This window comes from Mustelus asterias, unplaced genomic scaffold (genome assembly GCF_964213995.1).
Source record: "Mustelus asterias unplaced genomic scaffold, sMusAst1.hap1.1 HAP1_SCAFFOLD_304, whole genome shotgun sequence".
Taxonomy (NCBI): Eukaryota; Metazoa; Chordata; class Chondrichthyes; order Carcharhiniformes; family Triakidae; genus Mustelus; species Mustelus asterias.
The window spans coordinates 478,684-550,772 of record NW_027590268.1 but is presented as its reverse complement, the minus strand read 5'-3'; the positions used below and the strand labels follow the sequence as shown (position 1 = coordinate 550,772).

Sequence of the window (72,089 nt, the reverse complement as noted above, 5' to 3'; positions counted from 1 at the left end):
CTTCTCTGCACTCCCTCCAATGCCAATATATCCTTCCTCATATAAGGGGACCAATACTGCACACAGTATTCCAGCTGCGGCCTCACCAATGCCCTGTACAGGTGCATCAAGACATCCCTGCTTTTGTATTCTATCCCCCTCGCGATATAGGCCAACATCCCATTTGCCTTCTTGATCACCTGCTGTACCTGCAGACTGGGCTTTTGCGTCTCATGCACAAGGACCCCCAGGTCCCTTTGCACGGTAGCATGTTTTAATTTGTTTCCATTGAGATAGTAATCCCATTTGTTATTATTTCCTCCAAAGTGTATAACCTCGCATTTATCAACGTTATACTCCATTTGCCATATCCTCGCCCACTCAGTCAGCCTGTCCAAATCTCTCTGCAGATCTTCTCCGTCCTCCACACGATTCACTTTTCCACTTATCTTTGTGTCGTATGCAAACTTCGTTACCCTACACTCCGTCCCCTCCTCCAGATCATCTATATAAATGGTAAATAGTTGCCGCCCGAGTACTGATCCCTGCGGCACGCCACTCGTTACCTTCCTCCAACCGGAAAAACACCCATTTATTCCGACTCTTTGCTTCCTGTCGGATAGCCAGTCCCCAATCCACTTTAACACACTACCCCCAACTCCGTGTGCCCTAATCTTCTTCAGCAGCCTTTTATGGGGCACCTTATCAAACGCCTTTTGGAAATCCAAAAACACCGCATCCACCGGTTCTCCTCCATCAACCGCCCTAGTCACATCTTCATAAAAATCCAACATGTTCGTCAAGCACGACTTTCCCCTCATGAATCCATGCTGCGTCTGATTGATCGAACCATTTCTACCCAGATGCCCTGCTATCTCCTCTTTAATAATGGATTCCAGCATTTTCCCTACTACAGACGTTAAGCTGACCGGCCTATAGTTACCCGCCTTTTGTCTCCTTCCTTCTTTAAACAGCGGCGTAACATTAGCCGTTTTCAAATCAACCGGCACTACCCCAGAATGCAACGAGTTTTGATAAATAATCACTAACGCATCCACTATTACCTCTGACATTTCTTTCAATACCCTGGGATGCATTCCATCGGGACCCGGGGACTTGTCCACCTTCAGTCCCATCAGTCTACCCAGCACTGCCTCTCTGGTAACATTAATTGTATTAAGTATTTCTCCTGCTGCCAACCCTCTATCGTTAATATTTGGCAAACAAGTTGTGTCCTCCACCGTGAAGACCGGTCTTATAGGTCTCTATAAGATCCCCCCTCAGCCTTCTAAATACCAACGAATACAAACCCAATCGGCTCAGTCTCTCCTCATAATCAACACCCCTCATCTCTGGTATCAACCTGGTGAACTTTCTCTGCACTCCCTCCAAGGCCAATATATCCTTATGCAAATAAGTGGAACAATTCTGCACACAGGATTCCAGCTGCGGCCTCACCAATGCCCTGTACAGATGCAGCAAGACATCTCTGCTTTTATATTCTATCCCATTTGCCTTCTTGATCACCTGTTGCACCTGCAGACTGGGTTTTTGCGTCTCATGCACAAGGACCCCCTGGTCCCTTTGCACAGTAGCATGTTGTATTTTTTTTTCCATTTAGATAATAATCCAATTTGCTATTATTTCCTCCAAAGTGAATAATCTCGCATTTGTCAACGTAATACTCCATCTGCCAGATCCTAGCCCACTCACTCAGCCTTTCCAAATCTCTCTGCAGACCTTCGACGCCCTCCACACGATTCACTTTTCCACTTATCTTTGTGTCGTCTGCAAACTTTGTTACCCTACACTCAGTCCCCTCCTCCAGATCGGCTATATAAATGGTAAATTGTTGAGGCCCCAGTACCGATCCCTGCGGCACGCCACTAGTTACCATCTGCAAACCAGAAAAGCACACATTTATTCCGACTCTCTGCTTCCTGTCGGATAGCCAATCCCCAATCCACGCTATCACTCTATCCCCAACTCCGTGTGACCCAATCTTCTTCAGCAAGCTTTTGTGAGGCACCTTATCAAACGCCTTTTGGAAATCCAAAAACACCGCATCCACCGGTTCTCCTCCATCAACCGCCCTAGTCACATCTTCATAAAAATCCAACAAGTTCGTCAAGCACGACTTTCCCCTCATGAATCCATGCTGCTCTATGTCACCCAGGTAACAAAATCTTGCAACTCTAATAGGAGCGTTGAAGCAGCATTGGACATCGAGTTACGTAATGTGATTGGTTAAAGACCACAAGACCATAAGAAATAGGAAGCGAAGTCAGCCGTTCCACACCTCGAGCCTGCTTTGCCATTCAATATGATCATGGCTGATCCAATGTTGTTCACGTCCACTTTCCTGTCATTTCCCCGTGATCCTGGATTCCTTTACTGTTCATAAATCTATCTACCTCGGCCTTACATATATACGCAAAGACACTGCCCCCACAGCTCCCTGTGGAAAGGAGTTCCAAAGACCCACCGACCTCCGAGACAAGAAAATCCTCCTCATCACAGTCTTAAATTGACACCACTTTATTCAGGGACTTTATTCTCTGGTCATGGACTCTCCCGTTAGGGGAATCTTGCGCTCAGCATTTATGCTGTCAAGTCATTTAATAATCATACATTTCAATTAGTCCACCTCCCATTCTTGTAAATTCCAATGTGCCGAATCCCAAACTGTTTAGCCTTCCCTCATAGGTCAACCTCTCCATTCCGGGAACCATCCCAGTGCAATTTGTCTGAACTACCTTCAATAAAAGCATATATTTCCTTAAATGAGTGGACCAAAATTGCTCGCAGTACTCCAGATATGTCCTCACCAATACCATGTACAGTTGCAGCAAGACTTGCCGACTCATACTCCAACCCCCTTTAAATAAGGACCAACATACACTTGGCTTTCCTGAATGCCTGCACCATATGTGTGCTGGATCTATGTGTTTTGGGCACAAGTATCCCCAAGTCCCTTTGTGTATCAGTTTCTGTAGTCTTTCTCAATTTCAATAATGCTATGTTCGTTTGTTCTCCCTGAAGAGGCAAACATTAAACATTAAACATTAAAGAACGGTAGAAAGATCATGGAGTCCTTGTGAACGGTAGGGGTAACAACCGACCGTGCAGTGAATATTAATGTATTCCAAACCCAAACTATTTCTACACTTTCTCGTAAATAAATCACATATCTTGAAGTGCAGGCCTTTGTTCAGATCAATTTGCAACGACTAAATCGATACTTTTAATTGTTATGAATATACAAACATGCAAAGTAGGAGAAATAGTAGGGCACTCGCCCTCTGTCAGACAGTTCCTTCATTTAATAGCATCACGGGTAATCAATGCCTTTACCACAAGTACGGAAACCTGCTTACCCGCTGCTTATCAAGAATATATCTCGCTCTGCCTTAAAATATTCAAAGATTTTGCCTCAATCAACATTTGAAGAAGATATCCCAAAACCTTACGGTCATCTGACAGGGAAACATATCCACATTTCTTTTTAAATGAGCAATCCACAATTTTTAACCAGTGCCACCGCCCCCACCGCCCCACCACCCTGAGTCTAGATTCTCCCCCAAGAGGAAGCACCCTGTCCGCAGGGACCCTGCCAAGTCTCAAAGGATCTTACATGTTTCAACAACATTGCCTTTTGCTCTTCTAAAGTGCAGCTGGATACAAACCTATGCGGCCCTCAGAAGGGAAGCCACCCATTCCGAGTATCACTCTGGTTAACCTTCTCTGAACTGCTTCTTACAAATTTGCATATTTCCTTAAAGTTGCAGACCAATAGTGTAGACAGTGCGCCTGGGGTGACCTCACCAGTGCCGTGTATAACGGAAACATAACCTGCTTTTTTAACATTAAATTCCCCTTGCATTAAATACTTAATTTTTTTTCGCTTTGCTATTTACTTTTTGCACCCTCACACTAATCATTTGCGGTAAAGCCTGTCGGAGAGCCAGGTGCCTCTGCACTTCGGAGTCCTGTAATCTTTCACCATTTATATCATAGGCTTCTTTTATTATTTGTCCTTCCAAAATAGACAATCTGACATTATCTCATGATCTTACCAGATATTTGCCTATTCCACAAGTTCTTACATCCTCCTTGTATCCACTTCACAACTTCCATGCCCAGCATTTCTGTGTCATCAGCAAATTTTGGCATCATGTCATTGGTCCTTTCATACATAACATTGATATAAATAGGAAAGAGTTGCATCTTCGGAACTCATCCAGTGGCACACAATAGCCCACTTCAGAAAATCACCCATTAATGCCTACTCCATGATTCCTGTTAGCTACACAATCTTCTATCCATCCCTTACATCATGTGCTCTTATTTTCCGCAATAATGTTTGATGTGTCAATTTATGAAACGCCTTCTGAAAATCTAAGTACGCTGCATTATTATTTGTGGTGCATGTAATCACAGCAAGGTCGATGGTTTGGGATGAATATTAAAATAACACGAATATGCAGGTGGATGGTAATTGTGTGGGTGTTGGCAATACAGCTCACCGAGTGGAGAAGATACACCTCTGACAGTTCGCAACGTGAAGATCTCATCCGCACCATTGTCCAGCATAAAGGGACTGCTCTGAGAGCCATTGGCTTCAGTGTCAACGTCGTCATAATCGCCAAGCACGAATCCTAAATTTAAAATGATTTTCAATAAACAAAATTCTCACATTTTATTACAGGATGTGAGCGTCGCTGACAATCTCAGTCGTGGCGAAATTGCATCATTCCCCTTGGTCTGAATGGACTGCTATGTCGTTTGAGAGGGCAGCAAGAAGTTAAACACAGCGACGCTGGGCTGGAGACAAATGTAGGCCAGACCTGGTAAGGAAATTTGTTTCCATCAACATCCTGGTTGTTGTCATTGACCAGAAAGCAAACTGCGCTAGCTATATAAATACTGTGGTTACCAGAGCAGGCCAGGTACTGGGAATCATGTGGTGAGCAACTCGCCTCATGGGTCCCCAAACCCTGCCCACCATCAACACACAGTTTAGGAGTGTGATGGAATACTCGTCACTTGTCTGGATGAGTGCAACTCCAACAACACTCAATAAGCCATCCAGGACAAAGCAGGCCGCATGAATATCCTGCGTTCCACAAACATTTTACCCCTCCACCACCGACCAGCAATGACAGCCACGTGTACCATCTACAAGGTACACTGCAGTACCTCACCAAGTCTCCTTAGGGAGCACCTTCCAAATTACTACCATCTAGAAGGAAAATGTCAACAGATACCTGGGAACAACACCGACGGGAGGTTCTCCTCCAGATTAATCGCCATGCTGATTCAGAAACATATCAGCCGTTTCCTCATTGTCGCTCGATCAACATCCTGGAACTCGCTCCTGACCAGTAATATAGATGTTTCTACAGCACATGGACTGCAGCAGTTAGAAAAGGCAACCCACCACCACCTTCTCAAGGAACAATTGTATTGGGCAATAAATGCTGTTGTAACCAGCATTCAAAACCCGTAAATTAATGCAGGATAGAAGATAGTTTTGTTTTTACAACTATCAGTTATGATTCTTGAGATTAACTTTATCCTTCAAATTAATTTACTGAATTTCAATTCCATGATTACAGTGGTGGTTGTCTGCAGAGGATTAGCTTGGGCCTCTAGATTTGAAATCCAATGTTATGGCTCCATCTTTTGCGCATAACTGATATTCGAATACGGCAACCTATCTGGGTTAGTAGAGCATCAGAATGAATAAAGTGCGGATGTCTCGTGCTATGAGTTAAGAGGGGAGAAAGGTGATGTGTCGCGATAGTTCCTCAGAATTTTTAAATCACAAGGATATCTCTGAATGATCCATCTAAATTGTACACAGAGGGCGGCACCGTAGCACAGTGGTTAGCACTGCTGGTTCACAGCTCCAGGGTCCCGGGTTTGATTCCCGGCTCGGGTCACTGTCTGTGTGGAGTTTGCACATTCTCCTCGTGTCTGCGTGGGTTTCCTCCGGGTGCTCCGGTTTCCTCCCACAGTCCAAAGATGTGCGGGTTAGGTTGATTGGCCAGGTTAAAAATTGTCCCTTAGAGTCCTGGGATGCATAGGTTAGAGGGACGAGCGGGTAAATATGTGGGGATAGGGCCTGGGTGGGATTGTGGTCGATGCAGACTCGATGGGCCGAATGGCCTCCTTCTGCACTGTAGGAATTCTGTGATTCTTTTGTCTTTGACCGCCGAAGTGGGTAAAACACAAAAAGCTAAGTGTTTGATCCTTTGTACGGCCGATGCCATGGATATTATGATGTTTCGAATCCAATTTGTTTCTAAACTTTTTTTTTTAAACTACTGTGCAAAATCTGTGATACCTGCTTGTGCCATTAGATGAGATATCTGTTTTGTCTATGTTGTTGCTCGTTTCAGAGAGCAGAGCACGCATAAATTCCAAAAAAAGGGGGTGGCAGTAACTGACAATGTGCACAGACTGAATACTGGAGGACTTTGCTGATTTACACTATGCGTGAGAACATTCTCTACACAGAATCGAAACAAAGCTAATATGAGTAGTAGTTGGCCATTTGGCTCTTCGAGCCTGCACTGCCAACAATACGATCATGGCTGCCTGTATCTGAACACAATACTCCCACGCTCTCACAGACCCCTTGATACATTGAGCGGCTAAAAATAGATCCGTTTCCTTTAATATATTCAGTGACTTGACCTCCACAGCGTTGTGTGGCAGAGAATTGCACAGGTTCAGCACCCTCTGAGTGAAGAGTTTTCTCCTCCTCTCTGTCCTAAATGGCCTCCCACGTATCCTGAGATGATGTCCCCCTGTTCTAGACCCTCAAGCCAGAGGAAACAACAATGCTGCATCAAGTCTGTGCAGCCATATCAGAATTTTGAGCATTTCAAGGAGACCCACTCTCATTATTCGAAAATCCAGTGAATACAAGCCCAGTGACATAATCCTTTCTCCAAAGACAAGCCTGACCTCCCAGGAATCAGACTGGTGAATCTTAGCTGCACTCCCCGTATGGCAAGCATATCTTTTCTTAGATGAAGAGACGAAAATGGCACAAAATCCTTGAGGGTGTGGTCTCACCAAATCAATTGTTGTAAGACATTGTTGCAGTCGTTTAATGGAAGGGACCATCTTCAATTAATCAGGTTAACCGGAGATGAAGAGTAAACCTTGATACTGCACTTGTCAGAAACAATTTTCAAGATTACCCTGCTGCACCTGCCCGGAGACTAGACATTCCAGCCATGGTCAATCGTCCTTTAAATGATCCGCCAAACTTTCAATGCATCCCCGACCTTTCCCCTGGCGGGTGGGATGAGAATATGTATCCAATAGGCTAATATATCCATGCCGGAAATAATCCTATACAATTCACCATAACCATTCGCTGTGATGAAATCCTCATTCTCATAAGATGCTGGATAAAGATATTCCTGCTTCGTTCCCTGGTTAGCTTAGTAACAACTTTTGTTTTAATGTTTGCCCCACACTTTTGCTTTTACTGTCAAAGGGAAACGATGTTTCTGCATGTCTCCCATGGGAATGACTCACAATTTTCAGGTCAGGTCACACCTCCACTTTCCCTTTTCTAAACACCGATGCAATCTGTCTGATTAGTTAGAAACCTTCAGTTCTGTTGTAATTGATGTGTCTTTACACTAATTCTTGTTCTTTTATATCCTTCGATAACATGCAGACAGGAACGGCGAACAGTTCACCAAATGAAATCTCAACGTGCTTTCAAATTGGCATACAATCAATTCTTTACTTTGCCGTTACAGTCCTCTCGGAATAAACCTGATGCTTTCTTTGCTTTCTCGCCTTATTAACATTGATTCATATGTGTTTTTTGTTCGTGTATTTGTATTTTGGACCCCATGCTCAACAATCGAGCTGAATGAAGCATCACGGAATCCCTACAATGCAGAAAGAGACCATTCAGCACGTCGAGTCTGCACAGACTCTCCGGAAGTGTATCCAGTGCCAGATTTAGGCATAAGCTGAACAAGCTACAGCTTAGGGCCTCACATACCACAGGGACCTCACAGCATTTCAGAAGGTTTACATTTAAGAGCGGATACCAGAAAAGAAAAAAGAAAGCACCAGCTTTAAGAGCAACTCAGAAAATTACCAAAAGTTCAGTTACTTTACTCCAGAAACAAGTAAGGATCCACAAACCCAACGTGTTCAGCAAAGTCCAACAATTAAAAGGCATAATTATGTTTTCAATTTTTTTGTGGCGACCCAAGTTCCTGTTTTGGTACGCACCTTTGTGAGACCTTTTGGTGTGACGGTTTAACAAGGGGCCTCCAAGCTTTATATTGCTTAGGGCCTCACCAAGTCTAAATCCGGCACTGAGTGTACCTCACCTCGGTCAACCCCACTCCCACCAATCCACCTAACCTGCACGTTTTTAGAACTCTAATGGGCTAATTTCGCATGGTCAGTCCACCAGTCTTTGGACCGTGGGTGGAAACTGGCGCACACAAAGGAAACACGCGCAGACAAGGGGAGAGTGTGCAAAACCCCACAAACTTATTCAATGCTGGAATCAAACCCAGTTCTTTGGCGCTTTGTGGCAGCAGTGCACCACCGTGCTGACCAATGTTGAATATGATAGAGCCGAGATAAGATTATCTTTTGGAGTGATGGCGCAAACGCGATGAGCCTTCTTCACAGTGTAGGAATTATACGGTTCTAGACAGTGAGGGAAAAATTGTCCATTCAATTCAATGACCATCAGAATTGTCTGTTCAGAAGAGGTCAGATTTACTTGTGAAGATTTGGTAACAAATGGTCTGTGCAAACCTGATCCGCCCATATGAGTGGAATACGTTCCAGGTAGAGTGTCTTCAATCTCTTCATAAATTCCCTGGTGCACACCAGCGGGTGGACCCCAGTGGCCAGCGACAGCACCTGCTATAGGGCAAATAAGTGACATATAATTCATTTATATTTCATGGGAGTGTAACAGTTAAATGTGAAGAATTATAGTGCTGGTTCTTGGACTATGAATAGAACAGTTGGGTTTCTTTATACTGGAGAAAAGCTTCACAAGCCAGAATGTCCACCCTGAACATTCTGTTCACAGTCTGGGCATAGAGACTGAGGTTGACCACACGGACCAGAAATGGTAAGAGTGACATGAATACGCAGTTATTAAAGCACGATTAGATGACAAAAAAGCAACAGTTGCATAAAATGATCTGTATCTTTACTGCAGTTGCTGAATTCATTTGGTGTCTCATTGACCGCTCGATGAACAAGGTTAGTGCTACATTTTGGCATCACGGCAGCTACTTGAACAGGGAGGCTATAGCATTGTGTTATTGCCCACTGGAGTAGTAATGCAGGGACACTGGGACTCCTCATTATGAGCCAAAGATGACTCATGGCATCAGGTTAAAAATGTGCAAGGAAAACCCCTGATGGACATTCCACGTTTAAAAAAAATGGACTTAGGTATTTGCAGTGTGTTACATAATACATAGTAATGCAATTATGCATTTGCACTGTATTGCACAACGTAGTAGGATATACAGTGGATTGCAGAATGTACTGGGGTATTTACAGTGTGTCGAGAAATGTCAGTATGTTCCAGCATGGTTTGGGTATTTTAACCATATTACAGGATGTAGTAGGATATATTCTGTATGTTGCAGCATGCGCTGGGATATTTTCCGTGTGCTGCAGGATGCACTGTGGTATTAATATTTTGTTTCAGAATGTGGTGGGGAGTATAGTGTCACATGATGTACTCGGGCATGTACAATATGTTACATTATGGGTTATTTACATTGTGTTACAGGATGCAATATGGTATTTACAGTATGTCAAAGAATGTAATGGGATCTTTTCAGTGCGGTACATAATGCACTGGAGTACATGCTGTGTGTGATCCACAATGTATTTGGATAACTATAGTGTGTTTCACAATGTATTGGGTTATGAGCAGTGTTTTCCAAAAAGTCATTTGTTACATTCAGTTTGTTATATAAGGGATTGGGGTATGTGCAATCTGTTAAAAGAAAATACTGGGATATTTACATTGTAGTACCTCAGTACATCTTGTACTTAGAATATGTTAAATTACGTACTGTGGCATTTACAGTGTGTTTCATGGCGTACTGAATATTTATAGTCTGTTACAATGTACTGTGGTATGTATACGAGATGAGGAAATAGTATTTCCACTGAACTTGCAACCCCAAAACCCACGGAAAGATCTCGGGTGCAGGTTCGAATCTCACAATGGCTGATGGTGAAATTTGAATTCAGCTTAACAAAATCATTGCTAATTGATGCAAAAACCCATCTGGTTCACCAATGTCCAACAGCAAAGAAAATCTGACATCCTTACCCAGTGTGGCCTACATGTGACACAAGAGCCACAGCAATGCGTCTGGCCCACACCCCATGAAGGCATAATTAAGAGAAAGAAGGATACAGAATCTGATTTATTTCCAGTGCGGCCGGGTAACTCTCTCGGAAAAGTGCACTCGACTGGAGATGCGCGGAGATACGGATCAAAATCAGAGATCCAATGTTATTTCAGAGGTAAGATTTGAATGCTAACCTTTTCTGTTTGATTTTCCCTGCATTAGCATCATCAGTGCAATCAACTCGCAGGTTAACAGGACTCCAAGTGTTATACAGAGGACAACAGGAACCGATGTGGTTTTATCTTCTTCCCCTTAATGACAAGATTACAGAAATGTTTAACACTGATGTATTTGGCCTTAAATTTTTACATTATCCACAATCTAAAACAACATATTTGATTCAGAAATTAAGGAAGACAGGAAAACTTAATTGCCCAAATGTCACTGGAAAGCCTATCAATCTTAGCATCGATAGGTACAGTAGCATTAATAATAAATACCTGCCAATGTGGACGGGGAGGTAGCCAGAGATAAATCGATCCCTGTGGAATGCATTGACAAATCATTAATTTCAGGTGTTGGCATTTCACTTCAGGAAAATAATTTCAGTTCCTCCTTTACAAACGCCATGGCCACCGACCAATGATCAAGTGCATCGCACTACACTGCACTCACCAGAACAAATCACACTGGCATCTTCCTTGTGGTTACAGTCAGGTTGACTGGGTGCCACCGAAGGGCAGTCAGAGAGAAATGATTCTCTTCCAGTGCACGTCACTTCGTCCAGCCAGATGTTCCCGTTACCATGGGAGAAAAACGACCCTCCTGGGGCCAACAAAGCAGGACCACAGCCCAGCTGTCTGCAGACCACATGGGCATCGGCCATATTCCAGGAATCATCGCACACGGTTCCCCAGCTGCTAGTGTGAAATATCTCCACTCTCCCAGAGCATCTGTCTTTCCCTCCTACCAGACGCAGCCTTTGCCTCCTGTCTATCAACGAAAATCAAATTGTTATTCTTGATGTGGAATGCGCCAAGGGAAAAGGCCAAAGAGTGGGTAGAATAAGGAGAAAAAATCACCTGATTCTCGAAGGCACTTTGAACTGCTTGGGTACTCCTTCATGATCATGGCTCCTTCTGCGAAGAGACATATGCTGATTGCATTGGTCACCAGAGTTTGGAATGATAACCGCATACTGAAAGATTCAATGGATTACCTGAGCATACAATGCCTGCATCATTCCAGTGATCACAGCCGCTGCTTGCATCCTGTGAGTCTGATTGACACTGCCAGAGTGTGGACTCATGGGAATTGCACCTAAATTTCCTGATAGGTCCGGATCCATGTCCAAACAGCCTCGTGTTAAACTGTATAGACTTGACGCTGCCACACTGTAACTCTTTGCAAATCACGCTTGCATCTTTTAAACGAAGTTCGTCTGAGCACACTGTTCCCCAGGTCCCATTGTAGAAAACCTCCACTCTCCCCTCGCAGCGATGTTTACCATTCACCAACCGCATCTCTTTGTGTTCTGTCAATGAACGAAAATGTTTTCAAACTGTTAACTGTGCAGCACATGGATGGCAAATTTTTTGTATTCACGTGCAAGTTGTTATCATTTCAGAAAGAAAATGGACCAAGTCATTCCATAGCGAATTGAAAAGTCACTGCCGTGGATCAAGGTCTGAATCCATTCGCAGTGATAGAAGATGTCCGTCTCGAAAGGGAATTAGTGAACCAGATGGGTTCCAAGATCATCATCAGACTCAAAGATTTAATTGGAATCAACTTTCACCATTGGGTGCGGGATGTGATCCCTGGTCCCTGGCGCATTACCCCTGATCTCTGGGTTGCTAGTGCCTATAAGTGTCCATGTAGCCCTACATCAGCAATAGTACTGGACCTCTCTCTGCACTTCTGCTTTTCATATTCTAAAGTAGATGCGCCCTTGGTTACGTACAACAGGCTTACAAAGACCGAACATCTGAAAATCTGTTTCAATTCATATGCTGCATAATTGCATTTGATAAGAAGGAAGTCTGCCACAAAATAAAGCAAAACATTGATCAACAGGCAGAATGCAATTGACAACTTCATTCTGACATAGTCAGGTCTAAGGTGGTGAAGATCCAGTACGAACAACAGAAAGGCCACATGATGCTTGGATACTACGAGCATGAATGATGTACCGGAGTCAATGGATCTCGGTATAAAGACAGTAATCTTTGCAGAGATATAAGATGGTATCGTAAACAGGCAATAAAAATGTCGATGGGAAAAGTAAAACCAGAAAGTGGGTGGCATGTGGAAACTACACCACCCACACAGTTTAATTGAATATGAGAGGTGCCTTAAAGGTGAATTTAGATAAGAAGCTCAGCGAAAATTATGAAGGGCATGCTGATAGGGTTAGATGAAGCAGTGAAAGGCAATTCTTCTGTACAAAATTAATCCCACATTTCGGCTGAAAGGCCGGATTTTGTGCTGTGGTTTCTATGTAATTCTGTTGTATACCTAGATCTATTGGCTCCATGTAACATCATGCAAATACTCAGGCAATGAGCTCATTCGGAGCATTCCAACCTGAACACATGATCTTCACGTCTTCTTTGTGAGCACAGTCGTGGTTACCCCATGGTGCTGAAGGACATTCCCAGAGGTATGATTCATTGCCAGAACAGTTCAGCTCATCTAACCAAACAGGGCCAGAATGCGGTTGGCATGAAACGGGAACTGTCATCTCCAACACATTTCCGCACCCCAGCTGTTTGCAAACCACGCGAGCGTTGGCCAGATCCCAGGCATCGTCACAGACTGATCCCCAGACCCCATTGTAATAAATCTCTACTCGGCCAGAACATGAGCTTCCACCACCAGTGAGTCTTATCTGCATGTGTTCTGTAAGATAACAAGGCAGGATGATTATTCTTCTGATAGATCATGACCTCAACAATCAGTCCAACCTCTCATATATTCTGCAGGGAAATTAGAATTGCCATATCAATGTGCCTGAAAAGGAGACTTAACTGAAGGACAATTTTCTGCACTTAGAATTTAAGTAAAATGTAGAGCATGTAAACATTTAAAACATTCCTTCACCTGACAAAAACCATTAAGAGCTTTCGCTTTCGTTCCTTTTCTGTCGAATGCAATGCACATTTTTTTACTTCAGTTGTATGTGTTCTCACTGAACCTTAAGCAAACATTTCGTAGTCATGTTTTACAACTGTATCCGTTTCTTGGGTGTGTTACCAATCATTGAATCCTTTGTTTTGCATTTACTGTCACATCCTATTTTGTTTATTTTCAGGTTTCTGTCAATGTCATCACGTCATTTGCTAATCCTCATTACCATTCACGTCCGAACTTCTCATTTCGCCCCGTAATACCAATGGAAATAACCTTCCTAGAGAAGTAGTTAGGCATTGTGAGCTTCTTGCTAGGCCATTTTAGAGGACATCGTATGACTCTACTTCATTGCTGTCTGGACTCATATGACAAGGATGGCAGAAATCCTTCAGTAGTTATCAGATGGGTTTTATTTTACAGCACTGGTTTCATGCTCATCACTGGACTTAATTCCAGATTTTTTTTCCTGAATTCAAATTTCAACATTTGAAGTTATGGAATTTGAACCCAGTTCCACTGCATTTCGTGCATTTAGTCGTCCTTTGACAATGTCTCTATTTCACGTTTCCCTGTAAAATTTGAACTGATGGTTACCTGAGCACAACAGGCCTACGTCGAAGCTGTCACTGAGAGAGGCATTCAACATAAATGATGTACAGTTTCGAAGATGTGATTCGTTTCCTTCACACTGGACATAATTCACCCATACAGGCCCTTTTCCCTCTCCGTACGTTGCAGAGTTATAAACGCCTATCGCGTCACCACAGCCCAGCTGTCTGCAAACTACTTGGGCATCACTCAACTCCCATTGGTTGTCCTGTATTCTGCCCCATGTCCGGTTGTAGTAAATCTTCACTCGCCCATCACAACGGCTTCCTCCACCACTCAGTCTCAGCGACCAATTGTCATCTGTGAAATGAAAACCATTGAGAACATTGGTGAAACTGCAGCCACAGGATTCAAATCGCTGACTCATCCACCCTCAGTTAATATCAAATTGAACGGTTAAACATCTCCTGTGAGTTATTTACCTACAAATCGTATGGGCAGATATTTTCTCGCTCTTTATACTTTAGAGTTATTCCCAGCACCTTCTGCTGGTTTTATCTGGGTAACAGAGGAAAATGATTTGTGGCCAGTGGACAGGTTCTGCTACTCACATAATGTAATGGATACACAGGAGGGCAAGGGGCCAAAACCATTGCTCTTGATTGTTCACAGTTTACCCTTTCTGATATTTGGCGAATCAAGCTGGCTTTATTTGATAGATCATTTCCGCAGACTTTCCGACGCATTTCAAAGTGAATGAAGTGCCATTGATTCGTGTCCACTGCTATTAGATGCTACGCACTGAGTATTCTTACCCATGATGCTCTCATGCGTCACCATGTGAAACTCCGGCATCAGTGTGTGCTTGAAACAGTGAAACGTTCTGAGACCTGATGTTCCTTCATCATTTATTCATTGGACAAAGGTATCAGCAGCAAACTCAGCATTTATTGCCGATCCCTAACTACTCTGGGGAATGAGGTGAAGCAACTGCACTCCGTGTACGGCCCAGTCAGTCCAATTTCCTTTATCATCTAAATGACAGAACATGTCCGATGGAACTGCCGAGGCAATGACCATCGTCAATAACGTTCTGTTTAATCCCAGCCAATACAACTCAATTACACTCACTCATCAATAATTTCTTCACTGATGCTTACTTTGGATTATACAGGGAAATTTAGCCTCAGACCACATAACGTCCTTGATTCAAACATCGGCAAAAGAGCTAAATAACAATACTGGGGTGAAAACTGCGCTGAACATTAATGCAGCATTTCACAGAGAGAAAGTATAAGGGAAGATAATTCTTGAAAGCCAATGATATGCTCTGTTATTCGTTCAGGAGGGGTAGTTGACTGGACCAACATTGTGTCCATTTGTGTGGAGTCACGTGTTGGTCACATCAGGTAAGAACGGCAGATTGCCTTCCCTAAAGGACATTGGTGAATCAGATGTGTTTTTGCGACACGTCGAATTTTAAACGCAGATTCTGAATGATTTCCAATTGCATCTGCTGTGGCAGGATTTGAACCCTTGTTCATTACACTGAATTTCTGGTCGAATGAAAATACCAAAATGTCATCGCCTCACTCGATGAGTATCAAGCCATTGGCTCCTCAGGTTCGGTTGCTGAGCCAAACCATGTTAAATGTTTCGTCAACAGCCTATCCTCGACTCCTCGACTTGCAAAACAGATGTGGGGATGTCCGTTGATTATTTAATTGTTTTCAGTTTAACACTCCAGCCATTGGATAGGGAATCTATATTTTCAAAATAACAGCATTGCTTGGGCTGATGAGTGGCCAACAACGTTCCATCCACTCAACTTTCTAGGCAATAACCATGACGAAGAATGTGCTGCCTAATCCCATCCAGTGGAAATCAATGCCTCTCGCCAGAAACTAAGCTGAAAGTTTGGAGTTATGCACAAAATTGCTCACCCCGAAGACATTCCACAATCTAGCGGCGACAAGAAATAGGACCAGGGGAACCTAAGGAAACTGCTTCATCATTCATGAATTTCACAGCTGATCTGACATGTGGTCATAACTTCAATTATTCGCCTGCATCCCATATCCTTGACAGCCTCGTATGTCAACAAAATGTCTGGATGAGATTTGATACTGAATGATGCTGCATCCACTGCTAATCATCCAATTGCCTGGATGAGCTCAGCTCCAACAACAATCAAGATGCTACACCCCATCGAGGACAAAGCTGGATTATTACTTCTTCCAAAAAAATTCACCCCCTCTACCATTGAAAGGTGTTGGCACCCGTGTGTACCATCTATATGATGCACTCCCCAAAGTTCCTTCGGCAGCAACTTCCAAACGCACAACCACTACCGTCCCAGAAGGAAAAGGACAGTAAATTCTTGGGAACACCACCATGTCGAGGCGGTGTTCCCCTGTCATTCGCTATGCGGTCTTGAAAAGATGGCTCTAGTCCTTCACTGTCGCTGGGTCAACTCTTGGAATTTCTCCTCTCAATGCCTTGCACGTGTACCTACACCATAGGGACTGCAGTGGTTCAAATTCAGGTCTCACCACCTCCTTCTAAACGACAAATTAGGATGGTCAATTAATGCTGACCGAGCCAGCGATACCCACACCCTGTAAATGCTTTTTTAAAAAAATGCTGAAAATAACTTCAAAGACGAAGGACCCTCTGAGACACGGCATTGCTCTCAGTTGCATCTTGAATTGGAGATACATAATTTTTTAAGTAGTTCCAGCTGAAAGATGCAAAAGATATTCTAGGATATCCCATGAATGGGTGGAGGCAGTTCCAATGGCAAAAATTTGAATAATCTGCACATGCAGGATCCACCAGCCATTCGAAGGCAACCGACTGAGCAATCAGTGACTCTATCCATAACTGGCCCTGTGTTGTTGTAGTGCATTCAAGCGACTCAGATGTTCTGAAGCATCTGACTCAGATTTCTTTGACGTCATGCAATGGAGCGAGCGGGCCATTTGCCAGCTTCAATGTCTTGAGTTTTAACGTGACTCTCATTTTTTGGTTTGAATTAACATTTTCTGAAGGTTTTTTGCAAAATCGATAGAAGGTATATAAATAAAAACTAAACCAGTAGTATTGGAAATGAGGGAGAGTGATGAAAACATATAGATGTTTCAGTAAGATCAGGGAAGGTGGTAAAAGAGGGGGAGGTGTGGCATTGTTAGTCAAGGACATTATTGCTGTGGCAGAAAGGACGTTTGATGAGGACTCGTCTACTTAGGTACTCTGGGCTGAGGTTAGAAACAGGAAAGGAGTGGTTAACCTGTTGGGAGTTTTCTATAGGCCTCCGAAAAGTTCCAGAGGTGTAGAGGAAAGGATTGCAAAGATGATTCTGGATAGGAGCGAAAGTAACATGGTACTTGTTATGGAGGACTTTAACTTTACAAATATTGACTGGAAACGCTATAGTTCGAGTACATTAAATGGGTCAGTTTTTATCCCATGTGTGCAGGAGGGCTTCCTGACACAGTGCATAGTGAGGCCAACAAGAGGCGAGGCCACATTGGATTTGGTACTGGGTAATGAACCAGGCCAGGTGTTAGATTTGGAGGTAGGTGAGCACTTTGGTGATAGTGACCACAATTCGGTTACGTTTACTTTAGCGATGGAAAGGGATAGGTATATACCGTAGGACAGGAGTTATAGCTGGGGGGAAAGGACATTATGATGCGATTAGGTGAGATTTAGGGTGCATAGGATGTGGAAGGAAACTGCAGGGGATGGGCACAATTGAGATGTGGACCTTGTTCAAGGAACAGCCACCGCGTGTCCTTGATAAGTATGTACCTGTCAGGCAGGGAGGAAGCAGACGTGTGAGGGAACCGTGGTTTACTAAAGAAGTTGAATCTCTTGTGAAGAGGAAGAAGGAGACTTATGTAAAGATGAGGCGTGAAGGCTCAGTTAGGGCGCTTGAGAGTTACAAGTTAGCCAGGAAGGACCTAAAGAGAGAGCTAAGAAGAGCCAAGAGGGGACATGAGGGGACATGAGGGGACATGAGAAGTCTTTGGCAGGTATGATCAAGGAAAACCCGACAGCTTTCTATACGTATGCCAGGAATAAAAGAATGACTAGGGTAAGATTAGACCAGTCAAGGACAGTAGTGGGAAGTTGTGCATGGAGGCTGAATAGATCGGAGAGGCGCTAAATGAATATTTTTCGTCAGTAGTCACACAGTGGAAAGACAATGTTGTCGAGGAGAATACTGAGATAGAGGCTATTAGACTAGACGGGATTGAAGTTCATAAGGAGGATGTGTTAGCAATTCTGGAAAGTGTGAAAATAAATAAGTCCCCTGGGCCGGATGGGATTTATCCTAGGATTTTCTGGGAAGCTGGGGAGGAGATTGCAGAGCCTTTGCCTTTGATCTTTATGTCGTCATTATCTACAGGAATAGTGCAAAAAGACTGGAGGATAGCAAATGTTGTTCCCTTGTTCAAGAAGGGGAGTAGAGACAACCGGAGTAAATAGACCAGTGAGCCTTACTTCTGTTGTGGGCAAAGTTTTGGAAAGGATTATCAGAGATAGGATTTATAATCATCCAGAAAGGAATAATTTGATGAGGGATCAGCAATATAGTTTTGTGAAGGGTAGGTCGTCCGTCACAAACCTTATTGAGTTCTTTGAGAAGGTGACCAAAGAGGTGGATGAGGGTAAAGCCGTTGATGTATATGGATTTCAGTGAAGCGTTTGATAAGGTTCCCCATGGTAGGCTGTTACAGAAAATGCGGACGCATGGGATTGAGGGTGATTTAGCGGTTTGGATCAGAAATTGGTGAGCTGTAAGAAGACAGAGGGTGGTGGTTGATGGGAAAACGTCATCCTGGAGTTCAGTTACTAGTGGTGTACCGTAAGGATCTGTTTTGGAGCCACTGCTGTTTGTCATTTTTATAAATGACCTGGATGAGGGCAAAGGAGGATGGGTTAGTAAATTTGCGGATGACACTAAAGTCGGTGGAGTAGTGGATTTTGCGGATGGATGTTGCAGTTTAGAGAGGGACATAGATAAGCTGCAGTGCTGGGCTGAGAGGTGGCAAATCGAGTTTAATGCGGAAAAGTGTGAGGTGATTCACTTTGGAAGGAGTAACAGGAATACAGAGTAGTGGGCTAATGTAAAGATACTTGGTCGTGTGGATGAGCAGAGGGATCTCGGTGTCCATGTGCATAGATCCCTGAACGTTGGCACCCAGGTTGATAGGGTTGTTCAGAAGGTGTACGGTGTGTTAGCTTTTATTGGTAGAGGGATTGAGTTTCGGAGCCATTAGGTCATGTTGCAGCTGTACAAAACTCTGGTGCACCCACATTTGGAGTATTGCGTACAGTTCTGGTCGCCTCATTATAGGAAGGATGTCGAAGCATTGGAAAGGGTGCAGAGGAGATTTACCAGGATGTTGCCTGGTATGGTGGGAAAATCGTATGAGGAAAGGCTGAGAGACTGGAGGCTGTTTTCATTAAAGAGAAGAAGGTTAAGAGGTGACTTAATAGAGGGATACAAAATGATCAGAGGATTAGATAGGGTGGAAAGTGAGGGCCTTTTTCCTCGGATGGTGATGGCTAGCACGAGGGGACATAGCTTTAAATTGAGGGGTGATAGATATAGGAGAGAGGTCAGAGGTAGGTTCTTTACTCAGAGAGTAGTAAGGGCGTGGAATGCCCTGCCTGCAACAGTAATGGACTCGCCAACATTAAGGGCATTTAAAGGGTCATTGGATAAACATATGGATGATATTGGAATAGTGTAGATTAGCTGGGCTTTAGATTGGTTTCACAGGTCGGAGCAACATCGAGGGCCGAAGGGCCTGTACTGTGCTGTAATGTTATGTGTTCTATGTTCTAACAGCGTTAATTGAGAAACAATTGAAATATAAGCAATAGATTAATAGATATGTCAGGAAGACTGGAAATGTCACTTGGAATGCAAATGTTTCGAAGTTTATAATTATAGACACGTTTAAACTCGATTATTAATGCAGATTCTTGAAATATTGTGGGAATTACGTCCACCCCAGGCTGTCAGAATAACAATAGAAATCATGATTTGGTAAACTAGACTGGATAGAATGGAATGGCTCCTGTTCATGATCTTTCAACTTTATAGAATCCATTGTGTCACTAAAGTGCAGAAACAGACCAACAGGCACAACGAGTCTGTACCAAATCTCTGAAACATCACGCCATCCAAGCCAGAACGCTCCTTCCTGTCCCATAAGCCTGCACATTACCATGCCTAATCCAATTAATCGAAGCATCCATTGATACAGTGACTCAATTTCCCCTGGAAAAATCTACCTAATCTGCACATATTTGGACTGTGGGAGGATTTTCGCACCCAGGGGAAACAGAATGGGGAGGCCGTGCAAAATCAACAGAGACAATCACCCAAATCTGGAATCGAACCGGGGTACGTGGCGCTGTGAGGCAACAGTGCTGTGCCACCACACTGCCCTGTAAGTGACAGACAGCTTTGTTATCCAACTACTGCTGACACTCGACGTACCTGAAGGTATCAGATATAGTTTGACATTAAGCATTGTCTTTAAAGCTGAGACAATGTGCTTAACAAGCTAAAAGCGAATGGGCTAATTCCTATTTACTCATTGACAAGCTATAGATCAATTGGCTGTTTTCCAACAATTGGCTGAGGTGGACTTTCAACATTTCTAAGTCATAAAAAGATGTCTCAAGAAGCCATTTTTTTCGATACAGGTGAGGAGAGAGGTAGAGAGAGATGTTGAGAGTGCCATGTTCATGGAGACGTCTTGATTGTTGTTTTACATGTTATCGACATTTTTAAGGATGTGTTGGCCTCGGAAAGGATCCAGAGGAGGTTCACAAGAAAGATCCCTGGAACGAAGAGCTTGTCGTATCAGTGACAGTTGAGGACTATGTGTCTGTACTCGCTGGAGTTTAGAAAGTTGAGGGGGTAGGGGTACCTTATTCAACCTCACAGGATTCTGCGACGCCTCGAAAGAGTGGACGTAGAGAGGATATTTCCACTGGTAGGAAAAACAAGAACCAGAAGGCACAACTTCAGATTAAAGGGACGATAGTTTACATCAGAGATGAGGAGGAATTTCTTCAGCCAGAGAGTGGTGAATCTGTGGAATTCCTCGCTGCAGAAGGCTGTGGAGGCCAGGTCATTGACTGTCTTTACGACAGGAATAGATAGGTTCTTCATTAATGACGGGAAAAGGGGTTATGGGGAACAGGCAGGAGAATGCGGATGAGAACAATATCAGCCATGATTGAATGATGGAGCAGACTCGTTGGGCCGTGTGGCCTAATTCTGCTCGTGTGTCTGATGGCCTTATGTTCTTATTGAGAGCTGTCACTTTATATCCTGGACTATTCAATTGCTCAAGTCCTCTTATTGATAATTACTGTGAACTACTTTCGTTACTGTTAACTGAAAATTTGCTTTTGACGTTTCTGACTTGTTACTTTTTCAATGGTTAATAAACTTTATAATTTGAACTGTTATTTTTTTCTCATGTGGCTATGTTTATGGACGCATGTTTGATAGACGACTGGGTGTGAGTTATAGCAACAAATGCACCCCGTAAATCCTGGTCTAAATAAATCAAAATTCTTCCAATGACAGTTGCATGGGACAATAGTCCCTTCCTTAGAACACTGTTCAGAGCAATGATCAGCAATGTTGAGCATTCCATCATCAAGGGAATTTGGAACTGGGTAGCAAAGTCATTCTTGACAGTAACATCCACATAGCCTAACTGAGGGAATACAATAACATATAGATGCAGATTTCCATCGCATAACATGGTCTCAGTTTTGCAGTTTGACCATTCCTTTTGTTGTGCGAGTTCCGCATCTGTTCAACAATAATGCACCTCACGGCTTGTAACTGACCAGGCGACACTCATAATTCAAGTTCAAGACCTTTATTCTCACTATAATAATGAAGCAGGCTGGCAACTAAAGGCTTACAGATTCAAAGAACAAGGAAATAAAATGCTAATACACCATCAGGCTCAGTTACAAGTGACTTACATACAAAAATTGAAAGTCTGAATTTGTTTTAACAAATATCTGTGCCCATTCACAATATTTGGGATAATGTATGATATATGAATATAGCTGTCCAAATAAAGTTTGAAAAGTTTGAACACGTCTACTTAATTAAAACATCGGAGAACCATCGAATCCCTGCAGTATAGAAATAGGCCATTCGGCCCATCGTGTCTGCAGCAGCTCCTCAAAAGAGCATCCTACTCAGGCCATCCCCTTCACCCTCTCCCTGAAACTCTGCGCACTTACCACAGCTCATCTACCTAACTTTCATATCTCTGGACACTAAGGGACAACTTAACAAGGCCAATCCACCTAAAATCTTTCGATTTTGGAATGTTAATATCATCAGACATGTATTTCTTTCTAGTTATCCACTAACTTCCAGACATAAATGTGATAAAATATATGTTTGATTAGTTGTTTGACTGCTATGTATCGACTCCTTCACCCATTGTATCTTGTCTCGTGGGCATACATGAGTTGCAGCTGTACAGTCTTCAAATGAAATCTTGTGTGCACATTATGTGAAGAAAGCCTCCCGGAGAGTGAATGCAGTTTGATCCTTGTTTTTTTCTGTATCTAAGGTAATTTGATTTTCATGAGGAATCTCTCTGATTTGGGAACATTTGCAGCAAGCATGTGATTTGTTGTGATGTTTAAACTGGCATGGTTTTTAACTATTTTACTATCAGGCGCGATTCCCGAATAGAACTCTGGATTTGTCGAATAGAAATTCTAATAATAGAAAATCATTTAATAGACATTGAAAGCATTTTTCTTATTAACAATGTGCCTCAAAACACAACTCAGTCGAGATTCATTACAGAGGCGACATGAACAGTTGGATTATTTAACATGGACAGTTTAGAGGACTCACCCGAGCAAATAACACTGGCGTCATTTCCATGTGAACTCCGAAGCTGATCCCCGGATGAAACCGGGCAATCCCAGAAGCGGGATTCATTCCCCCAGCAACGATAGTTTTCGTTCCACATTGGGCCGGTGCCCTTCCCAAAGTGAGCTCCTCCTGGTGTCTCGGCGGCCACTCCGCACTGAAGATGCTCACAGACCACACTGGCGTCTTCTAACCCAATGTAAACATCACGCAGGGTCCCCCACTTTGCTCCGTACTGTACTTCCAGCCTCCCAGAGCATCGGGTACCCCCAGACACCAGTCTGAGATCCCTGTGATCTATTTCGTGATGATAACAATTATTACTGATGATGATAATTATTATTACACCAAAATGTTCCAACAATATCACAATTCCCATCGTGTAGGAAAAGATAGTATGAAGCGAAAACACATCTCGTATCCTTGCAGATAAACTGGAACAAAAATCAATTGCTATTAGTCCATACAACGTAGGAACAGAAGTAGACCATTCGGCTCGTTGAGCCTGTTCCACCATTCATTGAGATCATGACTAATCTCATCTGATAATCCTCAACTCCACTTTTCTGCCTGATCCCCATAATCCCTGATTCGTTTACTGATTACAGATTGGCCAATCTCAATCTTGACCATTTTAAACGACCCAGCCTCTATAGCGCTCTGCAGTAAAGAATTCCAATAAATCATTACCCCTCGGAAATTAAATCGATCATGATCTCTGTTGTCAATGGGCGAACACTGATTCATAGGTTATGTCGTCTGGTATTAGACTCCCCCACAAGGTAACAACCTCACAGCATCTACGCTGTCAAGTCCCGTGAGAATCTCATAAATCTCAAGAATATCGCCTCTGATTCCTCTAAACTCCAATGAATACAGGCCGAGCCTACTGAACCTCGAGTCATAGCAAAATCCCTCCCTTCCGGGAAAAAATCTAGTGTCCCTTTTCTGGGTTGCCTCAAATGCCAGTATACCTTTTCTTCGATGAGGAAATCACGAGTATTGTTACTTCAAAGAATACTGCAGGCGGGATTATACTACTGCTACTTCAATTAATAATGCCAGCCTTACTATTACACTATTATTGCCGTTATCGTCTTGATACCAATCCCAGTGCCGAATGCCAGTGAGGCGAGGAACAGGGAGTTCCTACAATTGAACATGTGGCTAAAGGACTGGTGCAAGAGGGAGGGTTTCAAATTCATAGATCATTGGGAAGTCTTCAAGAGAGGATGGCACCTGTATGGAAAGGACAGGTTAGACCTTAACTGGAAGGGCACAAATATCCTGGCTGGGAGTCTTGCTAGACTGTTTTGGCAGGGTTTCAACCTGAGTGGGCCTGGAGGTCTGGAGTGCATCTACTTCAATGCAAGGAGCGGAACGGGTAAGACAGACGAACTTAAGGCCTTGATGCTTACGCGGAATTTGGATGTGGTTGCGTTGATGGAGACATGGTTAAAAGAAGGACAGGACTGACAGCTGAATATTCCGGGGTATAAGTGTTTTAGGCGAGACAGAGGAGGGGCTAAAAAAGGTGGGGATTAGCGGTATTAGTTAGGGAGCATATTACAGCAGTGCAAAGGGTGGACAATTTAAAGGGGTCATGTAATGAGTCGCTGTGGCTGGTGCTCAGAAACAGGAAAGGTGCAATCACTATGCTGGGGGTGAACTACAGACCACCCAGCGGCCCACGGGAAGTGGAGGAACGGATATGTCAGGAGATTCTGGATATGTGCAGAAAAAATAGGGTTGTTGGAGGAGGAGACCTCAATTTCCCTGATAGACTGGAAAGTGCTTAGGGCTGGGTGTCTGGACGGGGAGAAATTTGGAAAATGCGGACTGACAGGTTCTTTGCAACAGTATGTCGATAGCCCAACTAGAGAGGGGGCTATACTGGATCTAGTTCTGGCAAATGATCCCCGTCAGATCGTCAAAGTTTCCGTAGGGGAACATGTGACAAATAGTGACCAGAACTCTTTTAATTTTAGGATAGTAATGGCCAAGGACGAGTGTTGCCCTAAGGGTAGGGTGGTAAATTGGGGGAAGGCTAACTATGGCTGGATTAGGCAGGAATTGGTGGCCGTTGATTGGGAGAGGCTGTTCGGGGTAAGTCCACATCTGGCATGTGGCAGTCTTTTAACGAACAGTTGATAAGGCTGCTGGACAGGCATGTGCCTGTAAAAAGGAAGGATAGGAAATGTAGGATTCGAGAGCTGTGGATAACCAGGGAAATTGAGGATATGATCAAAAAGAAAAGAGAGTTGTACGCTAGGTCCAGGCAACTGTAAACAGATGGAGCTCTGGAGGAATAAAGAGAGAGTAGGAAAGAACTCAAACGGGGAGTTAGAAAGGCAAAAAGAGGTCATGAAATGGTCTTGGCAGACAGGATTAAGGAGAATCCTAAGGCATTTTATTCAAAAGTTAGGAACAAAAGAGCTGTCAGGGAAAAAGTCGGAGAACTCAGGGACAAAGGAGGGGAATTATGCTTAGAACCCAAGGGAATAGGGGAGATCCTAAATGAATACTTTGCATCGGTATTCACAAAGGAGAGGGACTTGTTGACTGGGAGGGTCTCAGAGGGAGGTGTTGACCCGTTAGAGAGAATCGTCATTACAAGGGAGGAAGTGTTAGGTTTTTTAGGTAACATTAAAACTGACAAATCCCCAGGGCCTGATGGCATCTATCCTAGACTACTCAGGGAGACCAGAGATGTAATTGCTGGGCCTCTGACGGAAATCTCTGTCTTTTCATTGGACACAGGTGAGGTCCTTGAGGATTGGAGGATAGCGAATGTGGTACCGTTATTTCAGAAGGGTAGCAGGGATAACTCGGGTATTATCGGCCAGTGAGCTTGGCGTCCGTGTTAGGGAAGTTGTTGGAGAGGATTCTTAGACACAGGATGTATGAGCATTTAGAACGGAACAATCTCATTAGTGACAGACAGCATGGTTTTATAAGAGGGAGGTCGTGCCTTACAAATTTGGTGGAGTTTTTTGAGGAAGTGACAAAAGCGGTTGACGAAGGAAGGGCCGTGGATGTTGTCTACATGGATTTCAGCGAGGCATTTGACAAAGTCCCACATGGCAGGTTGGTTAAGAAGGTTAAGGCTCATGGGATACAAGGAGAGGTGGCTAGATGGATAGAAAACTGGCTTGGCCACAGGAGACAGAGGGTAGGAGTCGAAGGGTCTTTTTCTGGCTGGAGGTATGTGACCAGTGGTGTTCCGCAGGGCTCTGTACTGGGGCCTCTGCTATTTGTGATAGAAATAAATGATTTGGAAGAAGGTGTTACTGGTGTTATCAGCAACTTTGCGGATGACACGAAGATGGCTGGACTTGCGGATAGCGATGAACATTGTCGGACAATGCAGCAGGATATAGATAGGCTGGAAAATTGGGCGGAGAAATAGCAGATGGAATTTAATCCAAATAAATGTGAAGTGATGCATTTTGGAAGAACGAATGTAGGGGGGAGATATACAATAAATGGCAGAGCCATCAAGATTATAGAAACACAGAGGGACCTAGGTGTGCAAGTCCACAAATCCTTGAAGGTGGCAGCACAGGTGGAGAAGGTGATGAAGAAGGCATATGGTATACTTACGTTTATAGGACGGGGTATAGAGTATTAAAGCTGGAGTCTGATGTTGCAGCTGTATAGAACGCTGGTTAGGCCACATTTGGAGTACTGCGTCCAGTTCTGGTCACCGCACTACCAGAAGGACGTGGAGGCTTTAGAGAAAGTGCAGAGAAGGTTTCCCAGGATGTTGCCTGGTATGGAGGGTCTTATCTATGAGGAGAGATTGGGTAAACTGGGCTTGTTCTCCCTGGAAAGAATGAGGGGAGACCTAATAAAGGTGCACAGAATTATGAAGTGTATAGATAGGGTGAACAGTGGGAAGCTTTTCTCCAGGTCGGAAATGACGATCACGAAGGGTCACGGGCTCAAGGTGAGAGGGGCGAGGTATAACTCAGATATTAGAGGGATGTTTTTTACACAGAGGGTGGTGGGGGCCTGGAATTCGCTGCAAAGTAGGGTGGTGGAGGCAGACACGCTGGCATCGTTTAAGACTTACCTGGATAGTCACATGAGCAGTCTGGGAGTGGAAGGATACAAACGAATCGTCTAGTTGGACCAATGAACGGCACAGGATTGGAGGGCCGAATGGCCAGTTTCCTGTGCTGTACCGCTCTTTGTCCTTTGTTCTTATTACTATTGCTAATGCAAATAATTCTCTGGAATTTATTACATGCAGTGTTACTGCTGCTTGTGAAACATAGAAACATCGAAAAATTACAGCACGAAACAGGCCCTTCAGCCCCACAAGTTGTGCCGAACATACCCCTACCTTTTAGGCCTACCTATAACCCTCCTTCCTATTAAGTCCCATGTACTCATAAAGGAGTCTCTTAAAAGACCCGATTGAGTTTGCCTCCACCACCACTGACGGCAGCCGATTCCATCACCCACCACCCTCTGTGTGAAAAAACTTCCCCCTAAAATTTCCCCTGTACCAACCCCCCAGCACCTTAAACCTGTGTCCTCTCGTAGCAGACATTTGCACCCTGGGATAAAGCCTTTGAGAGTCCACCCGATCTATGCCTCTCAACATCTTATATACCACTTTCAGCTCTCCTCTCATCCTCCGTCTCTGCAAGGATAAAAGACCGAGCTCCCTCAGCCGATTCTCATAAGGCATGCCACTCAATCCAGGCAACATCCTTGTAAATCTCCTCTGCACCCTTTCAGTCTTTTCCACATCCTTCCTGTAATGACACGACCAGAACTGAGCACAGTGCTCCAAGTGGGGTCTGGCGAGGGTCTTATATAGCTGCATCATTATCCCCGGACTCCGAAACTCAATCCCTCGATTAATAAAGGCCAGCACACCATACGCCTTCTTAACCACCTCCTCCACCTGCGGGGCCGATTTTAGAGTCCTTTGGGCCCGGACCTCAATGTTCCTCTGATCCTCTACAGTACTAAGAGTCTTTCCCTCTACATTGCACTCCTTCATCCCATTTGACCTGCCAAAATGGACCACTACGCATTTATCTGGGTTGAAGTCCGTCTGCCACTTCTCTGCCCAGTCTTGCATCCTATCTATGTCCATCTGTAACTTCTGACATCCCTCCAGACTATCCACAACCCCACCAACCTTCGTGTCATCGGCAAACTTACCAACCCATCCCTCCAATTCCTCATCCAGGACAATTATGAAAATGACAAACAGCAAGGGTCCCAGAACAGATCCCTGTGGCACACCACTGGTGACCGACCTCCATTTCGAAAAAAGACCCATCTATACCCACTCTGTGCCTCCTTTGGGCCAGTTCTGGATCCACAGGGCAGCAACCCCTTGGATCCCATGCCCTCTCACGTTTACTCGAAGTCTTGCATGGGAGACCTTATCGAACGCCTTTCTAAAATCCATATGAACCGCATCTACCGCTTTCCCTTCATCAATGTGTTTAGTCACATTTTCGAAGAACTCTACCAGACTCATAATGCACGGTCTACCTTCGACAAAGCCATGCTGAGTATTCTTGAGCAGACTAAACCTCTCTAAATGCTCATAAATCTTGTCCCTCAGGATCTTCTCCATCAGCTTATCAACCATTGAGGTTAGACTCACCGGTCGGTAATTTCCTGGGCTATCCCTATTCCCCTTCTTGAAAATAGGAACCACATTCGCAATCCTCCGGCACCTCTACCGTCTCCATCGACGATGCAAAGATCATCGCCAGAGGCTCTGCAATCTCTTCTCTCGACTCCCACAGTAACCTGGGGTACATACCATCCGGACCCGGCGACTTATCTATCTTGATGCCATTCAAAGATTCCAGCACTACCTCTTTGTTAAAGTCCACATACTCAATCTTTTCAGTCCACCGCAAGCCCAAAGTACTTTCACCCATATCCTTCTCCTCTGTGAAAACCGAGACAAAATTCTCATTAAGCACCTCTGCCATTTCTACTGGTTGTGTACAGATTTTCCCGCCTTCACCTTTTATAGGCCCTATTCCTTCACGTCTCATTCTATTACTCTTCACATATTAATAGAACGCCTTTGGGTTTGCCTTAATCCTACCTGCCAAGGCCTCGTGACCCCTTCTGGCTCTCCTAATTTTCTTCTTTAGCCCCTTCCCACAAGCCATGTACTCATCCAGATCCCTATCTTCGCCAAGCCCACTGAACCTTTTTTACGCTTTCCTTTTCTTCCCCACTTGGTCCCGGACAGCTTTCGTGCACGACGGTTCCTTTAACCTACCAACTCCTCCCTGTCTGCTCTAAACATTGTCCTGTAGAACTCTGGACAGACATTCCTTGAAAAACTGCCACCTCTCTTCAGTACATTTCCCCGATAATACCTCCTTCCAATTTCCTCCACTAATTTGCTGCCTTATGTCTTCATATTTCGCCTTACTCCATATAAACACTTTCCAAGCTTGCCTGATCCTCTCTTTTTCCAATACAAGAATAAAGTAGGTAGAGTTATGGTCGCTATCCCCAAGATGCTCTCCCACTGAGAGATCTGACACATCTACAGGTTCATTGGTCAGTATCAGATCAAGTACAGACTCTCCTCTCGTAGGCTTGTCCACATGCTGTGTCAGGAAACCCTCCTGAACACACCTAACGAACCCCTCCCCATCCAATCCCCTTATCCTAGGCATATTCCAATCTATGTTTGGGAAATTAAAGTCTCCCATCACAACAACTCTGCTATTGCAACTCTCCAGGATCTGTTTAACTATCTGCTCCTCCACCTCCCTGTTACTATTGGGCGGCCTATAGAAAACCCCCAGCAAAGTGATCGACCCCTTCCCACTCCGAACTTCCACGCATAGAGACTATGGCCGAATTCTCCCTTCCCGCTCGCCACTGGAATTCTAGTGGGCGGGGGACAGTCCATGTGAATGTGCATTGAAGTCGGCGGGAATCTCCGGTTTTAGGCGAGCACGGCCGGAGAATCTTACCCTTAATCTAATTCCTTCTTGATATCACACAACATTTTGGCTCAACGACTTTCTAATAAAAGCATTTCCAAAAATTCACCACTGTCCCAGTGAATAAATTTCTCCTCACCTCAGTTCCAAGGGGTATACCATTTGTCAAACTATGGCCCGTATTTCTAGATTCCTCAACAGCAGGAACATTGTTTCTGAATCATCTCTTTCTAATCCTGTCAGTGTTCTATAAGTATCTATGAAATCCCCCCTCACCCTTCTAAACTGGAAAGTATTTATTCATAACCCAATTCGTCTCTCCTCATATGAAAAACCTGCAATGAAAGAAATCAGCCGAGAAAACCTTTTCTGCACTCCTCTACAGCAAAGATATCCCTCCTCAAATATGCACACCGACACTGCACATTTCATGAAGTGTGACCACACCAGCGCCAGATACAATTGCCACAAAACATCCTTATTCCCCTAGTTAAGTCCTCTGACTTTGAAGGCCAACATATCATTTGCCTTTCTCACTGCGTGCTGTACCTGTGCACTTACTTCCATGGCCAATGCACCAGGACATCAAGTTCTCAATGAATATCCACCACTCTCAGCTTGCATCCATTTAAATAATAATCTTCTTTCCAATTGTTGTTACCAAAGCTGCCAACCTCACATACTGTACCTGTCATGCATATTTCCATTCAGTCAGCCTGGCCAAATGACGTGGAAGCACCTCTGCATCCCCCACAAACTCACCCTCCCACCCGACTTTGTACAATCTGCAAATTTGGTGATAACACGTTTAGTTCCCTCTTCCAAATCATCAATGCATCATGTGAACAATTGGGGTCCATCGGTACCCCACTCGTCACTGACTGCCAATCAGGAAAATCCATGTTTTCCAACGCTTTTCTTCCTGTCTTCCAGGCAGTTATCTATCCATCTCAAGACACTGCCCACAATCCCATGTGCTCTAACTTTACATGCTAAGCTGCTATGTGAGAATTTTCAAAAAGCCTCTGAAAGTCGACATAAACCGTATCCACCACTTCTCCCTTGCCAACTATATTATTTGCATCCTCCTAGTATTCCAGATAATTTCTCAAGCATGAGTTTCGCTTATTAAAACCATGCTGATTGTGTCTGATTGTACGACTGCTTTCCAAATGGACTCTTGCCCTTTTCCCTACAGTCGATGTAAGGCTCACTGGTAAAAGCACTGCTTTCCCTCTACCTCCCATTTTGAATAGCGGGCTTATATTCGCTACTCTCCAATTTATATAACCCATTTCAGTGTCCTAACAACAGCTCTGCCTCTTCTAGCAGCATTGTATACTGACACATAGTTCACCTCACTGTAAAGTTAGAGCACATGGGATTGTGGGCAGTGTCTTGAGATGGATAGATAAAGATGGACTGCTCCTATTGTCTCATTGAGAGAAGGTTTGCTGCTTGTTAGTGCCTTTTCTCCACAAAACTTCGTTAAAATCAAACTGTATTCTTGAAACCTTCAAGCCTGACCCAGTGGTACTTTTCCCACAACAGATACTTGCGAAAACAAATCAGAAGTTACAAGTATCACGATAACCATTAAATTGGGCGTGAAAAATCCATCTGGTCCGCTACTGACCTTTCGGGAATGATATGTTCTATCCTTACATGAGCTGGCCTACATGTGACTATTAATTTAACTCCAGATCCATAATAATGTGATTAATGAGCACTAAAATGGCCCAGCCAGCACAGCCCTCGTCAATGTTTTTTTAGATCAAAATTGGAACCTTTGCAAATACAGCAAACTAGACATGTAACACCAGACTCGAAGGTACGGATTATAGTTGTCTAACCATATCATTTATATATGCTGAACTTTTTTTCACCATTACAGAGGCGTTTGAGATCATTTATGTGGCATATACTCCCAGTTAGCTGTGGCTTTCCTAGCAAGTCACCAGGTATTTATTTCACAGGTGTCAGTTTCATAGTCTGAAAATCCAATTATCAAAACCCTCCCAGAAAGTTCAACGAGAAACCGTCTCAAATGTAATTCTCGGGTTTGAAATCACTTCATCGCACACAGATAAATATTCACTCTCGACAATGTGCACCAATGCATAAAGAAACTACATATTACTTCCGCTGACTTCCCTGCTCTCGTTTGGACGCCGGACTACCTAAAACCTACAAGTGGTGTATGGATATAAAGGCCATCGACGTTATTTGACAATGCCCCCTGAATAACTCCCTGCACTTTAACAAAATAGAAATGCTTCTAATCTGTGGCTATATGTCTCGAGGCGGCCGCAAAGTATTTGAAGAAGAAATTCGGTATTTCTAATGATTCGGAGTTCGCACCTGAACAAATTACTCCAACGTCCTGCCCATGTCTACAGCCAGGTGGACCGATAACAGGCCCAGAACCTTCTCCAAAATGTGCGTTAACATGCGCTGCTTCTCCGGAGCCACATCCTAGTTCCTTGCAAACGGCTTCTGCATCCAGTAACGACCAGGAGGATGTATCACCACAAACTGTAGCCCAGGCCCCATTCGAATAAATCTCTAACCTCCCCGCACAGGGGCTGTTTCCATTGACCAGTCTGGGCTTGGCAATTCCTGGGAATTATATGTGAATATACAGTGAACATTTAAAACATTTTCGTAAAAGACTGAGTTTTTCTGTAATCCCATTACTCACTGGCACTTGGTGAAATTTTAGTTGAATGAAAATATATAATTAAAAGTCTAATGTTGACGATGAAAGCCTTGTTGATGGTTGGAACAACACATCTGGTTCACTAATGTCCTTTACGCAAGGACATCTGGCCTAGCCCACATGTGACGAGAGTAGTTGACTATTAACTGCTCCCTCAGGCAAATTAGGAATGGGCAATGAATTCTGGCCCAGCCAGCGAGGCCCACATCCCATGAAATAATATGTATTGTTAAAAGTATTCATAAGCTTCTAATGAGAGGGAAAGCGCTGATATTATCAAACTAAATCCGCCCCCCCCCCCCCCATATCTCCCAGATGTTTTTGCAAGTATATCCCCATCCATTTCCTGATTTTCATTTGAAAATTCAAACCAGGGGTGGTCACACGTCCATAGTGAGGAGTGGGAATATCAAAGGTTTGAAACGGACAAGTGTTGAGATCAGTCTATTTCTGGTGGGCAGGTTAGATGTTGAGCTCAAATATAGCGACAGATTTCCAGAATATCGAAAGAAAGTGTGGACTGTCTCCTGAGACAGGAAGTTATCCTTTCCTACAAATTGGAATGGGGGCATGGATAAAAATGAAATTCGGATGGATACTCTGCCTTTTTGTAAGCAACGCGTGCTCATGATAATTCCATTCCATAACATCTGTGTTCTCACATGGAGGTAGGATTGTTCTATAATTGTGTTTGTGGAACTAAACCTCCATCAGGCAATCTCCACTCCGACAATTTTCACGGAAATATATAATACATTGGGCTAAAATCTCAAAGAGGAAATGACGTAGAACGCTAATTAAATTGTTTTCATTGTGACCAGGAGATAATTATGGCCAACAGCGCGCAACTAGTCTATACTGTGTGCCCATGGTAGCCACAGATACCGGTTCCCGTTACTCATGATCTCTTCGGACTGATATAGCTCCCATCAGACCATAAGGCTAAGGAGCAGAATGAGACCAAACGGCCCATCGAGCCTGTTCTACAATTCAATCATGGCTGATATTTTTCTCACCCCCATTGTCCTGTCTTATCCCCATAACCGCTTATCCCCTTATTAATTAAGAACCTTTCTGTCTCTGTCTTAAAGACACTCAATGACCTGGCCTGCACAGCCTTCTGCGGCAAAGAGTTCCACAGACTCTCTGGCTGAAGAAATTCCTCCTCATCTCTGTTTTAAAGGATCGTCTCATTAGCCTGAGTTTGTGTCTTCTGGTTCTAGTTTTTCCGACTAGTGGAAACATCCTCTTCACGTACACTCTATCCAGGCCTCGCAGTATCCTGTAAGTTTCAAAACCTGACCTCCTCTTGGGAAATAAGGAAGGGCAGGTGACAGATGCGTTCGTGAGGGATCACTTTGGGACCAGTGACCATAATTCTATTAGGTTTAAGACAGCTATGGAGAATGATATGTCTGTCCCAAAAGTTAAAATTCTAAATTGGGGCAAGGCCAATTTTGATTATATCAGGCAGGAACTTTCAAAAGTTAATTGGGTGAGTCTGTGGGAAGGCAAAGGGACGTCTGGTAAGTGGCATGCTTTCAAAAGTGTGTTAACCAGGCATCAGAGTAAACACATTCCTTTTAGAGTGAAGGGCAAGGCTGGAAGAAGTTGGGAACCCTGGATAACTCGGGATATTGAAGCCCTGTTCAAGAAGAAGAAAGAGGCACATGACATGCATAGGCAGCTGGGATCAAGTGAATCTCTTGAAGAGTATGGGGGTATTGGAGTAGATTTATGAGAGAAATCAGGGGGGCAAAAAGGGGACACGAAATTGTTCTGGCAGACAAGGCAAAGGAGAATCAAAAGAGCTTCTACAAATACATAAAGGGCAAAAGAATAACAAGGGAGAGAGTGGGGCCTCTGAGGGATCAACAAGGTCATCGATGTGCGGATCCACAAGAGATGGTTGAGATTCTAAATGAATATTCCCCATCAGTATATACTGTTGAGAAAGGCATGGATGCTAGGGATCTTGGGGAAATGAATAGTGATGTCTTGAGGAGTGTACATATTACAGAGAAGGAGGTGCTAGGAGTCTTAACGCACATCAAGTTAGATAAATCCCCAGGACCTGATGAAGTATATCCCAGGACGTTGTAGGAGACTCGGGAGGAAATTGCGGGTCCCCTAGCCGAGATATCTGAATCATCAATAGTCACGGGAGAGGTCCCTGAAGATTGGAGTGCAGCAAATGCTGTGCCTTTGTTTAAAAAGGGCTGCAGGAAAAAGCCTGGGAACTACAGGCCAGTGAGCCTCACATCTGTCGTGGGTAAGTTGTTGGAAGGTATTTTGAGAGACAGGGTCTACAGGCATTTAGAGATGCAAGGACTGATTAGGGACAGTCAGCATGGCTTTGTGAGTGGAAAATCATGTCTCACAAATTTGATTGAGTATTTTGAAGGGGGAACCAAGAAGGTAGATGAGTGCAGTGCAGTTGATGTTGTCTACATGGACTTTAGCAAGGCCTTTGACAAGGTACCGCATGGTAGGTTGTTGCATGAAGTTAAATCTCAGGGGATCCAGGGTGAGGTATTTAAATGGATACAAAAGTGGCCTCTTGACAGAAGCCAGAAGGTGGTTGTAGGGAGCTGTTTTTCAAACTGGAGGCCTGTGACCAGCGGTATGCCTCAGGGATCAGTGCTGGGCCCAGTGTTATTTGTCATTTATATCAATGATTTAGATGAGAATATAGGGGGCGTGGTTAGTAAATTTGCAGATGACACCAAGATTGGTGGCATAGTGGACAGTGAAGGAAGTTATCTCCAATTGCAACGGGATCTTGATCATTTGGGCCAGACGGCTGACGAATGGCAGAAGGAGTTTAATTTAGACAAATGCAAGGTGATGCATTTTGATAGATTGAACCAGGGGATTGAACCAGGCCAGGACTTAGGCAGTTAATGTTAGGGAGTTCGGGAGAGATACAAAACAAAGAGATCCAAGGGTGCATGTTCGTAGCTCCTTGAAAGTGGATTCACAGGTGGACATAGTAGTGAAGAAGGCATTCGGCATGCTTGGTTTCATTGATCAGAACATTGGATACAGGAGTTGGGACGTCTTGTTGAAGTTGTACAACACATTGGTAAGACCACACTTGGAATACTGTGTACAATTCTAGTCACCCTATTATAGAAAGGATGTTATTAAACAAGAAAGAGTGCGGAAAAGATTTACTAGGATGTTACTGGGATTTGATGGATTGAGTTATAAGGAGAGGCTGAATCGACGTTTTTTCCCCTGGAGCATAGGAGGCTGAGGGGGTGACCTTATAGAGGTCTATAAAATAATGAGGGGCATAGACACGGGAGGTAGTCAATATATTTCCCCAAAGATGGGGGATTCTAAGAGTAGAGGGCAAAGGTTTAACATGAGAGGGGAGAAATACAAAATTGCCCAGAGGGGCAATTTTTTCACACAGAGGGTTGTGAGTATCTGGAATAAGCTGCCAGAGGTAGTATTCGAGGTGGGTACAATTTTATCTTTTAAAAAGCATTTTGATAGTTACATGGGTACGATGGGTATAGAGGGATATGGGCCAAATGAGGGCAATTGGGATTAGCTCAGCGTTTTAAAAAAAATGCGGCATGTGCAAGTTGGGCCAAAGGGTCTGTTTCCATGCTGTAAACCTCTATAACTCTAAGATCCCCCCTCATCCTTCTAAACTTCAACGAGTACAGACCCAGAGTCTTCAAACATTCTTCTTACGACAAGCTCTTTATTCCAGGGTTCATTTTTGTGAACCTCCTCTGTACCCTTTCCAAGGGCAGCACATTCTTCCTTATATACAGGCTGATAGGCTGGAGGAGGTAAATGTTCTGAGGGAAGATGTATTAGCAATTTTGAAAAACCTGAGGGTCGATAAGTCCCCTGGGCCAAATGGGCTATATCGTAGGATTATTTGGGAGGCAAAGGAGGAGATTGCAGAGCCTTTGGCTTTGACCTTTGTGGACTCACTGTCCACGGGGATAGTGCCAGAGGACTGGAGAGTGGCGAATGTTGTTCCTCTGTTCAAGAAAGGAGATATGAATGACCCTGGGAATTATAGGCCGGTTAGTCTTTCTTCGGTGGTCGGTAAGTTAATGGAAAAGTTCCTGAGAGATCGGATTTATGACCATTTGGAAAGATGCAGCTTAATCCGGGATAGTCAGCACGGATTCCTGAAGGGTAAGTCTTGCCTCACGAATTTGATTGAATTCTTTGAGGAGGTAACTAAGTGCGTAGATGAAGGTAGAGCAGGTGATCTCGTATACATGGATTTTAGTAAAGCTTTTTATAAGGTTCCCCATGGTCGGCTCATGAAGAAAGTATGGTGGTGTGGGATAGAGGGAAATTTGGCCGATTGGATAAATAACTGGCTATCTCACAGAAGACAGAGGGTGGTGGTGGATGGAAAATTTTCAGACTGGAGACCAGTTACCAGCGGTGTGCCACAGGGATCTGTGCTGGGTCCTCTGCTATTCGTGATTTTTATCAATGACTTGGAGAAGGGGGCTGAAGGGTGGGTCAGTAAATTTGCTGATGACACCAAGATTGGTGGTGTAGTGGATGAGGTGGAGGGATGTTGTAGGCTGCAAGGATACATTGATAGGATGCAGAGCTGGGCCGAAAAGTGGAAGATGGAGTTTAACCCTGATAAGTGCGAGGTGATTCAGTTTGGTCGGACAAATTTGAATGCAGATTACAGGGTCAACGGCAGGGTTCTGAGGAATGTGGAGGAGCAGAGAGATCTTGGGGTTCATATCCACAGATCTCTGAAGATTTCCACTCAAGTGGATACAGCCGTGAAGAAGGCCTATGGTGTTTTACCGTTTATTAATAGGGGTTTAGAGTTTAAGAGCCGTGGGGTTATGCTGCAAGTGTACAGGACCTTGGTGAGACCACATTCGGAATATTGTGTGCAGTTGTGGTCACCTCACTATAAGAAGGATGAGAAAGCATTGGAGAGAGTGCAGAGGAGACTTACCAGGATGCTGCCTGGTTTGGAGGGTAGGTTTTGATGAGGAAAGGTTGAGGGATCTGGGGCTTTTCTCTTTGGAGCGGAGGAGAATGAGGGGCGACTTAATATAGGTTTTGAAGATGATAAGGGGGATAGATAGAGTGGAAGTTCAGAGACTATTTCCTCGGGTGGATATAGCTGTTACGAGGGAACATAGCGATAAGGGTCGTGGTGGGAGATATAGGAGGGATGTCCGAGGTAGGCTCTTTATTCAGATATTGTTGGGTTGTGGATAATGGAGTCGGTCACTTTAGGAACTTTCAAGCGGTTATTGGATAGGCACATGGAGCACACCAGGATGATAGGGAGTGGGACAGCTTGATCTTGGTTTTGGACAAAGCTCGGCACAACATCGAGGGCTGAAGGACTTGTACAGTGCTGTACTGTTCCATGTTCTATGCTCTTTATATGGGGCCCAAAACTGCTCACAATGCTCCAAATTTGGTCTGACCAGAGCCTTATACAGCCTCAGACGTACACTCCTGGTCTCGTATCCTACCCCTCTCAACTTGAATGCTAACATTGCATTTGCCTTCCGAACTGCTGATTGAACCTGCACGTTAAGCTAAAGAGAATCTTGAACAAGGACTCCCAACTCCCTTTGTGTTTCTGATTTCCTAAGCATTTCCCCACTTAGAAAATAGTATAAGCCTCCATTCCTCGTTCCAAAGTGCATAACCTCTCATTTTTCCACATTGTATTCCATCTGCCACTTCTTTGCCCATTCTCCTAACCTCTCCAAGTCCTTATGCAAACCACCTGCTTCCTCAATACTACCTGTACCTATTGTTATCTTTGCTTTGTCTGCAAACTTAGCAACGGTGCTTTCAGTTCCTTCTTCCAAATCGTTAATGTACGTTGTGAAATGTGCCCCTCCCACCAGTTCATTTTGAGGGGAAGTGAGAATGTGTCAAATATCAAACCTCCTGGCAAGGTTGCGTCTGCCTTGGAAATGTGACGAGGACCACATATTTTGAGCGTCCATTGGAGAGATGTTTATTTAAAAGAATATTGTAATCGTTATTGAAGAAGCATACAAATGGCGATATTAATTTATTAATAACCACTGGAGAAGTCAGGATTCATTATTCCCTCGATTTCTGATTTATGATGGTTCCGGGCTACGTTTACTTTACCTCCTCAGCCTATCGAGAAACCCCAGAAAATTGGAATTGAAAATTGGGTTTTTACCTGTACAAATGACACCGGCATCATATTTGTGTGACGTAGAATAGTGACCCAATTTATTTGAAGTACAGTTCCTCAGAGCGGTCTCTGTCCCTCTGCATTGGGTTCCACCCATCACAAGGGGTCCTGAGCCTTTCCCAAAGTGAGACCCATGGGTTGCTGAGATAGCTGTCCCACAGCCCAGTTCCCTACACACGACCGTGGCATCTGGAAGGTCCCAGCCATTGTGGCTCACAGTGCCCCATCTCCTCTTGTAGTGAATCTCCACTCTCCCAGCGCAGCGACTTTTCCCACTCACCAGCCGCACCTTCACTTTCGCTGTGAACATATCAGAAATAACAACAAATGGTTCAATGATGGTCAACACACCATCCCCCAGCACATGGCCGCCTCAGTGCAAATTGGAACAGATGAATGACTTGGGAGTTTGCACGATTCCTGAACACCACCAGAACGAGAATTCTTATGAAGTAGAGTCGCAGAGTAATATAACACAGAAAAAGGAATTTCAGCCCTTCGCCTTTGTGCCAGTCAACCTCCCAATTATAGACCGTAGAACATAGAACAGTACAGCACAGAACAGGCCCTTCGGCCCACGATGTTGTGCCGAGCTTTATCTGAAACCAAGATCAAGCTATCCCACTCCCTATCATCCTGGTGCGCTCCATGTGCCTATCCAATAACCGCTTAAATGTTCCTAAAGTGTCTGACTCCACTATCACTGCAGGCAGTCCATTCCACACCCCAACCACTCTCTGCATAATGAACCTACCTCTGATATCCTTCCTATATCTCCCACCACGAACCCTATAGTTATGCCCCTTTGTAATAGCTCCATCCACCCGAGGAAATAGTCTGTGAACGTTCACTCTATCTATCCCCTTCATCATTTTATAAACCTCTATTAAGTCTCCCCTCAGCCTTCTCCGCTCCAGAGAGAACAGCCCTAGCTCCCGCAACCTTTCCTCATAAGACCTACCCTCCAAACTAGGCAGCATCCTGGTAAATCTCCTCTGCACTCTTTCCAGCGCTTCCACATCCTTCTGATAGTGAGGTGACCAGAACTGCACACAATATTCCAAATGTGGTCTCACCAAGGTCCTGTACAGTTGCAGCATAACCCCACGGCTCTTAAACTCCAACCGCCTGTTAATAAAAGCTAACACACTATAGGCCTTCTTCACAGCTCTATCCACTTGAGTGGCAACCTTTAGAGATCTTTGGATATGGACCCCAAGATCTCTCTGTTCCTCCACAGTCTTCAGAACCCTACCTTTGACCCTGTAATCCACATTTAAATTAGTCCGACCAAAACGAATCACCTCACATTTATCAGGGTTAAACTCCATTTGCCATTTTTCAGCCCAGCTTTGCATCCTATCTATGTCTCTTTGCAGCCTACAACAGCCCTCCACCTCATCCACTACTCCACCAATCTTGGTGTCATCAGCAAATTTATTGATCCACCCTTCAGCCCCCTCCTCTAAGTCATTAATACAAATCGCAAAGAGCAGAGGACCAAGCCTCTGGCTTGATATTCGTTTTGCAGCACTTTGTCCATAGCGTTGTCCGCCTTGGCATCGCAGGTGAACATTTAACTACATTTTAAATAATATGAGGGTCTCTGTCCCCACCATCATTTGGGCAGTGAGTTCCAGACTCACATCACCCTGTGGGTGAAGGCACTTTTTCCTCACATCCCGCCAAAACTCCTGCCCCTTTCCTTAAAACTATGCCCATTAATCATTAAAGGAAAATATTCTTCACCTCTAATCTATCTGCTCCCCTCATAATTTTATACATCACAATTATGTACCCCCTCGCTGTCTTATGTTCCAAGGAAAACAACTCAAGTAGATCCAATCTTTTCAAAGCTAAAATTCTCCAGCGCCGTCAGCAACCTGGTAAGTTTCGTTTGCATCCTTTCCTTTGCTACCTGCATATTCCAATAATGTGGATTCCAGAACGCACACTATACTCTAACTGTTGGCTTATCAACGTTTTATAAAACATTAAAGCAGGCGAAGATAACGCGACCTCTTCAAGAAAAAATGGAAGAGAGAAGTCGGCCGGGACTGAGGGAGGTTTTCATCCTCAGCAACCCCAAAGGTTCGAGGTCGCGACAGGCTCCAATATCTTTTCATTTCCAGAGGTTAGAAACATAGAAATATAGAAAAACTACAGCACAAACAGGCCCTTCGGCCCACAAGTTGTACCGGACACATCCCTACCTTCTAGAAATACCTATAATCCTCCATCCTATTAAGCTCCATGTACTCATCCAGGAGACTCTTCAAAGACTCGATTGAGTTCGCCTCCACCACCCCTGACGGCAGCCGATTCCACTCGCCCACCACCCTCTGTGTGAAAAACTTACCTCTAACATCTCCCCTGTACCTACCCCCCAGCACCTTAAACCTGTGTCCTCTCGTAGTAGACATTTCCACTCTGGGAAAAAGCCTCTGAGAGTCCACCCGATCTATGCCTCTCAACATCTTATACACCTCTATTAGGTCTCCTCTCATCCTTTGTCTCTCCAAGGAGATAAGACCGAGCTCCCTCAGCCTATACTCATAAGGCATGCCACTCAATGCAGGCAACATCCTTGTAAATCTCCTCTGCACCCTTTCAATCTTGTCCACATCCTTCCTTTAGTGAGGCGACCAGAACTGAGCACAGTACTCCAAGTGGGGTCTGACGAGGGTCTTCTTTAGCTGCATCATTATCCCCGGACTCCGAAACTCACTCCCTCGATTGATAAAGGCCAGCACACCATACGCCTTCTTAACCACCTCCTCCACCTGCGCGGCCGATTTCAGAGTCCTATGGACCCGGACCCAAGGTCCTTCTCATCCTCTACCGTACTAAGAGTCTTTCCCTTTATAATGTACTCCTTCATCCCATTTGTCCTGCCAAAATGGACCACGACGCATTTATCTGGGTTGAAGTCCATCTGCCACTTCTCCGCCCAGTCTTGCATCCTATCTATGTCCCTCTGTAACTTCGGACATCCCTCCAGACTATCCACAACCCCACCAACCTTTGTGTCGTCAGCAAACGTACCAACCTATCCCTCCGCTTCCTCATCCAGGTCATTTATGAAAATGACAAACAGCAAGTGTCCCAGAAAAGATCCCTGGGGCACACCACTGCTGACCGACCTCCATTTAGAAAAAGACCCATCTATACCCACTCTCTGCCTCCGTTGGGCAAGGCAGTTCTGGATCCACAGGGCAGCAGCCCCTTGGATCCCATGCCCCCTCACTTTTTCTAGAAGCTTTGCAAAGCAGACCTTATCGAACGTCTTGCTAAAATCTATATAAACCACATCTACCGCCTTCCCTTCGTCAATGTGTTTAGTCACATTTTCGAAGAACTCCACCAGGCTCGTAAGGCACGATCTGCCCTTGACAAAGCCATGCTGAGTGTTCTTGAGCATACTAAACCTCTCTAAATGGTCATACATCCTGTCCCTCAGGATCTTCTCCATCCGTTTACCAACCACTGAGGTTAGACTCACCGGTCGGTAATTACCTGGGCTATCCCTATTCCCCTTCTTGAAAATAGGAACCACATTCGCAATCCTCCAAACCTCTGGCACCTCTCCCGTCTCCATCGACGACGCAAATATCATCGCCAGTTGCTCTGCAATCTCCTCCCTCGCCTCCCACAGTAACCTGGGGTACATCCCATCCGGAACCGACGACTTATCTATCTTGATGCCATTCAAAGGTTCCAGCACAACCTCTTTCTTAAAGTCCACATACTCAATCTTTTCAGTCCACCGCACGCCCGCAGTACATCCACCCAGATCCTTCTCCTCTGTGAAAACCGAGGCAAAATACTCATTGAGCACCTCTGCCATTTCTACTGGTTCCGTACAGACTTTCCCACCTTCACCTTTTATAGGCCCTATTCCTTCACGTCTCATCCTTTTACTCTTCACATATTTATAGAACGCCTTAGGGTTCTCCTTAATCCTCCGTGCCAGGGCCTTCTCGTGACCCCTTCTGGCTCTCCTGATTTCCTTCTTTAGTCCCTTCCTACAAGCCGCATACTCTTCTCAATCCCTATCTTTGCCCAAGCTCTCTGAGCCTTTTGTACGCTTTCCTTTTCTTCTCGACTAGGTCCCGCACAGCTTTCGTGCACCACGGTTCCTTTAACCGACCAACACCTCCCCGTTTGCTCGGAACGTTGTCCTGTGGACCTCTAGACAGACATTCCTTGAAAAACTGCCACCTCTCTTCAGCATATTTCCGCGAGAATGCCTCCTTACAATTTACTCCTCTAATTTGCTGTCTAATGTCTTCATATTTCCCCTTACTACATATAAACACTTTGCTAGCTTGCCTGATCCTCCCTTTTTCCAATGCAAACCTAAAGGAGATAGAGTTACGATCGCTATCCCCAAGATGCTCTCCCACTGAGAGATCTGACACCTGTCCAGGTTCATTGGTCAGTTTCAGATCAAGTACAGCCTGTCCTCTTGTAGGCTTGTCCACATGCTATGTCAGGAAACCCTCCTGAACACACATAACGAACTCTTCCCCATCCAATCCCCTTACCCTCCGGATATTCCAATCTATGTTTGGGAAATTAAAGTCTCCCATCACAACAACTCTGCTATTACTGCATCTCTCCAGGATCTGTTTCCCTATCTGTTCCTCCAACTCCCTGTTACTACTGGGCGGCTTATAGAAAACTCCCAGCAAAGTGACCGGCCCCTTCCCACTCCGAACTTCCACCCACAGAGACTCGGTGGACAATCCCTCCACAGCATACACCTTCTCTGCAGCTGTGACACTATCCCTGATCAGCAGTGCCACTCCACCCCCTCTCTTGCCTCCCTCCCTGTCCTTCCTGAAACATCTGAATCCCGGCACCTAGAGTATCCAGTCCTGTCCCTAAGACATCGAAGTCTCCGTAATGGCCACCTCATCATACTTCCAGGCATCGATCCACGCTCTGAGCTCATCCCCTTGGGTTGGGAGATTGTCGGCGAAGAGATGACCATCTCTCCATCAGGCTCAGCACCCGTTTGTCAAAGACGATGTGTTGCAGTCGCAGTCTTTTGGGACAAAATTGCCCTTCAGTCCGCCGCAGCCAATATATAATGTATGCACGATTATTATGTGATCTGGATGTCAGTGTTGATTCTTGAGGAGACAAGGGAGTCCATTTGGGGACAAATTGTTGCGCATTGTTCAAATTCTGCTTTTAAGGGACCCTTGAACATTTTGTACATTTGAACACAGCAGCAGTCACAGTTGCAAATAAAGGTTTCTACGAAAGGTTCTGGTTTACACAGTACACCTCTAACGTTACCAGTTTAAAATTGTTCGACGGTTAGTACCCAGCCTTCAGATTTAATGAGACGGGCAACAGAGATGTTGCAGAGACAATGAAACTGATTACCTGATTTGGGAGCCCTGCTGTTCCCTGGTCTGTCTGAAAAGAGATGTTGAGAATTATTGATCGCTGCGGCATGGAATTAATTACACTGTTAAAAAGCAACAATACAAATACAAGGCATTGAAAATGCTTTCAATGCCGCAGATGCTGGAGAGACCCGTGGTCTCTCCAGCATCTGCGGCATTGAAAGCATTTTGCATTTGCTGTAGTCATAACTATTAACTCAATCTGACATTTCGCACCACGCCCTTCCTCTCCCCATGACAGTTATACTTGCTCTCATGTTTTGCTTTCATACAACACTGACCATTATTCGGTTATTAACACATGCTATGTTGCTTCCAAACAACACTGACCTTCATTCTGCTGTTGAAACCAAATTTGGACCAATGATTTGTCCCTTTAATACTAACATCTCCACCACCGATGCATTTTCTTCCATGGCATCTTTGCAATGCAATTATCTTGGACGGATTGCATATGTTAAACATTTGTTTTTTGTTCCACCTTAACCTCTCCACTTTTGAAACAGCATTAAAGACGTCACATTCCTGCTTTTATTCAGAGTCCCATGTACTTACCATGTCAAGGTGCCTTGAAAATAGGCTTTTTGAAGTTATTTTTCATTAAATGGACTTGGGTTCAAATAGCCCAAAATATGCCATTCGGCCCATTTTGCATCCTTGAAATTTATGTATAATTAGTCCCAATTCATTTCCCATAGTTCCCCAAATTCTACTGACACTGCGCCGAATATGTTTCACCGAGTTTAGTTGTTCTTCGTAGTATCAAAATCAATAATTTTTGTAAGGCGCTTATTCAGTAACCTGAATCAATATGCTATTTCAAACAACAACCATGACTATTTCCGAACTAACGCTGACATAACAAGCCATTTCAAGAGTTAAACAAGTTGCAGCATTATTGGTGACCAGCCAGTTACATGGAGAGCCTTAACTGTGAGACATTACACAATAAGCAGTACTTAATGTCTGTACTCTAAGGGTTGTAACATAACTCGCAATACAAAAGATTTTAATGTTTCATATTCATGAATATTTTCCACTTGATTTTTCGGACAATAGTATTAAGTTAGGAGAATTGCAAATGGGTCAGTTCCCAGGCATTCTGGAAAGATGACATAGAACATAGAACATAGAACATTACAGCGCAGAACAGGCCCTTCGGCCCACGATGTTGCACCGACCAGTTAAAAAAAAAAACTGTGACCCTCCAACCTAAACCAATTTCTTTTCGTCCATGAACCTATCTACGGATCTCTTAAACGCCCCCAAACTAGGCGCATTTACTACTGATGCTGGCAGGGCATTCCAATCCCTCACCACCCTCTGGGTAAAGAACCTACCCCTGACATCGGTTCTATAACTACCCCCCCCTCAATTTAAAGCCATGCCCCCTCGTGCTGGATTTCTCCATCAGAGGAAAAAGGCTATCACTATCCACCCTATCTAAACCTCTAATCATCTTATATGTTTCAATAAGATCCCCTCTTAGCCGCCGCCTTTCCAGCGAAAACAATCCCAAATCCCTCAGCCTCTCCTCATAGGATCTCCCCTCCATACCAGGCAACATCCTGGTAAACCTCCTCTGCACCCTCTCCAAAGCCTCCACATCCTTCCTGTAATGTGGGGACCAGAACTGCACACAGTACTCCAAGTGCGGCCGCACCAGAGTTGTGTACAGTTGCAACATAACGCTACGACTCCTAAATTCAATCCCCCTACCAATAAACGCCAAGACACCATATGCCTTCTTAACAACCTTATCTACTTGATTCCCAACTTTCAGGGATCTATGCACACATACACCTAGATCCCTCTGCTCCTCCACACTATTCAAAGTCCTCCCGTTAGCCCTATACTCAACACATCTGTTATTCCTACCAAAGTGAATTACCTCACACTTCTCCGCATTAAACTCCATCCGCCACCTCTCGGCCCAACTTTGCAACCTGTCTAAGTCTTCCTGCAAACTACGACACCCTTCCTCACTGTCTACCACACCACCGACTTTGGTGTCATCAGCAAATTTGCTAATCCACCCAACTATACCCTCATCCAGATCATTAATAAATATTACAAACAGCAGTGGCCCCAAAACAGATCCCTGAGGTACACCACTTGTAACCGCACTCCATGATGAATATTTACTATCAACCACCACCCTCTGTTTCCTATCCGCTAGCCAATTCCTGATCCAATTTCCTAGATCACCCCCAATCCCATACATCTGCATTTTCTGCAGAAGCCTACCATGGTGAACCTTATCAAACGCCTTACTAAAATCCATATATACCACGTCCACTGCCTTGCCCCCATCCACCTCCTTGGTCACTTTCTCAAAAAACTCAATAAGGTTAGTAAGGCACGACCTACCTGCCACAAAACCATGCTGACTATCACCTATCAATTCATTACTCTCCAAATAACTATAAATCCTATCCCTTATAATTTTTTCCAACATCTTGCCGACAACAGAAGTGAGACTCACCGGTCTATAATTCCCGGGGAAGTCTCTGTTCCCCTTCTTAAACAATGGGACATGAACTTAGAAAACTTAGGAAACCTTGACTAAATAAATGAATAGGGCTTCATTGAGGTTGTCTCAATTGCAAAATGACAGCATTTACTTGAGCCGACTACTGTTTGACATGTACGGTAACTCAAGATAAGCAAAACAGCTGAAGAAAATCCATTGTCTTAAGGTTGCATCATGCATAATAAATTGAAAGCAGTAGACTAGCTCTTATTTCATCATTGGCGAATTGTAGAACAATTACCTTTTTTCGAAAAATTGGCTCAGTTTAACATAAAAAAATCTATAAGTTATAAAATAATGGTATTGATAAGCTTTTTTTGTCAACATGTTACTCACGTTTTAGAGACTACCCGTTACCTCTTGGTCTGCTCAAGCAAGGAGGTTGTTGAGAAGCATGTTAAATTACTGAAGATTGGGTGATTCCTCTCATGGTTAGTTATTGTTAATTATTGTTAATTGATTATTTTCTTCATATATTTCTGACTTGTTACATTTAAGTGGCTAATAAACATTCTGAAATCACGATTTGATGTTCCCATTCTTGTCGGCCGGTTAAGTCTGTAGATTCTGGCGTGATTTATTGGAGAGTTATTCGAAACAACCTGATCCCTTATAAATCATTTTCATTTCAGCGAAAATAGACTGTTGCCAAATCCAAATTTACCACCGTCCCCACCCCCCCCCCCCCCCCCCACCCCGCACCAACGTTAAGGATAATCATATTCTCAGTGAATTAGTGAATGTCTGCGGTCTGTTCCCAAATCAATCTGGGAAGCGAAGTATGTTTGAAATTAAGTTAAGAATTTGACGGATGCATGATGACTGTTCGCCCCTTTTTATTTCGTTGGACTTTCTGAAGCGTGGACTTTTTTCTAGAAAGATATTTGGGATTTTCTTGCACTCATGTAACCTCAACCGTCCTCAAAAACAGCAAATTTGCTTGATAGCTTCTGGCTACTTACTCAGAGCTCACTGTTGCTTAATCGGTTTATTCTCTGCCATGCATCTTGGATGTGGAGCACTGTTGGAGAACAGATAACCACTCCATCTGACGAAGGAGCAGCACTCTCCGAAAGCTTCTGGTATTTGCTCCCAAATAAACCTGTTGGACTTTAACCTGGTGTTGTGAGACTTCTTACTATGCATCTTGGAACCAGTTCTCAGTGTTGTGTCCCGTGAGATTTCGAATCATGACGTTCGATCAATAATGATCTTTTTTTTCATGGAGCCATCGAGTCATAGAGGTTTAAAGTATGGAAACAGGCCCTTCGGCCCAACTTGTCCAATGCCGCTTTTTTTAAAAAAAGAACGGAAGCTAGTCCCAATTGCCCGCGTTTGGCCCATATCCCTCTATACCCATCATACCCATGTAACTGTCTAAATGCTTTTTAAAAGACAAAATTTTATCACCCTCTACTACAAATTCTGGCAGCTTGTTGCAGACATTCACCACCCTCTGTGTGAACAAATGCCGCTCTGGACCCATTTGTATCTTTCCCCTCCCATCTTAAAACTATGCCCTCTAGTTTTAGACTTCCCTACCTTTGGGAAATATATTGACGATCCAGCTGATCTCTGCCACTCATTACTTTATAGACCTCTATAAGATCACCTCTCAACCTCCTACACTTCAGGGAAAAAAGTTCCAGTTGATCCAACCTCTCCCTTTAACTCAAACCATCAGGTCCTTGTAGCAACCTAGTAAATATTTTCTGCACTCTTTCTAGTTTAATAACATCCTTTCTATAATACGGTGACCAGAACTGCGGCCTTACCAATATCTTGTACAACTTCAAGAAGATGTCACAACTCCTGCATTCACTGTTCTGACCGATGAAACCAAGCATGCCGAATGCTTCCCTAACCACTCTGTGACTCCACTTTCAAGGAGCAATGAACATGTACCCCTCGATCTCTTTGTTCTATAACTCTCCCCAATGCCCTACTATTAATTGAGTAAGCCCTGCCTTGGTTCGATCTACCAAAATGCATCACCTCGCATTGATCTAGATTAAACTCCATCTGCCATGCACCAGCCCACTGGCCCAATTGCCCAAGATGCCGTTGCAGTCCTAGATAACCTTCTTCACTGTCCACTACGGCACCAATCTTGGTGTCATCTGCAAACTTACAAACCATGCCTTCTAAAATCTCATCCAAATCATTAATATAAATGACAAATAGCAGTGCACCCAGCACCGATCCCTGAGGCACACCGCAAGTCATAGGCCTCCAGTTTGCAAAAGACAATCCTCTACGACCACTCAGGCTTCTGTCATAAAGCCAAATTTGATGGATAAGCCTTACTGTTTTATTTCTAGTTTGTGGGCGAGCTTCTAAACTGTCTGATAATAATGCATTTTACACATATAATTGCCTCATACCTGTACGCTGGTTAGATACCATCGAAAGCTGGGCCACCGACTCTTCTCCTCTGCTGTTGGTGCTATTCCCAGTTTTCCAGCGACTGGTGTCATTCTGCCCTGGGTTCTCCATTGTGAATAGTGAGTGACTGCCTTGCCTTCAAGAGCCTCAGTACTTCGTGCCAAATCCCTTTGCTAATAGTTAGCACAATTTAAAGATCATGCATTCTTGTAGCACAATGCAAGACCAGAAGGAACAATGTTTCAATATTTTTTCAACAAAATTCACAAATTCCACAGTTCTGTAGGAATTGCAGGGACATCTCCAATCCATTCAATACTTGCATAAAGTGTTATATTACTGATATTATTTCAGCACATCACCTTACAGTCGCTGTTGTATTTCCCGTTTCAGTCGGATAGATTGGAGAAGTTGGGACTGTTCTTCTTGATGAGGAGAAGGCTAAAAGGATATTTGATAGAGATGTTCAAATCATGAAGGAGCAGGACAGAGTAGATGGGGAGACAGTCCTCCTGTTTGTAAAAGGGTCAGGAATGAAATAGTACAGATATATAGTGGTTTGGAAAAGAATCAAACGTGACCTGAGAAAACAAAACTCTTGCACAAACCGAGTGGCTCGGGTCTGGAATGCAAAACCCGAAAGTGTGGTGGTGGCACGTTAAATCAAGAGATTCAAAAGTGCATTTGTTGAATAGTTGAGTAGAAACAATGTGCATGGTCTGGGGGAAAGACAGGGGAATGATACTAATTCATGACACTCGTTTGCAGAGCCAGTTCAGACACGATAGGTCAAATGGCCTTCTGCACTGTATCAATGAGTCTTTATGCATTCTCAGTCGATTCAGTGCTTCATTGAATAACAAAAATCTCCACTTCATGTAGCTAAACAGGGTTGTCCAATATGTTCAGCTGATCATGTTTTAAAATGAAAATCAATAATTTACAACGAATCTCTGACATTCGCCATTTGAGCTACAATTTCTCTTCGTAGCTCAGGTAAATGTTCAGTCATTTTCCTGTTTTACGTGTTAGTGTTTTCCTACAGATATTGTAGCCTACCAAAAGTGTGTTCATAATTTCTAACCCCCTTTTCATTGTTGTTTTGGTAAACTTTGAAATGCACTTATTTGTTTATACTTTAATAAATCACCGTTATTTGTTCGTAGATTAATCCATCGGTTCCTACTCTCCTTTTCTAGTGATAACCAAGGTAAATTTCAGCTGAGTCGAAGTTGTGCTCATGGTATCCTTTCTCGTATCATTCCACTCAGCCAGTTGCTTGCACACTGCTTTCGAAAGCCTTCAATCAATTGTGGCGCAACTGTCGTGATTTTGTGCTTGGTGTCGTATTATCAATTACCAACTTAGTTCAAATGTTATACTTACCATTGCTGCTTCTTACTCCAACATTAATATTATTATAAAGGCAAGTAAAATCACCTCAAATTAGGCAATCGGAAACTCAATTTTTTAAATCCAATTTGAAATCATAAACATCCCAATTTATCAACGACACTATTGATTTAGAAAATTGTTTTCTTTACAATGTAACTTTGATCGCTCCTGTGATAAGCCAATGTTATATGCAATTGGTAGTATTCACATTGAAAAGATATTTCGAATTATTTGATTGTAAAATCCATTAAAGTTTTTCAGCAAACTAAAAATATTCTTTCAGCAGAAAAAAAACTTGTTTTCGGAACAATCTGATCATATGTGATTAAACCCAATCTAGTTTACCAGACGCTAAAGATAGATTAAAATTAAAATGGAAGCACATGCCGCAGCAGTTTGCTTATTTGATCATCTATGGCGATTGTAAAACGAAATTCTAAGAAGAATGTTGAGGTTGAACCTTCTCGAAGTCCTCACTCCGAGGTTATCGCATTTTGGGTTAGAGTTAAAACAGCGTGTTTACAACACATTTCAAAGCTACACTTACCACTGAGTGAATTCAAACAGGCAACTCTAGCACAGATATTTTACAGTAAAGGAGTAGTCTCAAATTGTGGGCTGTACTAAATGCAACTCAAAGAGAATTATATTTATATATGTCACATATTTGTACTTTTCCACAATTGATTAATATTCGGGGCAAGGTAGTTCACTAAATGCACAAACTACCATATAAAAATGGCAGACATTTTCCTCTCATATAACTTTCTTCGAGGTAAAGATTCATACATATTATATTTTGCAAATTGTGTGGAACTGAATCGAGATATCGCTGAAATGTTGAAAGACATGTCGAGCTGTGGAAGGATAACCGGGAAGAAGTTTCCATATCTCGTTCAACACACAATGTAAATGTATCTGGACAATATGGAATGTGACTGGAAAAACTTAAGTTAACTCAAGGCATTTTATTTGTAAATTTGTGAATAATGTATTTTAAGTAATATGAAATGACCAAATGCGGAATATCAAAAGCAACAAGAAATAAGTAATTCTTTTTGAGATTTTGGAAATTTCAATCACAGCATCATCTGAAGCGATAGCTGGATAATAATTGCATGAATATAAAAGACCGTCGAAAAAGTTCCATATCTAGCTCAATACCATTTTATACCGCTTTCTATCTCTAAAACAAACGACATAAAATATGCTAAGTTTCATGAAGTACAGAGAACACTTGAACGGATAATTCTTTGACAGAAAATTATGTGTTTGGGATCAGTCGGCAGTCGATATTGGTTTGATTGTTCTTCGACAATCCTTGATTTAACCTGCATCCAGAATCTGAAAAACTCTCAGCTAACAAGAGACGTCACAGTACTTCTGGTCATTCAGATTTGAAAAGTTAGCCCTATTCTCTTTCCAAAGATACTATCAGCCCTGCTGAGATTTCCCAGCATTTTTTGTTTTAAGAACATAAGAACTAGGAGCAGGAGTAGACCATCTGGCCCCTCAATATGAACATGGCTGATCTTTTCTTGGACTGAGCTTCACTTACCTCCCCGCTCACCATAGCCCTTAATTCCTTCATTGTTCAAAAACGTATCTATCCTTCCCTTAAAAACTTTCAATGAGGTAACCTCAGCTGCTTCACAGGACAGGGAATTCCACAGATTCACAACCTTTTTTGTGAAGAAGTTCCTTCCCAACTCAGTCCTAAATATGCTCACCCTTACTTTGAGACGATGCCCCCTAGTTCTAGTTTCAACTGCCAGTGGAAACAACTTCCCTGTTTCTATGTTATGTATTCCCATCATAATCTTATATGTTTATACGAGATCTCCACTAATTCTTCTGAATTCCAATGAGTATAATCCCAGTTCACTCAGCCTCTTCTCATAAGCAAACCCTTTCAAATCCGGAATCAACATAGTGAATCTCCTGTGCACCCCTCCAGTGCCAGTATATCCTTTCTCAAGTAACGAGACCAAAACTGTGCACAGTACTCCGGGTGTGGCCTCGCCAGCACCTTATACAGCTGCAACATAACCTCGCTGTGTTTAAACTCCATCCCTCCAACAATGAAGGACAACATTCCATTTGCCTTCTTAATTATCTGCTGCAACTGCGAAACAACTTTTTTGTAATTCTTGCACAAGGACACCCAGGTCCCTCTGCACAGCAGCATATTGCAATTCTTTTTACCATTTAAATAGTAGCCCATTTTGCTGTTAATGTTTGAACATTCCCCGGAGTTTTTTCCCGTTGCTCCAGTTGCCTCCCACAGTTCAAGGATGTGCGGGTTAGGTGGATTGGCGATCCTAAATTGTCCCTTAATGTCCACAGATGTGCAGGTTAGGTGCTATGGTTCTATATAACACTTGTGGTTCAGGGACACTGGTGTCATTCTCCTGTTAATACACGTAAGCACAGTAGCTCGGCTGACAGCTCAGTGCAGAGCATGCAGCTCTGCCTGAGCTTATATTTCTCGGATGGGGTGTTCTTCCAACACTCCACTGTCAAGCGAGTGATTCCCAAGAAAGACCGCAATTTGTCGCCATGATCTGCGTGCTTCCTACATTATAGCATGGATTATAATTCAAAAATGTGTCTCTTTCGAAGTTTGGCCTGGACTCAGGTGTTGTGAGCCGCGCTATACATACAGGTATGGGGGTCGGGGTGGAGGAGCTGGGAGGAGGTGAACATGGATACACAATGAATGGACAATTTTTCCCCCATTCCAACAAATTAAATTTAAAAATGAACTAATATTCCGGGTTATGAATCAGTTGAAATTCTGCAAATTAAATTAACCATTAATTTAATGGACCCAAGGAATGACAAACTGAAATAAAGTAAATCATTTTGTGTAAATTGACCAGCGGCACCGCTGCAACTGGTGCACAAGAGCGATGGTGCGCCAAATCTGGATAGTATTAATACTCCCATCAGATTTTCAACTCTGCCCAAGAACCACGGTTGAAACAATTTCTGTTACTTCATTCAATTCCAGACAACGAAACAAATCCTCATTTGCTTTCTACATCACTTCAATAGGTTCTGGAGTAAATACTGGAGTAATCAAAACAATAATGTGCCGATTTCAGTAATAATCATCAAATAAAGAAATATCTCCAGAAACTCACAGTTCAAAATTAGCAATAGGGTCACCGTGAGGAGAGGTCTAAACATCATTCTGGCTGCCAAATAGCGTGGTATGATCTGAACATGAATCAAGTGATGTTCGCCGATATTGGACGGCCTCCTGGACACTTTGCGAACCACCAATATGCTGTAGGAGTTAATGCTTTGCAGCAATTTGTACATGGCCGTGTGTTTCCGACAGCCACATCAGTAGATTATGGGCGGGAACACAGAACTGCGGTTTGTTCCACACACCAATCCCACGTGACATGTCCCTCAATAGATATGCTCGACTCAGCTTCCCCACCAGCACCCCCATCCCACCGACGGGGCCAGTGACATTCAACAGTCTGAAATGGAAATGAGTCACCCATCTGGTATTCAGTTCATATAATCATCCAAGAACAGGGGGGATGTCATTGGGTTGTTTCTTTGCAAGGCCTGTTGAATTATTCTCATATAAGCAGCTTTTCAGTACAGTGCATATCAGATTACTTCAAGTTCATGTCCAATTTCCCTTAAAACATTCTTCCAAAATGTGACTTAATGATCGTTCAACATCTTCACAGATCTCTAAGTGAACCAGAACTCCTCCTTAACCCTCAAGCTCATTTAGCAAACAATGCTAAATCTACGAATGCTGGTTAATCAGCCCGATGTGTGAGGAAGTTATTTTCCCTTCTTGCTCTCTCAGAACCTCCAGCAAATTTGACTGATCTGTTAAGATGCCCCTGCGCATGTCTGATCCAACTTGAAAAAATATGCTCCTCCAATGTGCCTGCATTGTTGATATTTCTCAACTATAACAGTGGACTGTGAGGCATCCACTGTATCTATTCAAGGCCTTGACATTCTTCTGATAGTACAGTGCCCTAACTTGTACACAGTACTCTGGCTGGACCATAAATATTGAATTTTAATGGTTGGGAAAAATGTTTTTTTTTAATTTGTATTCGAAACCCATATGTACAAACCCAAATTTCCTCTGTGTGCTCCGGTTTCCTCCTGCAGTCCAGATATTTGCGGGTTTGATTGATAGGCCACGGTAAAGTGACCGCACGTGTCAGGGGAATTAACAGGCATAAATATATGGGGTTACGAGGATCGGGTCTGGGTGGGATAGTTGTTGGTGCAGACTCGATGGAGCAAATGGCCTCCTTCTGCAATGTAGAGATTCTATGATTCTAAATAATCACGTGATCATACTGCTCCATCATTTTCAATTAATTTTAAATATTTAACCATCACTCCTATCAGACGCCTCAGGTCTCCCTTTCCTTTCATCCTCTCAAAGTAGCGCCATATACATTATATTGCCACTTCATTGATTTTGCGCAGTTTGCATTGCTTTTCGCATCATCACAATTATGCTGAATCTGCCAGGTCTCTGTCTATTTCACCTGTGTTTCCACATCATCCTGAATTCCACTGTTGACACGGTCCCGATTTGCTATGTTGTGAAGTTTAGTATCAACACCAAATATCGCCACTGTGCCTTTTATACCAAAATCTATGTGGTTTGCATATAATAGGAAGATGAATAGTGAGGCCTGATGAGGGCCGGTAGTGGTTCTTCCAGCCATCAATGACGTTACGAGTATTATCCTGTCTTTCCTCTTTCATACAGCGGTGCAAAATGTGTAAACCTCCATTCAGTTCGCTGGCAATTATGTAATATCAAGGATATCATGAAACATTGTGGTCAGAGATGCTTTTTATCCCCCCGCAGTTGCATCGGAACAGAATGCCTCTGCCTTCAAAGCCTCCCAGTGTTCACCAACCCTTTTGCAATCATTGGAAACGTCTCTCGTCCTGTTGATTGTTTTCACCTTTCACTTTCCTTTTTCTCCACTATAGTTGCGATCAACCTAATTATCCCTTGATTTCTAGATACACTTCCTGTAAAATACCCTCCATATGTCTTATCTAATTCCCTGAAACTCGATTATACATTGTTTCATTCATCTTTCGTATCGAAATGGAATTTTTAATAAATTTCGAACTCAGTAAACTGTTGCTTACCAAATGGGATTTTGTATGAAATACTGAGGAAGTGAACATCTCATATTCTGAAAACACCATCAGTTTTGGCATTCAATCTTCTGGCTTTCGGTCCTCGGTAGAATTCCAATAAGCTCCCGGATCAACACTTTCCCATTTCGCTCTTCTCTTTTCTCTATCCGTTTGAAAGTTGCACAGATACACTTTCAGCTCCCATTACTGTCAGTGTGCAGGGTAGATATCTTAAACTTTTCTCCTCTGAGATCCGTGTGAAAACTTTATTTATAACTCTCCTATCATAATTGTAATGTTCTTCATTTCGTACCATGTCATTTAACAGTCGCTTGCTTCTCTTACAGCACCATTCTTTGTGTTGCTTTTGTTTAATCTCTCTGTTGCTGGGTCCTAGTGTCCAAACGCTGTATCTCTCAGAACATTTGTTAAATTCCATTCCAACGTGTTTTCCTGTTCAGGTGTAATCTCTATCTCGGTGGTGTGAATCCAGCTCTCCCTTTTAGATATTAATGATTTTGATTTGAACGTGGTGTCGGTATTTGGGATCTTTTCAGACGACACGAAACTGGCCGTGTAGTAGATTGTGTAGAGGAAAGCTGAAAACATCAAAATAATATGGATGGATCAGTGGAGTCGGCAGGAAAGTGACAGATGGAATTCGGCTTTGATATGTGTGAGGTAATGCATTTTAGGCCGATTAAACAGGAAACACGAATACACAATACACAGGAATATATTGAGATGGATCAATGAAGTGATAGATCTTGGTGTACAAGTGCACAGGTCCATGAAGGTTTCTGTTGTAGATAATGTTGTAAAGAAGGCATATGGAATGTTCCTCTTCATTGGTAGAGGTATAAAATAGAACAGTAGGGATATAATTTTGGATCTGTATAAGACAGTCGTAAAGCCAGAATTGGAGAGTGTGTCCAGTTATGGTCACCACTTTACAGGAACTACGTATTTGCTCTGTAGAGATTAAGAACAATATTGACCAGAATGTTGCCAGGGCTGAATAATTGTTGCTATGAGGAGACATTGGAGAGTTTGGAGATGTTTTTCTTGGAACAGATTGGGCTGAGGTGGGAAACGATTGAGATATATAAAATTGTGAGGGGTAGAGATAGAATAGCTAGGAGAAACCTGAGTCCATTGGCATAGAGTTCAAAAGCCCCTGGTCACAGATTCAAGCGAAGTGGCAATAGGATTAGGGGGGAAATGAGGAAATATATTTTCTTGCGAAGTGTACTGAGTGTCTGGAATTCACTGCCTGAGTTGGTGATGAAGGCAGAGACCATAAACTCGTTTAAAATGTACCTGGATTTTTCACTTCCATTCTGGAAGTTGAAGGGTGGTGGGCTGCGAGTAGCAAAAAAGAAATTAGAAAGGATACCTGGGTGTCTTTGAGTCGGCATGACAAGATGGGGCCGAATCGTTTCTATATTTCTATGATTTTACTCCGGATCATGTCACAGTGTGTCAACAAACTGAAGTCATCGCTCTTTCACCACTTCCCGAGGCGATCACCTTATTTCATCTATCTCCTATCTCATGAAATTCCGCCAGGGTAAACTGAATCCTTTCCCTCTGTACCACATTGTTTTCAATACAGTAACTTAGGAACAAGAGTAGGCCATTCAGCCCGTCGAGACTGCTCCGCCATTCAATATCATCGTAGCTGGTTGTATATTTCAATACATTTTACTCCACAGCATCCTGATGACCCTTTAAGTTAATTTTAGCCTGGAATCTACCAATCCCAGTTTGAAATATTCGCAAAGTTGCAGCTTCCACAGCCCTCGGGGATAGAGAATTCAAAATATTCACAACTCTTTGTGTAAAGAAATGTCTCCTTATCTCTGTCCTAAGTGACTTCCCTCTTTTTTCTAAAATTATGTACCCTGGTTCTCAATTCGCCAAACATGGGAAACATTTAATCTGAATTTACTCTTTCTATTCCTTTCAGTATTTCATAGGATTCTATGAGATCACTTCTTATTCTACGATACTCGAAAGAATACAGGTACAGAATGGCCAATCTCTCTTCATAAGACATTCCCGCAGTCGTCTCCTCCAGCCTAATATTCTTTGCACTGGGAACCAACGCACAATAAGTCCCCAACTGTAGTTTCAGAAATTGATTTCGGCTCCCTGAATATCGAAGTCCCTTTAACTAATGACTGCATCTCAACTATTGGGCTTCCCTGTGGAACTGAAGCCCACGCATTGCTACCAAATTGTTTCTGGGTGCATTTCCTCGAATTTACATCTTCCTGACATCCGGTTCCAACTTTTCAATGTAGTGACGAGCATGAATTTGTCATGAGCTGCTGAATAAAGCCCATTAAGTCATTGTAATCAATATTAAATGCCTTGCAATATTTAAGACTGTGCCATTCGGAATCTTGGAATACATTAAAGGAACAGATGTCATGCAGGCAGCTTATACTTTGATTTAATAATTAAAATAATAAGCAAGAATTATATTTGTCATATATGGGTCACTCATTTCAGATACATTTACATCATTGGCACTGAAATGTTCCATAATCAAGGCTTGTATCAGTATAGGCTTTTGAATCTCTTTATACATGTGAAAGAAAAATCAAAACAAATTATACATTACAGTATTTACTTTCACAGATTGAAATGTCCTCAACGGAAAACATGATTAGACAGGGAACAGAAGGACATGGACGAAATAGAGATAAAAGATATTTTGTTTCGAAAGGCGTCATGTGTAGGCACAGGCTTGGTGGGCCGAAAGGCCTGTTCCTGTGCTGTACTGTTCTTTGCTTTTTGTTTGTTTCGAATACCAAATGTCGTTAAAGAAAGCGATAAAGCTTGCCTGAAGAATTCAACGTGAAATTAACTGAAATGTCCTTAAGAAACGACATTGGGTCCTAACAGGAAATGCGTCAGAAGAATATTTTCGAGAGTTTTGACAATATTATGTTTCTCGTTATTTTTTTTTCCTCTGATGATTGAACAATTCTATGAGTCCTCCTCTATTTCAGATCAGTGATACTAAGTGAGCCAGACTGAGGAATATGGATACTATCTCAGTGAAGAATGGCAGGGGTATTTAAAATATCTACTTACAGAATGGGAACAGTGTCTTTAGCAAGCAGCCAGATAACACTCATTCTACGTCATCTTGGAGCTCAGAACAGTGAGCATTTATCTCTTAGAAAATGAACCATTGCTCAGGAAAACAATGTAATTTGTTTTCTTCAGCATTAATCTGGATTTTTAGGGAGTGTTCGGTTATTCACCCAGTACACAAACCTCTTCTCGAAGATCCTCATCTGGAAATTGGAGCCAATATTCTTGGTCATATAAGATTGACCCCGTTGTCCTGGAGGTAACTGTCCCCTGAAATGACGAAAGAGAAGGGGAGGTGGAGATGTACGCGTTGATGGCATCACCCAGACCTGGCGCGAGAGGGACAAAACATTTGGCAGAATTGAACAATGAATTCGAGGAAAAGTGGCAAGTGTGGGTCCATTTCTGCTGACAAATTCTCAACCAATTATCCTCAAGAGGTTGAATTTCTACAGTGACTTTGACCTTCCCATCCTGAGTCTTCTCAGAACTTCATTCCACTTTTTCGGATTCACCATTTCTGTCACCTCAGTTATGCCAATGCCAGCTTTTCCCTCAATGTTTTAGATCGGCCTTCCTTATTCTCAATTACTAGTCCACCACCGACTTGGCTGGAATGGCTCACAACTCTGACTATCCCATTCCATGATGTGGAGATGCCGGCGTTGGACTGGGGTAAACAAAGTAACAGGTCTCACAACACCAGGTTAAAGACGAACAGGTTTATTTGGTAGCACAAGCCACACGCTTTCGGAGCGCTGCTCCTTCATTCGGTAAGTGGGAGTTCTGTTCACAAACAGGGCATAAATTATGTCCTGGTCTCTGCAGAACACCACCAGCTACAGATCTCCATTCTGAAAAGCACCCTCAACCCCTACGCTCTGTCTTCTGTATCAAGTTTCTAAAAAGATTCTTAATCAAACCAGTTCTGTATACATCTTGCCAGCCCACCCCGAATCCAATGTGACCTTAGTTTAGTACCAGGACCTCTGTTGTTTATGGTATATATAAATGGCCTGGAAAAAATGTGGGGTTCTGATTAGTAAGTTTGTGGATGACATGAAGATTGATGGAGTTGCTGATACTGTCGCGTATTGTCAAAGGATACAACAGGATATAGTTAGAGACTTGGGCACAGAATCTATGCCCTGTTTATGAACAGAACTCCCACTTGCCTGATGAAGGAGAAGTGCTCCGAACGCTAGTGGCTTGTGCTACCAAATAAACCTGTTGGACTTTAACCTGGTGTTGTGAACCTTCTTACTGTGTTTATCCCATTGCACACAGCTCTGGACTGACTCCTTGTAATCACTTCCCAAGCACAAAAGGGCTCATTTTCTTCTGAATACACGTTACTTGCATCCACAGAAACATATCAAGTTTCGCCAACTCCGACATGTACAGCATCATGCGACCAGCTGATAAACTCTCCCTTCCTCTCAATTTAAAGCATTTTAAAAGGGCTCCCTTTTTGACCCACTGCAATTTCTGAGTGTAGGTACACACATGGTGTTTTCTCAGAAGGGAGTTCCAAGATTTTGACCCAGCGATAATCAGGAAAGGAGATATATTTCCAAGTCAGGATGGTGAGTGGCTTGGAGGTGACGTTACAGGTGGAGTTGTTACCTTGTATCTACAGCCCTTCTAGATGGGAGTGATCATGGGATTGCAAGATGCTGTCTTTGCAGTGCATCGGTGAGATGGTTCTCACGAGGAATAAGATATGATTACTGGCTCGGCTCATTTTTGAACCAACAAGAACAGCCACTCACATTACAATGCCTCCTCCTTATGTAAGTGATGGGGAACCTGCATTAACTATCAGACCCTTAGCCGCTCCTTCCAAGGCAATGTGCACTTATCTTCCATAGAACTGTAGAAAAGTTACTGCACAAAAGAGACCATTCGGCCCATCTTGTCCTTTCAAGCCCGAGGTGCCAGGAAAATAACACAAACCAATCCAATCTCTCCTCGTAGCTGCACTTTCCTAGTCTTGGCAACATTCTTGCTAACTTCCTTTGCACTCTTTCCTAAGAAATTATGTCCTTCCTGCAATATGTTGACTTGAACTGCACTTAATTCTCCAATGTGGCCTCACCAGTGTTTTATACAACTCCAACGTTATATCCATACCTTCATTTTCTATAGCTCTTACAATGAAGGAGAACATTCCATGTGTCCTTTTTACAACCTCATCGACTTGAACTGCTGACTTTACAGACCTCATAATATTTGCACCTCTATGATGTACACCTCCAGGCTTCCAGGCGCTAAGAAAAATAAGCCCATCTAGCCTCTCGTCATAGCTGCATGAACCATTGTTCCAATTTCCTACAGCCAAATATGAATATAAATGCTCTAATTTTTTGAAGATAAGGAAGGGGCTGCGGATGTAGTTTATATGGGTTTTAGTGAGGTGTTTGACAAGGTCCCACATAGCAGACTGGTATTAAACTAAGATCACATTGGATTCGGGGTGGGCTGGGAAGGTGTGAACAGAACTGGCTTGGTTATGGAAGACAGAGAGTAGCGGTTGAGGGTGCTTTTCAGAATGGCGATCTTTAGCCGGCGGTGTTCTGCAGAGACGTGTGCTGAGACCTCTGTTGTTGATGGTATATATAAATGGCCTGGAGGAAAATGTGGGGAGTCTGATTAGTAAGTTTATAGATGACAACAAAGATTGATGGAGTTGCTGATAGTGTCGAGTATTGTCAAATGATACAACAGGATATAGTTAGAGACTTGGGCACAGAAATAGCATCTGGAATTTCATCCGGACAAATGCAAGGTAATGCATTTTGGAGGATTAAATTTATGCATGAATTATACTGCAAATGGCAGAAAACGTAGGGACATTAACATTGAGAGGGATCTGAGCGTGCACAATTCTATAAAAGTGGCAACACAGGTGGTCAAGGTGATTCAGAAAGCGCATGGGATGCTGGCCTTCATCAGCCGGAGCATTGAGTACAGGATTTGGGAGATCATGTTGAGGGTACATAAAACCTTGGTTATGCCATTTTTGGAGTATTGCGTACAGTTCTGGTCACCACACTATCAGAAGGAGGTGAACGTTTCGGAGAGGGTGCAAAAAATGTTCACCGTGATGTTGCATGGTCTCGAGGGTGGTCGCAAAGAGGAGAGATTGAATGAACTAGGATTGTTGACACTGGAAAGACGGAGGCTGAGGGGAGATCTGATAGGGGTTTACAAAATGATGAGAGGCATAGACAGGGTGGATTTTCAGAGGATTTTTCACAGATTCAAGTGTCAATCACAAGGGGGCACAGGATCAAGGTGAGAGGGGAACGTTTAAGGGAGATGTGTGGGGAAAGTTTTTTTTACAGAGGGTGTTGGGTGACTGGAATGGGCTGCCTGAAGAGATGCTTGACACAGGCACATTAGCCACGTTTAAGTTGCATCTGGATGGGTGCATGAATAGGGCCGGAATAGAGGGATACGGACAGAATAAGGGCAGAAAGATCCTTTTTACTTTAGTTAGGGCATCATGATCAACACCGTCTTCGAGAGTGAAAGGGCCTGTTCTTGTGCTGTAATTTGTTTGTTTATATAACAATTTATGCCTCATAATCAATCAGAGGGATTTTCATCAATTCTCTCATCCCTTTCCCCCCTTTCTCTTGCCCATGCTTCTATGTTGAAATCTCCTGCCCCTCACTTGAAGTTTAGCACCGCTGTGTACTGATCCCTCTGCGAAAAGTCCCTTCCCATCAAGCAAATCTCTGTTCCTCGTTTTTTTAAATTTATTCATTCGTGGGGCATGGGTGGCACTGGCTGGTCAGCATTTCCAACGCATTTCCAGTTGCCCTTGAACTGAATGGCTTGCGAGACCATTTCAGAGGACAGTTAAAAGTCAAAGACGTTGCTCTGACTCTGGAGTCACTAGTTGACCAGACCAGTTAAGGACTGCAGATTTCCTTCCGCAAATGACATTAGTGAAGCAGATGCGCCTTTCCCCATCATCGATAATGGTTTCATTATCAACAGTAGATTCTTAATTCCAGATGTTTTTATTGAAGTCGAGTTGATTCGTGCTGTGGCCGGATCCGAAACCAGGTCGCCAGAACATTTGCTGCATTTCTGGATGAATAATCTAACTATAATAACACCAAGCCATTGCCTCCCCTGCAACATCAGCAACACTGAATCAATAATATTGTAGCGTATTTTTTATCTGTTTACCCATGTGGAGCGACAAGCTGCTTCAGCCGTGCTTCTGAGAAATGTTGCGGAATAATATACCATATATGGCTGTAGAGCTTCACTGCGCAACGAGCTACATGTCTGAGGAAGCGACAACTCTCAATAGCACTATTCGAGAGAAGCAGCAAAACACACAAACACATTTTCTCATATTTATTTTTGAGATTCCCCCGACGTTAGACTTTACGAGGAGAGGGCTGGTATTTTCGCTGTTAAAATACAGCTGTTTATTTTAGAAAAGGTCGGCACTTGGAGTGAGAGAAAAATTCATAATCTTTAATGAATGAAAAGCAGTCTGCAAAAACTCTGAACAGTCATTCGATGTTTTGCTGTTTTTGCAGAACTAACAGGAAGCACCTGGCGCAGTGGGTATATTTCTGCTCTTGTGGTGATGGCAGTCCTCTTGATATATTCAATCCTAATGTCGCTTTCTTAAACTGAATTTTGGCAGCGGAAAAAAGAGCAACCTAATGTCACAGTGGAGAGAACATTTGGGCAATGCCATTAATTCACTGGAAACAAACGGCAGCCAGTGTCTGTAAATAAACTTCTCCCGTATCTTACAGCCTGCACCATGGTACCAAATTAAAATAATATAACACTTTAATAAAAGTGTTTAATTGGAGTAAGGGGAATTATAAGGCTATCAGGCAGGAAATTGGAGGCTTAAATTGGAAAGAGGTTATATCAGGGAAATGTACGGAAGAAATGTGACACATTTTCAGGGAATATTTGTCTGGAGTTCTGCAGAGCTACGTTCCAATGAGACAGAGAAGTTATGGTAGGTTACAGGAACCTTGGTGCACAAAGGCTCTAATGAATCTAGTCAAGAAGAAAAGGAAAGCTTACAAAAGGTTCAGGGAGCGAGGTAATGTTAGAGATCTTGAAGAGTGCACGGCTAACGGGAAGGATCTTAAGAAGGAAATAAGGAGAGCGAGAAGGGGTCATGAGAAGGCCTTGGCAGGCAGGATTAAGGAAAACCCCAAGGCATTCTACAAGTATGTGAAGAGCAAGAGGATAAGACGTGAAAGAATGGGACCTACCACGTGTGACTGTGGGAAAGTGTGTATGGAACCGGAAGAAATAGCAGAGGTACTTAATGAATACCTTGCTTCTGTATTCACTATGGAAAAGGATCTTGGTGGTTGTAGTGCAGACTTGCAATGGACTGAAAAAGCTTGAGCATGTAGATGTTAAGAAAGACGATGTGTTGGAGCTTTTGAAAAGCATCAAGTTAGATAAGTCGCCGGGATCGGATGGGATGTACCCCAGGCTACTGAGGGAGGCGAGGGAGGAGATTGCTGAGCCTCTGGCGATGATCTTTTCATCATCAATGAAGACGGGAGAGATTCCAGAGGATTGGAGGATTGCGGATGTTGTTCCTTTATTCAAGAAAGGGAGTAGAGATAGCCCTGGAAATTACAGACCAGTGAGTCTAACCTCAGTGGTTGGTAAGTTGATGGAGAAGATCCTGAGAGGCAGGATTTATGAACATTTGGAGAGGTATAATGTTATTAAGAATAGTCAGCATGGCTTTGTCAAAGGCAGATCATGCCTTACGAGCCTGATTGAATTTTTTGAGGATGTGACGAAACACATTGATGAAGGAAGAGCAGTAGATGTAGTACATATGGACTTCAGCAAGGCATTTGATAAGGTGCCCCATGCAAGGCTTATTGAGAAAGTGAGGGGGCATGGGATCCAAGGGGACATTGCTTTGTGGATCCAGAACTGGCTTGCCCACAGAAGTCAAAGAGTGGTTATAGATGGGTTATATTCTGCATGGAGGTCGGTCACCAGTGGAGTGCCCCAGGGATCTATTCTGGGACCCATACTCTTTGTGATTTTTATAAATGACCTGGATGATGAGCGATGAGTTGGTAAGTTTGCTGATGACACAAAGTTTGGAGGTGTTGTGGATAGTGTGGAGGGATGTCAGAAGTTGCAGTGAGACAGTGATAGGATGCAAGACTGGGCGGAGAAGTGGCAGATGGAGTTCAACCAAGATAAGTGTGAGGTGGTTCATTTTGGCAGGTCAAAGAGGATGGCGGAATATAATATTAATGGTAGGACTCTTGGCAGAGTGAAAGATCAGAAGGATCTTGGGGTCCGAGTTCATAGGATGCTCAAAGCAGCTGTGCAGGTTGAGCCTGTGTTTAAGAAGGTGTATGGTGTACTGGCCTTCATCAATCGAGGAATTGAGTTTGGGAGTCGTGAGATAATGTTGCAGCTATATAGGACGCTGGTCAGACCACACTTGGAGTACTGTGCTCAGTTCTGGTCGCCTCATTACAGGAAGGATGTGGAAGCCATAGAGAGGGTGCAGATGAGATGTACAAGGATGTTGCCTGGGTTGGGTAGCATGCCTTATGAGGGTAGTTTGAATGAGCTTGGCCTTTGCTCCTTGGGGAGACGAAGGATGAGGGGTGACCTAATAGAGGTGTATAAGATGTTGAGAGGTATTGATCGAGTGCATAGTCGGAGGTTTTTTTCCCAAGGCTGAAATGGTTGCCACAAGAGGACTCAGGTTTAAGGTGCTGGGGAGTAGGTACAGAGGAGATGTCAGGGGTAAATGTTTCACTCAGAGGGTGGTGGGTGCGTGGATTTGGCTGCCGGAAACACTGTTGGAGGCGGACTCGATAGTGTCTTTTAAGAGACTTTTAGATAAGTACAGGGAACTTAGTAAGATAGAGAGTTATAGGTCAGCCTAGTAATCGCTAAGGTAGGGACATGTTCGGCACAACTTTGTGGCTGAAGGGCCTGTATTGTGCTGTAGTTTTTCTATGTTTCTATATTTCTATAATGGAAGGGGAGATTAATCTTTCTGAACACAATTTAGTTCAACAACTAAAGACTGAACAAGCACAAAACAAGTTCCAACAGGAAACTTTCACAAAGCTGCTGGAATGGCTGACAGATATCACATTTAGGCAACATTCAATGACACTGCAATATTCTGTACAATTGATTCAGAAGCAAGCAAGTGGACCTGTGCAGCTCACATCAATGCATTGCTCGGTACACCCGGGGATGAACCCTGCCCATAAAGGCAAATTGTTTGGTTCACTTCAGTTCATTTGCTCAATGCCCCCGATGCATAATGATTTTCTGTCCAGAAAACTATCTCGCTGCATTATTTGGTGGCCGGCAGCTCGCGCCCTTCCAACATTGGCGCTCATCTCTCCATCTCCGTGTATGTTTTGGAATATCTGGATTGGACCCCGGTCCATCATGTGAGCCTCCGTGGATTTGGATGTTATAGTACAGAAAATAGACTTCCAGGAGGAGGGGGAGAAATAACTCCAGGATTCAATTGGTTGTGCATTTGGAGGGAAAAATGATGAAACTCCACTGAATGACCAATAATGGGAGGCGAGAAACCTAAGAATGGCATCATTAAAATGAGAGTCCTGTCTGACCGGCGACAAATACAGGTCCAAGGGGAATCTACGGTGAATTTGAATTTTGATAACAGTTTTTTCTGATATGAATTTTGGACGTCTGTAACTGCAGCGGAGTGCATGGTTCCGTGAAAAATGAAACACAGCAGGTGTGAAGTTAAAGGTAAATGCGAGTGATAAATTAGAACAGAAATTATACAATGGAAAGTTGGATACAGAAACTCGCCAATGACACCTACGATAGCCAGGATGGGATAGTAAAAATATTCTATAAACTTCAGTGTGCAATCGATCCGATCAGCAAGTGTTATCCAAAAATCGTCTGCAGTAATAGACTCAAGCAACAAGGATAAAGCCCTGTCCATCGATATCAGGCTTCTACCTATTGCTGTCAGATTCTGATCCACTGTCGTTACATTCCAATCGATTATTCCCAGATTCCAGTCCTTTCTTGTAACATTTCAATCGATTCTTCTTCGTTGTCGACCCATTACTGTAACACCGCAAACGATGGTTCTCCTTTAAAGATCACTCCTTTCTCACAAGCCGTTCACTGTTGGTGCCTCGGCTGCAACTCCCGCTCACACTATGATATAGCACGTGGAAAGCTGTTCCTTATTAATAGAACAGGGTAACTCTCATGCTATTAGGTTCCATGGAGACTGGCGATCATTTAATTCACTGAACCAATATATACAGTTAACCCCTTTGAACGCAACTTAACTCACAAGAAAATTGAAAGTTGCCCGATATGAATGCATGGTTAATATGGAGGAATGAATGATGCATGTTGAGAAGGGAATGAAGAGAATCTTTCAAATATCTCATTATATTGGCTATGTCACAGGACTGGAGGGTACAAATGCTCCACTCTGATCAGAATGAACAGAGACAATTATTCATGGAAAGACGCACCAACCAGTTTATTGCCTTTGATTTAATGTGACAAATATTCGGACCAGAGTCCAGGAGAACGTTATTTATTGTTTGGAAATCAATTGAATTAAGGCACACAAACAGCACAGATGAGATAGAATGAAATTATTTCTTCAAGACGTGACGGGTTTTCTCAAGCTGTATCCTGGCCGGTAGGTTGGCTAAGGCTACTGGGGAGAATTTAAACTAGATAGGTTGGGGGGAGGGGAGCTAGAAGAGTTGACTAGGATCAAGGAACTAATTGATGGGGGGGGAGGATGCAGGGGTAAGGGGAATTACAAAATTAATGGTAGAGGAGAGGGTGCAAGTGAATGAAGGCGGTAATTTAGATAAGGGAGTAGAGGGAGACGGTGTTCGCGACTCATCAAAGCGGGTTCAGATAAAAGCTGGAATAAGGACACTTTGCCTGAATGCACGAAGCATTCGGAACAAGGTGAATGAGTTGATGGTGCAAATCAGCACAAGTGGGTACGATCTAGTGGCCATTACAGAAACGTGGCTGAAAGGTGACCAGGACTGGGAGATGAATATCCAGGGGTATCAGGCGTTTAGGAAGAATAGACAGGAAGGAAAAGGTGGTGGGGTCGCGCTATTAATAAGAGATAATATCAGGGTAGTACTGAGGGATGACATAGGCTCTGAGGAACAAAACGTGGAATCATTATGGGTAGAGATGAGGAATAGTAGAGGGAGAAAGACACTAGTAGGTGTGGTATATAGGCCCCCAAATAATAATGTTGAGGTAGGGAGGGCTGTAAACAAGCAGATAAGGGATGCGTGTAAGAACGGAACGGCAATAATCATGGGGGACTTCAACATGCACATTGACTGGCAGACTCAAGTCGGTAAGGGTGGAATGGAGGAAGAGTTCTTAGAATGCTGTCGGGATAGTTTCCTTGAACAGCATGTTACGGAACCGACGAGGGAACGAGCTATTTTGGATCTGGTATTGTGTAACGAGGTAGGTAGAATTAAGGATCTTATTGTGAAGGACCCTCTTGGGTCTAGTGACCACAATATGGTCGAATTTCTGATTCAGATGGAAGAGGAGAAAGTTTGGTCTCAAACCAGTGTCCTCTGTTTGAACAGAGGGGAATATGATAGGATGAGGGATGAATTGGCTAAGGTAGACTGGGAGAGCAGGCTGGCAGGTAGGATAGCTGAGGAACAGTGGAGGATTTTTAAGGAGATCCTTTTCAGTTCTCAGCAAAAATATATTCCAGCAAAAAACAAGGATTGTAAGAAAAGGGAGAACCAGCCGTGGATAACGAAGGAAATAAAGGAGAGTATTAAAATAAAAACAGCTGCGTACAGAGTGGCCAAAAATAGTGGAGAAACAAGTGATTGGGAAAAATTTAAGAAACAACAAAGAGAGACTAAGAAAGCGATAAAGAAAGGAAGGATAGACGATGAAGCTAGGCTAGCAATTAATATAAAAAATGATAGTAAAAGTTTTTATAAATATATAAAAAGGAATAGAGTGGCTAGAGTGAATGTTGGACCCTTGGAGGACGAGAGGGGGGAGTTAATAGTGGGAAATGAGGCTATGGCTGAGTCTTTAAATAAGTTTTTTGTGTCGGTCTTCACGGTGGAGGACACAAATAGTATGCCAAATATTAACAATAGAGGGTTGGCAGCAGGAGAAATACTTAATACGATTAATGTTACCAGAGAGGCAGTGCTGGGTAGACTAATGGGACTGAAGGTGGACAAGTCCCCGGGTCCGGATGGAATGCATCCCAGGGTATTGAAAGAAATGTCAGAGGTAATAGTGGATGCGTTAGTGATTATTTATCAAAACTCGTTGCATTCTGGGGTAGTGCCGGTTGATTGGAAAACGGCTAATGTTACGCCGCTGTTTAAAAAAGGAAGGAGACAAAAGGCGGGTAACTATAGGCCGGTCAGCTTAACGTCTGTAGTAGGGAAACTGCTGGAATCCATTATTAAAGAGGAGATAGCAGGGCATCTGGATAGAAATGGTTCGATCAATCAGACGCAGCATGGATTCATGAGGGGAAAGTCGTGCTTGACGAACATGTTGGATTTTTATGAAGATGTGACGAGGGCGGTTGATGGAAGAGAACCGGTGGATGCGGTGTTTTTGGATTTCCAAAAGGCGTTTGATAAGGTGCCCCATAAAAGGCCGCTGAAGAAGATTAGGGCACACGGAGTTGGGGGTAGTGTGTTAAAGTGCATTGGGGACTGGCTATCCGACAGGAAGCAAAGAGTCGGAATAAATGGGTGTTTTTCCAGTTGGAGGAAGGTAACTAGTGGCGTGCCGCAGGGATCGGTACTCGGGTCGCAACTGTTTACCATTTATATAGATGATCTGGAGGAGGGGACGGAGTGTAGGGTAACGAAGTTTGCAGACGACACAAAGATAAGTGGAAAAGTGAATCGTGTGGAGGACGGAGAAGATCTGCAGAGAGATTTGGACAGACTGAGTGAGTGGGCGAGGATATGGCAAATGGAGTATAACGTTGAGAAATGCGAGGTTATACACTTTGGAGGAAAGAATAACAAATGGGATTACTATCTCAATGGAAACAAATTAAAACATGCTACCGTGCAAAGGGACCTGGGGGTCCTTGTGCATGAGACGCAAAAGCCCAGTCTGCAGGTACAACAGGTGATCAAGAAGGCAAATGGGATGTTGGCCTATATTGCGAGGGGGATAGAATATAAAAGCAGGGATGTCTTGATGCACCTGTACAGGGCATTGGTGAGGCCGCAGCTGGAATACTGTGTGCAGTATTGGTCCCCTTATATGAGGAAGGATATATTGGCATTGGAGGGAGTGCAGAGAAGGTTCACCAGGTTGATACCGGAGATGAGGGGTTTGGATTATGAGGAGATTGGGTTTGTACTCGTTGGAGCTTAGAAGGATGAGGGGGGATCTTATGGAGACTTATAAGATAATGCGGGGGCTGGATAGGGTGGAGGCGGAGAGATTCTTTCCACTTAGTAAGGAAGTTAAAACTAGAGGACACAGCCTCAAAATAAAGGGGGGTCGGTTTAAGACAGAGTTGAGGAGGAACTTCTTCTCCCAGAGGGTGGTGAATCTCTGGAATTCTCTGCCCACTGAGCTGGTGGAGGCTACCTCGCTGAATATGTTGAAAGCGCGGAAGGATGGATTCCTGAGCGGTAAGGGAATTAAGGGTTATGGGGATCAGGCGGGTAAGTGGTACTGATCCACGTCAGATCAGCCATGATCTTATTGAATGGCGGGGCAGGCTCGAGGGGCTAGATGGCCTACTCCTGCTCCTATTTCTTATGTTCTTATGTTCTTATGTATCGGATATGATCGATGAAAGCTTTTGCTGTTTGCATTAAGAACATGAATGGATTGTGATCATTTCCACTTTGTAGTCTTACAATAGGAAATTAAACAAATGAATTATATTGTCTGTACTCTTGAATATAACATTCCATCTCCCACTGCTTCACTTCAAATTCCCCACCACTACCACGCTTCTACCATCAATTGAATAATTTCCCGCAACCTGTAGATATGTTCTATTTTCTTAGCCACGATTTAGCAGCTGATCATACCCACATATGCAGCGAGCTCGTTACATCTGTTGGATAACATTAAAGTCTGAGTCTTGTGCACTACGGCTGTCAGGATGCTATTAACTCCCTCCCTTGCACTCGTACTTTCCTGTCCCTGACCGTTTGGCATATCAGAAACTGCAAATGGCGTAATTACCCACAAAGATGACGTTGCTAACATTTCCCTTCGCCTGACATGTGGAAATATCTATAGATTGGCTTTCAGGTCAATGAACCTGAGTATTTGCTCCTTCACCGCAGGAAAGTATTGTGGATCCGTATGGCGATCAGCATTTCCCACATTCTGCAGCTGCAACCTCTCACTTGCCCTGGAAATCCGAATATATTAGTTGACGATAGATCAGAGTTACACAACAATTAAATACTCACAATAAGAATAGATAATAATCTTCTAAAATTAAACTCGGGATTCAGCGACACTCAATATTCTTTCTGCTTTGCTTCTTAATGGATTTGATTGCATCAACTCAGCTGTTATGTTGTTGTACATTTGACTCGACAACAATGACCATGTTTTTTCCTGCCTACTCCCAAATTTCCTGAGAATGTCAGGTGTTTGGAGGTCAAACACATTTCGGGACTTTCCTTTTTGATGCAGTTGATTCATGTAAACTGGGGATTTGCAGCTAATCAACGTACTCAATGGAAAATGCAGGACAAAAACAGTATATTTTGACAACATGAAAATATGGGTGAATGCTTTAATTTTATTTTGCACGTGGAATTGTGATGCTTGATCACGCGATATCCATCCCATTTGTTCATGTGGAAAAAATGACACCGTCCATTTCTGTTAGTCCACAGCTCTGTGTAGACAGCACACATTCAATTTTCAGAATAAATATCTTATGACAGCTGCTTCACGACATATTATGAAACAGAGAACAGCGATTAGTTTTATTTCTGTATTCTACAACAACAACAAGCTGAACCAACATTCGCTAATTGGTGCCATGTTTCACCCAGGGCATAGAGTCATAGATTCGTATAGGTTTACAGCATGGAGCCAGGTCCTTCGCCCCAACTTGTCCATGCCACCTATTTTTTAAAACCCCTCAGCTAATCTCCCGCATTTGGCCCATACC

At 43.4% G+C, this 72,089-nt stretch overlaps 1 protein-coding gene across 1 annotated transcript; it reads right to left on the bottom strand.

The window, feature by feature from the left end:
- Positions 1–12,921: 12,921 nt before the first annotated feature.
- Positions 12,922–49,321, bottom strand: LOC144486244 (scavenger receptor cysteine-rich type 1 protein M130-like). Its single transcript, XM_078204313.1, has 5 exons — positions 49,210–49,321; positions 38,858–39,172; positions 22,981–23,295; positions 14,094–14,408; positions 12,922–13,268 (listed from the first exon to the last, which is right to left on the bottom strand). The coding sequence occupies exons 1-5, from the start codon at positions 49,319–49,321 to the stop codon at positions 12,922–12,924; spliced, it is 1,404 nt and encodes a 467-aa protein (XP_078060439.1).
- Positions 49,322–72,089: the final 22,768 nt, after the last annotated feature.

Excerpts from the sequence above, each read along its gene's own strand:
- LOC144486244 (XM_078204313.1), bottom strand. The coding sequence starts at position 49,321 with ATGGAGAACCCAGGGCAGAATGACACCAGTCGCTGGAAAACTGGGAAT. Across the intron at positions 23,296-38,857 it reads TGCCGGTGTCATTTGTACAG|ATCACAGGGATCTCAGACTG; the intron begins GTAAAAACCCAA and ends ATCACGAAATAG. Across the intron at positions 14,409-22,980 it reads CGCCAGTGTTATTTGCTCGG|ATGACAATTGGTCGCTGAGA; the intron begins GTGAGTCCTCTA and ends TTCATTTCACAG.